Genomic DNA, 72,089 nt, shown 5'->3' on the forward strand with positions numbered 1-72,089 from the left:
TCATATACAAGCAAGTAATTTAATACAAAGCATCACTATCCAGAATACTGCCAGTCAAAATCCCCAAATATTTAGAACCATCCCAAGGCCAAGTCAAATACAAAGCATCACTATCCAGAAATGGATTCAGACTCTATTTGCTGGTAAAAGAATCATGAACATCAAATTCATATACAAGCAAGTAATTTAATCATCACTGCATAAGCAGTTCATCATAATTTAAATAATGCAAGCATGAATTTATCACAGATCCATGCTAAGCACTGACAGTAGCATACTATTAAGCAACACAGTTAATCTATAGCCACTAGAGCAAGTCTAGATAGCTCAGATGAGCAACAGCACAAGTAAGCAACAGCATAGTGATGCTTGAGCATCAGCATCACAAGATAATTGAATCATTTAGTCACAGTATTAACCAGTAAGCTATCACTGATAATTGAATTGATCCAATGGATCAATTATAGCAAGCCAAGTTACACAGAGAGGTTAGCCAACAAGCAAGGAATGATCCAATGGATCATTGGCTTGCATAAGAAGCACATAAGCATTTCCCAAGCACCACTGGCAATCACAAGTGTCACTGATGAACCCAGTACACCTAGACAAGCAAGTGTAACATGCCAGTAAGCACAAGCAAGCACCACAGAGCATAGCCAAATTAGAGCAGGCTAGGAGCAACAGTTAAGCAAACAGAGCATGTACAGCAAGCAAGGCAACACTGGCCAGTACCAGAAATTGGTGATTTGGCCATGAGCTTGCAGTAAAGGGTAGCACAGGAGGATTAAGCAACCATGGTAGAGTTCTGTGTGATCACAGGATCACCAGAAAGCAATAGAGCATAAGGAAGAAGAAGCACAGTAGCTTGGAGAGGCGCACAGGTATGGAGAGGAGAAGGAGCAGAGCAACTTACACGCGCCTGGTGGCAGAGGCTATGGCATGGCGAGGCAGTGCTCGTGCGGCCACAGCAGCTGCAAAGCCAGGGAAGGCGCCAGCGTTACGCCGACGAACACCACCACAGCAGCACGGCACGGAGACGACGGCACAGGTACTGCAAGCAGCACCCGCGCCAGGTCGGTCTCGGAGGCGCACACGTCGACGGCGAGGGCGAGAACTCGTCGGAGATCACCCAGTCGCCTAAGGCGATTCTCCACGAGATCCAGAGAGGTGGCGATTCGCCAGGAGAGGAAGTAATCGAGGAAACCACGCGGACAGATCGATAGATCGTCTCGCGGCGGTTCAGATCAGGTAGGTGGCGAGGTCAGGGAAGCACGGCGATGGCCGGAGCGAGACGGCGGCCATGGCGGCGACGCCATCGCCAGGGCGTCGCGAGAGAGATTAGGGTTAGGTTGAGCGAGTGAAAGGGCTGAGTGAGTGAGAGAGCGGTGGGCCGTTCGGCTCCACCGAGCCGCTATGGGGCAAGCCTTAGTGGGCTGTCCCATGGGCTTAGGTAAATGGGCTGGGCCCAATATGGGTCGAGAGAGGTATTTTGGTCTTTTTACATTTAATAGAAGGCCAGAACTTTACCAAATTTTAATAAATCAAACACAACTCTAAAAATCCATTAAAAATTGGATTAATGAATGAAAAATAAATCTTAACAAGAATAAAATATGAAATGAAATTTATGAAACAAATTCAAAATTATGAATTTTAAGAATTTAAATAATAACTTGGAATTTAAAAGTATTATTTCCTTGTAATTAAAATTCAAGGAAAAATCTCAAATAAGTTCAAATACTTATTTTCAAACATTTCAAAATGAAATTCTATTATTCCAAGTCATTTCTTTTGAAAAAGGGTATTTTTCCCAGAAAAATACTATACTCCTTTTTATTCCAAAAACTATAGAGGTAACTCTATTTTTCAATTATTTTTGGAATGATTAAGGGAATTACCAAGTAGATAGTTTTACTTTGAATTATTGTACTTTGTGAATTAAAATGGTTTATAATTTTAAATCAACTGTAAATTACCGTCAAAGACATAAATCTTAAATACAACCCTAAATTTCTATAACTCAACGGGGTAAAGGGATTCAACATAAAATAATCCATCCATGATTGCATTATTTGGATTTTATAACATTGTCCTTACCGGACAATGATGCTTCTTACAGAACCCGAGGTCCAGGTTCCATCAACTGCATTGAACTGCACTATCTCGCAGTCCACAGGCAAGTTCACCCTTGCTCATGTCAACTTGATTATTTTCTACTACTTTAATGCAAAGCTATATACTTATCATTCCTGCATCCCAAATAAAATGTTACTTTCCAACTATGAATATGACTATGTGGCTGGCAATGGAACCATGGTATGTGTTGATATGGTGGAGGTTCCATTGCAATGGGTTATATCACCCTAGGATTAAATTACCAATGCCGTCCAGTGATTCTAGCGCCGTACAAACCGCGTTGACCATGAGATCTATAATGGCTCTGTGGAAGCCAGTCGTATCTTTTCCCTTCTGCACGCCAACGGATTGGTAGAGCCGGCGGGGTGTTGGAGGCACTGCCGTAGGTTGGGATGGCCTTTTAAATCCCCATCCATTAGTGATGATGGCTCTACGATCTATGAAGGATTGTCCGGAGTACACCATGAGTAAAGCCGTATTATCGGGGAAGTCTACCTGGAGGTGTACGGTTGGACAAAAGGGTGGGTTTGCGATCGCGGAGAAGGCGGTGTGGGCTTGGATCTTTATACCTGGCCTCACACCAAAGGAAGTGTGAACGGGGGCAAGTCCCTGCGGATGGCAAAAAGGGTGAGATCTCTTGTGGGAAAAGTAACGCACCTCTGCAGAGTGTATCAAATTGTGGCTGTCACTCCTTGTTCCGGGAAGGGAACTGCGAACGCGGCAGGAAAGGAACTCCGTGAAGTTCTAGTCAACCTGTGAAGACTGACTGGCATAGTTTTCATAATAAAAGCAACCATTTGAAGAAATGTTTTCAAAACATGCATTGACCTGCGATTTCCTGATCAATGGTCGTAGCTAGTGCATCAAACACCTTTTATTCTTTTAGAACTTGCTGAGTACCTCTGTACTCACTTTCTTTCGACACCCTTGCTAGACTGTGATCCGGAAGTGGAGGATATCAACGATGGAGCACCAGAAGGAAGTTACGAGCTGGTCTACGAAGAACCCGATCTTATCGGCGGAGTGGAAGGCGTAGACTATGGGATAGTCTACGGATCAGATGACACGGAGGTGGAGGAGTAGTGATATACCTAGCATCATAGAGCCGAGCAGCGTAGAGCTTACCTAAATAAGCTGTTGAGCTCTTTCATCTTTAGTATGAGTTGTAATCGTACTTTAGTAGTATCTTAGGGTGTTCTCATAGGACCTGTGAGAATACCAACTTGTTAAGACAATGTTTGTAATAAAGTATGGAGTGTTATGACCTGCAATGTTTCTGTTGTACCACTCTGAGGGATATGGCAACTTGTGAAGAAGTCCCTTCACAAAGATCATATCAACGAGTTGTATACTACAACATGCAGTGGTATGCTGGGTCACTGCATATGCTAGTAGTCCTAGTCTAAGGGCCGTCGCTGCCCTCGTCGGCGTTGTCGTGGCTGCAGTCGGCGCTGCTACCGGCGAGCTCCTCGTCGCTGCTGCCGTAGCCCTCGGCAGGGGCCTCTTCCTCCTCGTCGTCGTTGTCGTCGTCGTCGTCTGACCCGGCGCGGAAGCGCTTCGCCGGTGGCTCGTCGGAGGAGGTGTCATCCTCCTCTTCCTCCTCCTCGTCGGAGGAGGTGAAGTCATCCCAGGAGAAGGAGTCATCCTCGCTCTCCGCCTCCAGCTCCCCATCGACGAGGAACTGAAAGTCGTCTTCTCCGTCGGTCAAGGACTTGTCATCCTCGGACCAGACGGAGGAATCGTGTTCCTCCTTGTCCCACGTCGTTGGGGCGAGGATATCGTGCGCCGCCAACGAGCCCCACTCCGGCGTCGGCTCACGAGAGGAAGAGGATAGAGAGGAAAGATCCGATGAGGTAGAGGAGGAGGAGGAATCCATGGTGCGAAGGAGGGTTTTCCGATGGCTACTACGGAGCAAGGGGATGAAGAAGCGAACTGCTCGACGCGGTTAAATAAAGGGGATATATTGGAGATTTAATGCTACGGCGGTTTCCGAGGACATGGTGCCAAAACTGTCAAATCGTGCAGAGAAGTTGAGAAGGCAAGGCATCATGATGAAAGGATACTGTGACGGTTCTGCTCTGCCACGACGTGACCCTACGAAGAAAAAACAGAGTGGTTTTGAAATTATCATTACCAAAACCAGGGGGCATGTGTTATCACCAGAATTTAGCCAGAGCAGGAGATGGGCCGTGATTGAGATGGGCTTGGAGGATGTGCGCATGAAGTGTCTCTAAATCGGCCTTGTACGAGAGTTTGGGCTAGATTGCCCGTGTATCTGTACATTATGGTAGATTTCGTTAAGAGTTAGAGTTTAGCTCGTACACGGTTAGGTTTATTCCCGAATTAGAAAGTCCACGGACTATAAATATGTACCTAGGGTTATTGAGAAAGGAGGACGACCACGTTCACAACAAACACAATCCAGGCGCATCGCCACCCCTTGTTTCGAGGGTTTCTTCCGGGTAAGCATCATGCTGCCTAGATCGCATCTTGCGATCTAGGCGATATCATTTATTCATTATCTGGTGTTGCTCAGATGCGAAGCCTTGTTGATGGCGAGTAACACCCTTATCATGGATGTTTTGGGGCTTGCATTGATGCTTTTCTGAATATGCTTGCTTAGTTATGCCGCCCCTCGATATCTAGCTGCCTTTACATCTATCTTAGGTGTAAGGGCAGCATCTTGCTTGTTCTTTATTTAGTAGATCCAATCTGTTATAGTTGTTCCTTGTTCTTCAAGGATTAGTTTGATATCCGCATGGTTATGCCTTGCAAACGGGTTGAACGATCCGGTAGTGCGTGAGGTGTGGTTTGCTAGTCCTAGAAGGGATTGTTCCGGGAATTGACTTTATGTTGGTTTTTAGGCCTCTTTTAGGATTAGTTTCTATCATCTTTCGTATCTGCTAGGCTCAACTACGTGTAGGACGTTCCGGTTATGCGGTGAAAACCCTAAGCTGTCGTAGATTGCTTTAACTTTGTTTTGATCAAGCAGGATCCCCATGTCATCGTAAATCCAACGTGAACCATGGGGCAATCGGCTCTTTGAGCCGATTCACAGGGCAACCTGAGAGCCGATCGGGCTCGTATTTAATGTTTACGTGTCTATCATGCAGGAAGTTAATCGAAGCAATCCAACACCTTCCTGACCAGGTATAGGTCAGGTGGCACGCCCTTGCAACCGTCAGGACGTGTGCCAGAGCATTGCGGGCCGTTGCCCGAGGGACCAGGGCCCACTAGCAGTCCTGGGAGCCTCCTGGCTCTTCGTGTTGCTCGTCGCTGCTCGCCGGTGGGTTTTGGCAGGCAACACATGTACACTTATCCCACTGCTATCCTCGCTCTATTTTCTCATTCACGGGTGATTCAAGTAATGATGCCCATGGTACTGTTTCCAAGAGAGGTAGGCATGAGAGGCCTCCAGGGTGCCGTACTAGCTCTCGTACGCCTAGCAGAGCAGCTCAGGGCAGTGTTCCAGGTAGTTCAGCTGGGGGTCGATCCAAGTCAACTACCAAGAGAAAGAAAGACAAACATGCAACTCAAGATGATGATCTTATTGAGAGATTGCCAACTTTCAATGTGGGCACAATGCATCTTGCTGATTGGAGAAGACTCAGAGAGGCGAATCCCTATCGGTTCGAGGAAATGACTTACGTTGGTGGAGATAGGGAATTCTGCACCAACACTCAAGTGAGCATATGGGATGATTTCTACAACTTCAGAGAGTGTATGAAGAATGGTGTCATTGTGATGCCCAAGGCCATCAACAAGGAAGTACTTACCATGCACCAAGCCACCAAGTACCGCTTTGTGGTTGATACCTTGCAGAAGATGGGGCTGTTTGATCTTGTGTGTCTGAAGCCTGGTGATACAAAGGGAGCTGGGTACTATTGCCCAAGCCTTGTCCGTCAATTCCACTGCACCGTGTTCTTTCATGATGACCCCCTCGCACTATGACTTGGATGACTGGACAAGAGAAGTACTCTTGCAACTACCTTGACTTCTGTGAAGCTATGGGATTCAGTGGTGGTCGTGCTCATGGTTTCAAGATTCACTCTCAGGATAAGTTCACTCATGGGGACATTGCTTTCTGCTATCCTCCGGAACCTACAGCTGCTCCCCCACTATCTCTGGGATGTATTATTCTTATTTTGTGCTTGCCAATCTCTTCCGTGAGAATCTTATCAGCAAGTCAGGAGATACAAGTGAATGCCGGGCTTACTATCTTAATCTGATGTACTACTGCCGTCCTAAAAATGTGAGGACTATTGATGGCTGTGACCTCCTCTACTGTGAACTGAGGCGCTCTGTTCGCGATCGAATGACTCCAAACTATGCTCAGTATATACAACAGCTCATCAGTAAAGTTGTGCCAACTCCCAATAATAAGAAAGATCAACTAATCAAGATGGAACCTTACAAGATTCCTTAGCAGTGAGATAGACCGTAAGTACCATCTATGATGCCTTCTGAGGGCCGGTCTAAGGAGAGGCATGATCCTACAGCTAGCTCCAGCTATTCTAGGCGCCCCAAGCGCGGTGCCTCTCGTTTCTTTGCCAGCCTGTGGCAGATATGCAGGAATACCAATGATGTTGCTCATCAAAGCCTTGCTTTGAACCAGGAGACTAGGAGGCGCCAAAATAATTTCATGGCTGCAAGGAATCACCATGTTCCTCCTCCTGGAGATGGAGCATGTGGTTGCACCAACTTGGGAGATGCCTCCCATTGATGATGAGATGCTCCAGAACTTTGATCTCTCCCTCTATGCTCATGCTGGTCTTCCTCCTAGATCTGCTCAGGATCCTGATGCTGCTGGATATGGAGAAGATGACGATGAAGACAATGAAGAGTATGAAGATGATGATGATGATGATGATGATGATGATGAGGATGGTGATGGCGGCTCTCCACCCGTTGGGACAGAGTTCTATTGATGGGAGCGCTAGCATCCCTACTCTTTTCTTCTCCTGTTTGGTGTTCTGATGCCAAAGGGGGAGAATAGAGTAGAGTCTAGGATCACGGGTTCCTTGGTTGCACAAGCCATGCTGATACTTTATTTGCTTCTTATTTGGCTTGTGCGTATTTTCTTGCTTTTTATTTCCAGAACCATTTGCTACTTTGAATAATTCGTGTATGGACAAGTATTTGTATGCTTAATCTCTATGTTAGGATGATTATGCTTTATGCTTATATATCTTGATATATACATGTTCATACCATGCTTGTTCCTAAAGATATTGGGGGAGCTTCTCATATTCCACAAATGGTGCACTTTGCATTCAAACGCAAATTCTCCAAGTGCACACATTATGGGGGAGCTGTCTTAATATCTTATATGGAATCAAGGTTTAAGCTTATCATAATATCTATATGTGACTCTAGCTCGGTTTGTCATCGTATACCAAAAAGGGGGAGATTGTAAGGGTATTTTACCCTTATCCATTATTTTGGTAACAATGACACCGTTGCTAGAGTATTTGGTCTAATACATGTCTATGAGATTATTTCCAGGTATTAGCCAAATAGGTATAATGGTGTATCAATGGAACAAGAAGGTAAAGGGAGACCCCCACTTCGATAAAAATAAAGAAGTACTCCTCAGAACCTGGCCGGTCACACCGGCCGTGGCACCGGGTGGCCCGGTGCCGACCGGTCCCAGGACCGGTGCACACTGGGCACATTCCAGTAAGGTTTTCCCTTCGCCCGGTGCTGGCCCGGCCTGAGGTCCGGTCTAGATCGGCCTGGTCCGGTCTCCCGCCCGGTCGGACCGGGCTGTGGACCGGACGCCCCGGCGCCAACCGGCTCCTGCTCTGGTGGTATCCGGAGGCCATGTAATGCGCGAAAAGACCTGCCCCGGTCAAGGCCCGGTCCCAACTCCGGTTTGGACCGGACGGTCTGGCCTCTGGCCCAGTCTGACCGGTCCCTGCGCCGGACGGCCCGGTCCCAGGCCCAGATGACCGGGCTCCTCGAAGAAATGCTGAGGTGGACAAGTTGCGACAGCCAGTTTTCAAGTGACACTATAATACCCGTTCTCCTACCTCTGAACAGTTAGTGATGAGGAGATCCCTACTACACTACTACCTCCGTCATTGCAAGATGAAGATGATGCTGCTGTGAAGCTCAAGTCCAATGAAGTCAGGATTGGACCAATGACACGAGCTCGTGCGAAGCTACTCAAACAACAGGTGAACTGTTCCTAAGTGATACTTTGATCAATGAGAACTTTATACTGCCTAAGTCCTATTACTTATGTATGATCAGGTACGAAGAAGGAGCAAGCATCGCATGAGAAGGAGAGGAGCAACTGGACAAGAAGCTGGACATGGAGCTGGACATGAAGACATCCCATGGACGCGCGAGGAGCGGGAGGCATGCGTGAGGGAAGAAGAAGAAGAAGCAGTCTAGCCCGGCGCCAGGCCCGGTCTGACCGGCTGCCACGCCGGACGACCCGGCGCCAGACCCGGTCCAACCGCCCCCCACGCCGGGTAAGCCCGGTTTCAACCGGATCCTGCACTGGTGCCAGCCGGGGGCGTTCTGTTTCTCGTCTCGGCGCGCTCGGTCATGATCCAGCCCCAGGCCCGGTCCAAAGCGGACCGGCCGGTCCCAGGCCCGGTCGACCGGCTCCTGAGCCGGCCGAGTCCGAGTCCAACAATCTGGAGCTGAGTGTGGTGATGCAGGGTGCCCTGCACATGAGGGAGGGAATTCTTTCCTTGTTTCCTCGTTGTTCTGCTTGTCTCGAGGCTGTTGTGGAAGGTATGTGCTGGACAAAGTGTCATAGACATGTGCTTATTGTCATGCTGGATGCTGCCTCGTGGATTTTGCTATATGCTTCAAGTCAAATTCTTGAGACCGTCTCTAGCAGCAAGATCATCTCCAACTATTGTATGCATTTGAGAAGTTAGGACTTGATTGATGGTGATCATGGCGAATATAGTGGTCCTGTTGTTCTTGCTGCTCATTGGTGGGAGTATCAGAATTGAACTACCTTCTTTGTGTGAACTTGTGGAGTCAAGTCAATATCATCGCTGCACATTTGCTACAGAACTATGTTCGCACACAACAACTGAATTTCAATGGCAACAAACATCTTGGCTTCCGGAGTCTGCGATTTCAGTTTGATCTTTATGCATATGTTTCAACAAATCTGAAGTTGATAACCAGATCTATAATGGCCAGTACTACTACTCATGAGCGGTATTTCCTTCATTGCTTCAGTTGCTTTTGCTTGTCATTGTGATATGATCAAAGCGTTGAAGATGCAGTCTTTATGTTGTTCGGGCTGTGTCACCGGAGGTGCACGACAACTCCTCTGTCGTTGATCCCCAGATTCAACAACAAGGACACTCACAGTTTGAGTTCGGTGAAGCCTATTCGATATCTACAGTTCAACTCTATACCTCGTGCGCACATTCCAGATAGACCGTCAGGAGAGCCACATGCGGGGCATCAACTGGATCGCACCTTTATCGAGGCCTTTGAAGACTGCGGATGCGGCAATTTCGAGTCCGGATTGTCGGCGGCAATTTCGAGTCCGGATTGTCGACGGATGAACGAACGCTGTATGATTCCATCTGTGATCTTCAGCATCTTCTTCATGTTAGATCATCTCTTTGCTATGTTGTGCAACTAGGCACCTATCTTTCTTGCTCTACCGTTGAGACCTACCTTTGTTCAAAAAAAAAGCTCCCTAACTCGAGTCAGTCTCCTACTGCTACCGCTATGTTCCTTTACTGCGATGTGTGATGTCTGTCTAAACTTTATCGTACCACGGGCGATGAGAGACTTATTTGTCACAGGGAGAAAGTGATTAACTAAGCGTAATCATTTTCGAAGCATCGTGACGCTTTCCCACCAAAATGGCTAGAGCTGCCAATTCTCATTGTGAAACGAATCATTCCTCCAAAACGGCGGTGGGGGTGCCGGCTAGGGAAATCTTATGGTTTTCTATGTTTTTTTTTTACATTGTTAGATATTTGACTTTTTAATACGGGCCCTCATCAGTAGTGTCACATCATCACTTACAAGTGTGGGTCCCACTATCAGAAACTGTGTTAACTCATGCTCAATACGAGATCATTGTTTTTTTCCGGAAAAAGGCAAAATATGATAGATTTATGTCCCTGAAACCAAAAGTGATACGGAGCGATAAATTCTAGCAGAAAAGTGGCGCCTTTATGTTTCGACGAACAAGATGCACACATACGTATTCTAAGATAAATTTTGATGGAAAATTTTGAGAAATTCTTATTATTATTTGATATGTAATAAGTATCGTTGGACTCGTCTCGGAAAATGCTTTCTAACTATCCAAAATTTATACCCACGGTCCTTGTATATGTAGACTATATTTTAGTTAAGCATAGAAAAACATGAAAAACGAGAATACCGTATACTGTAATAACAATGAGCGCAGCCCAGCACCACGAGCTCGATACTTCACCAAAAGCCGACGTGGCGTTCGTCCCCGCGCTTTTATATATGTATATATACATATATACTATATATATCCACGTCGCCGACGCGAGCAGGGCGCACCCACCCATCGCCCGACCATCACACCATCCACCAGTCCCCACTCCACGCTCACGCACCCCAGCCCAGCCGGCGACGCCAAGCCAGACCCACAACCGGACCGCATTCGCGCGCAGACGCCGGCCATGGGGGTGCTGCGGAGCACGCAGAGCATGGAGGCGGAGGTGGAGGAGCTGCGGGCTGCGCTGCTGCTCGGCCCAGGCGGCGCGGGCGCCTGGCGCCGGCCGGGCGCGGCCGTCAAGAGGGCCGCCGCCGCGGAGGAGGGCGCGGCCGAGCCCCGCGCCGTCTGCGTCACGGGGGGCATCTCCTTCCTCGGCCTCGCCGTCGTCGACCGCCTCCTCCGCCACGGCTACACAGTCCGCCTCGCCCTCGAGACGCAAGGTACGCCTGCTCCGCCCGCCCGCTGGCTCCCCAGCCCGACTCGCGAGCTCTTTCGATTTTTTTTTGTAAAAAAATGCGTGTTTTCGGAGTAGACGGAGAGAACTTCGCCATTGGATTTCGCCGCCGGCCCCTCCCAGCTGGCCACCTTCCCCTTCCCCCCCCCCCCCCGCCCCCCCCCGCTGCTTTTAAAATCTTGTGCGCGTTGGCGAATTCCGCAATGCGCCGTGGTTTCACACGTGCTCCTTCTCCGGATTCAGCAATAGTTTACTAACATTTGGTATATGGTTCCCTTCTCCGGGATAAAGAATTGTTGAAGAATCCAGCTCCGTCTTTGCAATCCACGAGTTCTACCTTGGGTAATTGGATGGGAATTGCAGAATTGCAGTCAAGAATTTGCCCACTCGGGTCCAGGAACGGGCATTTGGCTAGCAAAGCAACAAGGCGCAAGATTGCTAATTTCGTTCTCCGGAGGGTTCTAGAGTCGTTTCAGTAGCATCAGAAGTCGACACAGTCCCAACTCACGTCTAGAAACCGAACGACCATGGAGTATGTCACCAGTAGTGATGTGTCCAAAATGTTGGTGCGTAGGCATGCGTTTTCCTGCTGGGCAGACGGACAATTGGCTGAGCGTTGCATCACATTTTGGTGCACAACGTATGACATTTTACCAGTGCGTTTCTTCTGGACCACTAGGAAAATTTGCGTGCGTGCGTGCGTGCCCCTTATGAACAAATCAGTCTGTCAGTTCGCTCTCGTTGGAAAGCAAGAGCCTACCAAGACGTCCCGGTCTTCTTGCCGTCCGGTTCTTACCCTTTTCCTGACCGCGTAAGAAAAGCATGTGAAGTTCCTCATTCCGTTTGCGTGGTATAGGTCTGTTGGGTAGTTTGGTCAACGAAGAGAGGGCAAGGAAACATCAGTTTTCACAGTAACTAGATGTGTTGACTGCTGATGTCACTGACCCAGCACTACTGGTGACATACTCTACCTACTAAGGCTGTTTCAAACACTTCAGCACAAGAAAATTTAACTGCAGTCTTTGTCCCACGAATATGTCTCTTTATTCGGGACATTTAAGGAACATATGAATTGTATTACTGATAAGATTCTCTTTTATTTAGTAGTCACTGATAGGACCACCTCATCTTACCACCTCACCGAATGGGCCATTCGAAATTTGATTTGGTACCTAAAGATAAGTGATGCGTAATTCTTGTCCGTTAGCAGCTTGGCAGTTCCAGAAGTGTGTAGTTTCCTAATCAGGGAGGATGAGAAACCGTGGGCACATGTTCTCGAACGCTATAACTTCAGCACCTTTTCGGAAGATAAGAAGGGCAGTTGTGAAACTACCCTGTGTTCTTATCCTTACTCTGTCAGCAAAAATGTGACATAAATAGAATCCCATGTTATCTCTCTTAAAGCAGTATTCAATGTGACAATGTTTTGGAGGACTCTTTACAGTTACTGTCAAGTGGGATTTCTTTCTGAAGCTTGATGTGTTACTCCCATATGCATCATTGATGCGATGCTGGCCCACCCATAATACAAAATAGTCCTACTGAACTTGAAGTAAAGATTATGGTCCTGTTCAGGCCACTGCCAAATTGCGGCGCACACAGTCTGCCTCTCATTATCAAAAGTCGACATAATCCCATTTTAATTGCAAAGCAGCCAGGCACACAATATCGCTAATTTCGTTCTCCGGAGGGTTCTAGAGTCATTTTAATTGCTTCAGAAGTCGACATAATCCCATCTCACGTTTAGAAACCAAACAACCCTGGAGTATGTCACCAGCAGTGATGTGTCCAAATGTTGGTGCGTAGGTATGTGTTTTTCTGCTGGACAGATGGACAATTGGCTGAGTGTTGCATCACATTTTGGTACACACTGTATGACATTTTACCAGTGCATTTATTTTGGACCGCTAGAAAAATTTGCGTGCCCCTTATGAACAAATCAGTCAGTTCACTCTCATTTGGAAAGCAAGAGCCTACCAAGTCATGCATGAGACGTCCTGGTTTTCTTGCTGTCCGTTTCTTACCTTTTCCCTAGCCGGTCGGCGCGAAAGCGTAAGAAAAGGATCTGAAGTTGCTCATTCCGTCTGTATGCTCTAGGTCTGTTCGGTAGTTTGGTCAACGAAGAGAGCAACACCAGTTTTGACAGTAGCAAAATGTGTTGACTGCTGATGTTACTGAGCCAGCACTTGATGTCTTCGATTTTAGTGGTGTAACACCGGCCAACTCTACCTACTAAGGCTGTTTCACACACTACATTTAACTGCGGTCATCGTCCCACGAATACGGCTCTTTATTCGGGACATTTAAGGAACATATGAATTGTGTTACTGATAAGGCCACCTCATCTTACCACCTCACCCAATGGGCCATTTGAAATTTTTATTTGGTACCTAAAAATAAGTGATGCGTCAATTCTTGTCCGTTAGCAGCTTGTCAGTTCCACAAGTGTGTAGTTTCCTAATCAGGGAGGATGAGAAACCGTGGGCATATGTTCTCGAACACTAAAACTCAGCACCTTTTTGGAAGATAAGAAGGGCAGTTGTGAAAACAACCTGTGTGTATGTTCTTATCCCTACTCTGTGTCAGCAACAGTGGATGTACAATGTATCCCATACCATCTCTCTTAAACAGTATTCAATGTGACAATGTTTTGGAGGCCTCTTTACAGTTATACTGTCAAGTGGGATTTCTTTCTGAAGCTTGACGTGTTACTCACATATGCATCATTGATACGATGATGGCCCACCCATAGTAGAAAATAGTCCTACTGAACTCGAAGTAGCAACATAAACATTAAGGTCATGTTCTGCCAAATTGAAATCCCTAACTTAGTTGTGATTTCTTTGGCTGTGGCAGAGGATCTGGATAAGTTGCGGGAGATGGAAATGTTCGGCGAGAATGGCAGGGATGGGGTCTGGACTGTGATGGCAAATGTCATGGACCCCGAGAGTTTGCACCGAGCTTTCAATGGCTGTGTTGGTGTGTTTCATACCTCATCACTGGTGGATCCAGGGGGCATCTCCGGCTACACGGTGAGCTCCTCAACCTGTAATGTTCCTTAAATAGGTACATATATGTCCATGAACAGAAAGTTTCATCATCATAAAAGAATGATCCATGGAAAAGTTATGCCGGATAAGTTTGTCTGCTTATTTTGTTTGTCTGCATAATAATGATTGATAAAGATGCTGTTTTGATAATGTCATTGCTCCTGCATCTCAACTTTGGACACAAAAAACAATTTTCTTTGTGTTTCAAGGTAGGCAAGAGGTATACGTTATGGAATAGGTGGATGTCAACTAGATAAGGACATCATCATTAATTAGGTACAAAAGAAGGTGCTAGTGTTCTAAAATGTAAATACCGAGAGATAACGACAGAGGTATGGCCGTGGTTAACAGATAACATTCCAATCATATTAATGAAGCAGATGTTGCTACAGAGAGATGAAATTTCGTACCTAATAACTGTACACCTTGCGCTCAGTTATTGTTATTATGCAAGTTTAACGACAACTTATTTTGTACTATGCCGGACAATCCCAGAAGTTCTATCACAGCATGCAATTGCAAAAGTTTCTTATGTTAAAATGGCCATTTATATTATGAAGTATATATGTAGGTGCTTACTTACCCATCAATGATCCTGGGAAATAGCCTTAGCTACACCATCAATATTCTGTGCATGTTCTACATAATTAAGATTGGTTGGCAGGGTGTTCACCTCCGATGTGAATTCTGCCAACAACCATTGATTCTTGAACTTCATGAGGCTACCAAAATTTTATATTAAATAGGCTTCGTCTAGTTGGATTGCTTAACTTTTCAGATGTCATTGCTTGAGTTCCTTTTGTTGAGTTTATTTCTACATTTTTCTGTGGCACTATATCTGACCACAGCATCAAGGAATGATATGAATTAACCGCGGCAATCAGAAGAATTAGGCATCTAGCCATTTTGCAAGCATACCTACTACAATGAGTGGATTGGTAGGTGGCTACTGACTCCAAATATACACCTTAATGATGGAAATAGTTTGGATAGTAGTGCAAATGAAGAACTAAAATGGTTCCAAGTATATGTTATATTCGTATGCAAGTGTTTTAATGTGGAACCACCAAATCCACTCAGATTATGTTGCTGGGACTTTATTAGATCATGCCTGATGTTGCACCACTTTCTTTAGCAGAGTCATCTTTTGTATGGATATAGTTCCTGTTGTTGTTTTTGTTTATGCCACTCTCTGTATTGTTTATCTTGACCTTACATACACTTAATAAAGAACGCGTGATGAAATGTTATTTAGGTTTATTGTGCCATGCCATGTGAATTCCGCCTGCAGTGTAGATTACTTATCATGCAAAGCATCTAGCCTGAATATGAAGTCCACACACTCTTTACTTATGCTTGGGGTGCTGCTGATTTGAACGCAAATATTAAAGGCATCCGATTGCTCTGTTGGCTGCAATTAAAAGCTCATCCAGGTGATGAACTGTATGAAATTGAGCACTGCCTCTAGCTTTTCAAATTCAGTACCTCACAATGCTTTACTTCAGCAACTTTTGGGTCAATAAAGAGTTGGTTAGGTAGTGTCCTGTCTTGTCTTTTTTGACATTCTCTGCCAAATTGATAGTCCTTTTGGTATCCGAATGTTCCAAAGCAGCTCTTGCAAAGTTAATCATAGTGGATCGCAGGCTTGCAGTAGGGGCCAAGAAAATTACTTTGTACAAAGTATCAGATAAAAGTTGACTTTACTTCTCAGTAGATCATCGATGTTGATTTGGTTTCCTGCCCTTCAGTTTTTTATGAGAAGTCGAGAACTTTATGATCAAGGACCAGTAGTATTAGTTTTGTAGAATATTTTTACTTCTGTTTTTTTAATCTTGCTGAGTTATCAATTTTATGATTCCTTTCAAAGATCCAATCATGGAACACAATATGTTTTATGCACATCATTGTTAGTTGGGCACTCACAATCACATCATGTGAACATGGACCAGATGCCACTAAACCTAGAGAACCAGAGACATCATGTTTGCAACTGGCTGATTAGACTGTAGAGAGCCTGTACTGTTGTAAATAGCGTGGGGCAGTATCCATTAGTTGAAGTTGCACTTACTAGAAATAGTAGTTGACATGATTACTGCACGAAGTAGGTGTAGTACTTTAATTTCCTTAAAAGACTTAATAATTTCTTCTAGCGCATTTCTAAGCGAAGTTCTTGACCAATTTCTTCGTCCAGAATAAGGAAATCATGAATACCCCCACTTTATATTCTGCACAGTACATTGAGAATACCTTTTGCTTTTACATCACTTTTTTTTAAAACAACGGAAGAGATCGCCATTTTCTAGTCTGTGCTTCACAATCACAAACAGCCTCTAGGAATGTTGATCTGGGTTTTACTCCCAAGCGGCCTTGTGCTTCCCTAACCTTTCCAATGCTAATTTGAACAGAAACACATGGCGACTCTTGAGGCCAAAGCGGCAGAGCAGGTGGTCGAAGCGTGCGTGAGGGCGGAGTCCGTGAGGAAGTGCGTGTTCACCTCGTCGCTGCTGGCCTGCGTGTGGAGGCAGAACAGCCCTCACCATCACCGGTTCCCCACCACTGTCGACGAGAGCTGCTGGAGCGACGAGGCCTTCTGCCGTGACAACAAGGTGAGCTCTCTGAAACTTGTAGTTTAGCCTTCCCACTCTGTTAGCATGTGCTGACGTTTAATGTTCTTTTAGCTGTGGTGTGCGCTGGGCAAGACGATGGCGGAGAAAGCTGCGTGGCGGGCGGCACGGGGCAGGGACCTGAAGCTCGTGACGGTGTGCCCCGCTCTGGTGACCGGGCCGGGCTTCCGCCGGCGGAACTCCACCCCGTCCATCGCCTACCTCAAAGGTCTCTCTATGCTCAGTGTATCAGGTTTCTTCTTCTAGCCGGAGTTGCTCGCCAACACTGACGAGCTGCTGTTTCGTTTCATCTGTCAGGAGCGCACGCGATGCTAGCGGAGGGCGTGCTGGCGACGGCGGACGTGGAGCGGGTGGCGGAGGCGCACGTGCGCGTGTACGAGGCGATGAGCGGCACCGCCGGCGGGCGGTACATCTGCTTCGACCACGTCGTGCGGCGCGCCGAGGAGTTTGCGGAGCTGGAGCGCCAGCTGGGGCTCCGGCCCAGGGGCACGGCGCCCGCCCGTGGCGACATGGCGGCGGGGCCGTCATCCGAGCTCTGCAACCGGAAGCTGGCAAGGCTGGTGTCGTCCCGGAGGCGGTGCACCCACGACGCCTACCTCCCCGTTGCGTACGACTAGGAAACAAAAGATGATCGTCGCGGGAGGAGGAGGTGTGGAGTTGGCGTTGTACAGAGTTGTGCCAAGTCTAATAAAGCTGAGCTTAGAAAGGTCTGATCTCAAAATCACCATCGTAGTTCGTAGAATAGAACACCAAGCTTCTCTTCAACGTCTAGTGGAAGAGAACCATGTCGTCGCCGGTGCATGCCGACGGCAAGAATTGGCTGCGTGCCGACAACATGGAGGCGATGGAAAGCCCACATCCACCCCTGTGTCGCCCAACCCTACGTGACACGGGGGGTGACGCCGTCGCTGGCTCCCTCCTCCCTCGCCGCCACTGAAGGACCTGCTGGCCGAAGCTCTTGCGGCGGGGACTTCTCCCTCAAGCGGTGGTTCATTTCTTCTCTGCCGGCGGTGGTGCATGGTTTGACGACGACGTCATGCTATTGTGGAGCTCCCGTCGCCAGTGCAGCTCAGCGACGACGGAGTGGGCGTGGCCTCCCACTGTAGAGGCATCCCTCCTGGTGTGGCCTATCTAAGCTTGGGCGGGCCTGCATCTCACCATGGTAGCGGGTGTGCGTGGTGGTGCCTGAAGACGCTGGTGGCTGGGCACTATGGTTGTGTCGGCGACGATGGACTGGGTCCTCACTGCCTAGTCCTTGTTTGGTGGTGGTGAGACGGTGATTTGCCATCCTTCTTCGCCGACAACATCTCCGGCTTGCCTCAAGCACTGGGGCACCCTAGATCTATCTTTCTGGTCGGGCGACAGCGACACGTCTAGGCCATTCGCTCCTTGGGGGCGTCGCCTAGGTGGTTCGTGGAGTCCCCGGTGGGCCGGTTGGAGTGAGTGTTGGCCCCTGCTCAGCGCGTGAGCTTCCGGGGCGCTATGTACACCGTCGTAGGCGCTTCTTGGTCGACGTCTCATTCGGTCAGGTTCGGTCGCGCTGTTCACTCATCAGTGTTAGGCGCTTATGGGCAGGGTGGTGCGTTGGCTTGTGCCTTCCCGAGGTTGGAGTCAGTCTCGTGAAGTTCCCTTCTTCGGTCATGACGTGGCATAGATACAATACACGGTGAGTCCTTGTTTTGTTATTTGGTCGGTGTGGGTTGTGCTGTAAACCTTGTATCATCGAGTTTATAAGCTTTTCGACCTTTTTCTTACTTTCCGAACAAATCTAAGTCGACGTCTGGGCCGTCAGTATAGAGGCTCACATTCAATATCCAGCCCTGGCCTGGCCCAGTAAGGCACCATGATTTCACGGGAAACGGGAGAATGCGGCCCATGCGAATGGAGGTCTGCTTCCTCTGAGCGTGTAGGCATTTCGCCGAGCGGCTGACAGGCAGCCGACGGCGGGAATCGGGACGGCGGTGAGCATCGCAGCGCAGCGCACCTCACCGTAGTATATCGGCGTAGGCGGACGGAGGCCACGCCGAGGATGGATTTGGTCGGAGCATGGCCTTCGCGCATCCCCCGGTCCTCTCCTGCTGGGGATCCCCCGTCGCGCGCACCGCTGGCGATTTCGAAGCCGGCGAGCGGTAATCGTCTCCCCCCCCCCCCCCCCCCCCTCTCCCCTGATCCAGTGGTTATACACTATTTGGCTCATTCTCCCATTCGGCACGGGTTGATGATAGCTGGGGGTTAGCTGAACCTGTCCCGCACCAAGGGCAGCACTCCCCCGGCAAGATTGTATATTGCAGATATTAATTTGTGTTCATGTTACCTAGCTCATACGAATGGTTCTTCATGTTTCTCCCATTATAACAATATAATGCGCGCATGCATCATATGTACACCACTGCACATACTGTGTTACTGACTACCCTATATTTCCTGTAAAAAATGCCAATGCACATGATTTAACATGTCCTTGTAGCACATGTATATATCTATTCACACCACGTAGTGATTGAGCGAAAGGTGTCCGAAGAATCACCGAGAGTTGCCCGCACCACGTGCGTCTCTCCGAGAAATTCAGCACACATCATGGTTCCCGCCCGGCTTGCCGAGCTGCAAGCAAGGGATGGGAGGCACCGTGGGCGTGGACAGCTCCCCAAAGGCCTGCCAGCAGAAGGGGCCGCACATGTGGTACTGCGGCACCACCAGGGGCTTCAGCTGTATCCCGGTCAGGGTGATCTCCGAGCACGGCGAACTGTCGCTGCACGCGAAGTGGGCGGGCTTGATCGTGAAAGTGCCCTGGATGTTCTCGTACTGCACACCCGAGACCGCCACCGCCGAGGTCTGGTTCGGGCACGCCGTCTTGTCGCAGTAGAACTGGTCTATCATGATGGGTGTCTGAACCTCCGACATTTGGATGTTCGAGAATCTTATGTTCTGAACCAGCCCTGAGCCGCCCTGCATTGGTAATGGTAACCGGCCAGTCTGCTTAGCTATATGTATGCATAGTGGCGGTGGTGGTTGAATCATGTCGCATAGTCATCATAGTAGGATTACCTGCCAAGTCTTGATTCTGACGCCGGTCATTGTTCTGAACATGTTGACGTCTCTTACGGTGATGTTGGAGACACATGCTTTGGTGTTGTACTTTCCTAGGCCACCGATGCTGATGCCATGGCCTGGTCCGCAGTTGACGTTGTGTATGTTTATGCCGCTGCAGCCTGTCTGGATGGAAATACAGTCATCACCTGCATTGCAAGGCAAATATTTCATGTCCAGTTTTGGGTTTTCTCTTTGTTTCTCTGTACAGACTTCTATTGTTCTCTTTTTATGCCTTGTAGTATATTTAGTTCTAAATACTTGAGCAAATTTTATGAGCATTACCGCAAGCCAGGTTTGTGTGGTGAATGTTGACGTCTTTGGAGTTCTGCAGGTGAATTCCATCGGTATTGGGGCTATCCTCAGGGGAAGAGATGGTTAAGTTATGAACCATCACTTCTTGACAGCTATCAAACTTCAGATGACACTGGGAGCTGTTGACGATGCTGATACCAGTTACTCTGACATTGGAACTACCATAAAACCTCAGGGCCTGCATCAGAGTACACAGCCGTATCCGCTTAAATACTTCTGGTATGCAATTGCAACTATGTTCAAGTGCCTCAGTATAATCCGCTTACCGTTGGTTTAGTCTGTGGCATCTTCTCCAGCTCTTGATTGTACTGTTCGAAGCATCCAAAGCAAACAATTAAACTTGTCTACCTTTGACTATAGTAAGGATTTTGTTAGATGATCGGGCCTTACTGCATCCATATCATTGTCATCATTTGGATCTGAATTGGCCCACCATTCTTGACCCCGGCCATTTATGACACCAGTGCCTTGAATTGTTATTCCATTTAGTTTTGTGAACTCGAGCCACTGAAGCAAACCAGAGCCCCATGCCCTTGCACCAGTTTTAGCTAAAATAGTTCCATCCAGCTACAAATCGAGAACACATCATTTAGTACAAGAAATTCCGGTGATGATATATAGTTCTTGACTTGTTTCAGGTTTTGGAGGACTTATTTCAGATTAGGAGTAATGTTACCTGGAATAGAATGTTAGGTTTACAGTTAGGCCCGGAAAATGAAATCGGGCCAACAACAAACTCGAGTTCAGATGGTACAAGAATGGTAGATGCCTCCACCTTGCACGCTGCTGCCCATGCTGCTTCAAAAGCCTGTATATAGACAGTAATTAATCTCAACGTATGTTGGGAAAGAATACTGAAGTGTGTCATCATAGCATGAGTGGTGATCCCAACTGTATTTTCTCAGATTCGGAATGCACTCAATATAGCATCGTTCTCTGCACATTAATTACCAGGTTGTTGTTAGCTCATTGTGTTGATAGGAACTGTAGTATAATTTCACAGGCGTGAATGCATTTATAGTTTAATAACTCTACTAAATGTGAGGATTGCCATATTTTCTGGGAGCCACGAGAATGCAGTTGTTGTGTGTGCTCTGTCAGCCATACATACAGAAATTCCTGCAAGTAGTATAGAAAGTTTGTATTCTTGTGAGGCATTCACTGACATGGTACGTTCTTTTACTTGTATTCTTGTGAGGCATTCATTGACATGATACCTTCAGTTACTTACTATAGAAAGTTTCTATTCTTTTCCTCATGGACCGCAAGTAAATGCACTAGTATCCAGACACACATGCCTTTATGGGAGTGTGCCCAATCATGTGAGAAAAGAACAATCTAAAGATAAAAACAAATCTAGTTTGTTGCATTATGTACACTTGTCTTGACATGTAAAATTCCAAACTCCCATTAACATATGATGTGCAGCTTAATGAAAACATATGATTGTGCAATCACGTGGAATATTATTATAAGAGACTCTAATCTTGGCAAGAATGTCCCTGCAGCAAACTAACTTCAAAATTGCATGATAGTAGTGTTTTCCTGAAGATACAAAGCATACACGAGGAAGCCTTCTGAACAACCATGGAATCAATGTTTAAAATAAAGTAAATTAAATAGAATGAGACTCTAACTCAGAATGTATGATGCAGGTGCAAATGTTGATTACTTCGGGACGCGGCACCTTCAGAAGCAGTGCTGGTTACCTGAGTGTCATCTGTCACTCCATCACCCTTTGCTCCAAAAGCAACCACGTTGAAGGCTGTGTCCTGCGATGGCGCTTCTGGTGGCGGCAGAGGCGGTGCTTGTGGAGGTGGCGGTGACGACGGCAGAGGTGATGCTTGTGGTGGCGGCGATGGCGGCAGAGGTGGTGGCGGACTTGGTGGTGTATAACAGTTTCCACCACCTGGACTTGGTGTTGGCACTGCTGGACTCGGGCTGATGGGCACGCTCGGGCCTGTGCTTGGACTCGGCTGGTATCGTTTGTGGGAAGAACCGCCGTTCTTCCCTTTTCCTTTGCTTCTGAACATGGTGGTGGAGGGTCCGTTCTTCTGCCTCCAGTGGCTGCCGCTTCTCGCCTCGCAGATGCTAACGCCGGAGCTCAGAGCAAGCGAGACAAAGATAAGCAGGATGGCGAGACCTTTCGACCCAAGGCTCATCTTCGTGCCTGCAACTTTGTATCTGTCTGCAGTTCGTCGATGGTGGCAGTGTCTGTGTGTGCTTGGGGCTGGAAGGAAGCTGGGCAGGGGATAGACAGAGAGTGTGCGTGTGGTTTTGAAGAGGGAAGGAGAAATTTAAATAGCCAGCTCCATGGATGTCTCGTCCTCAAGGTTGGGACAAAGGAATGGAGATAACGGAAGGTACCAGCCCGAGTGAGTCACGTGCATGCGTGTGACGGGAGGCGATGAATGGATTGATGAACTGCGATCTTGCAAACTGCACGGAGAATTTAAGTTGTTGTTTCTGTAGTTTCTTGCTCTTGTGCATCACCAGCACAGTTGTATGGTGGTGATCGTCTTGTGACAGGTTTTGGCTGGCTCATCCCCAAATGCCATAACCCAGAAGGAATAGAAGTATTGAACAGACAATGTAATAGCTTGTCTGCATGCACTACTAATGGTTCACGGGGTAGGGGAGAGTTATAGAAGCCTTTGTACCTATTCGATCCATTTGACACTAGTTTGGTGCAAGACGCAATGCCCCGGGTGATTACACTGTCTCCTGGGCTCACACTTGTGCAGTTAGTTTCATTGTCAGAGTATTCTTTGTAGCAGATTGTGACCACAAATTCAGTATATATATATACTTAGCTATGTGTGGACATTACTTGAGTATGCATACATCTTTGGTGGGGACTAGGGAATAGCCCGTGAATCTCTTCACTGCTCCTGCTGTTGAGGCACCTGGCCAATGATCATGACATGTCCATCACACCATTTAATTCCATCTTTTGTTTCCACGGGTGTTATGCCGGAACTCCTAAATGCAGGTAGTTCGTAGCCTTCCTTTTAGGATCTCCATCAAGAAAAGCTTCATGTAGGATGAGTGGATGGATTTTGCAGTTGTACTTACTACATTTTCATTCCTGAGCACACCTAACTATGGCAGAAACTTTGAAGGACAGGGCTGCTGGCTGCGATTAGACACCTAACAATTCTCTCTTCGCAAGTGTGAGACACATTATTTGCAGTCGGCATCAGGAGCCGATGGTTTGAGTCTGGCTTATTACTCCCAAGTCCCAACTGCAGGTCACGTGTATTATTGGGTTACGGTCACAGACGGGAACGGGAAGAGGTCGATCGATCAACGGGGACGAGGCCTTGTCGATTGACCAACCTCCCTCCAGCCTAATAACTCAACCACCTGCCTCCCCTTCCAAAATCTGCCGTCCCCATCCTTGCAAGTTCCAAATCTGTGTGCTCGCATCAGCGCATTGCCACCACTCAATTCATCCTCCTTCTCTTCTGCCTCATCGCACGATGGATCTGTCCGTGTGGGTGTAAATCGATAGGATAATTTCGGTGACATAACCGGCTCCAAATCCGTTTTTAGGTATCTATATCCGATTTTAAGGAATTCGGTGGATAAGAATATCCGATTTTGAAGAAGTGCTCCAGATACGATATAGGATATGATATATCAAATAGCATGTGGATATAGATTATCCAAAATTTAATTACCATAATTCAAAAGTTTTGAACTAGATAATCCAATTTTGAGTCAAAATCCAAGACTAATCTCACAAGGTATTGAGTTACCGAATTCCTTTGATGAGCTTATTTAGCTCTAAATTCTATCAACGGAGTTTGTGTTTTAGCTTAAACTTTATCTATCTTTTCTTTTAGCTACACAAGGAAGTTTAAATCCCATTCAATATTTGCAATAACTATATATTTACCAATCAGAGCATATGTATGACTATTTTTATTTCCGGTCCTATTCCATCCTGTTTCTGATTCGAATCCGCAGTCTGGTATGTTCGCATTCGAATCCAAAACCGATCAATATCCGCTCCGATCTGAATCCGAGAAAAATATATGGTAAAGGATATGGTACGAGCGAAATCTGATTCGATCCGATCCGTTTACACCCCTAGTGTTGAGCAAATGCCATGCCGTTTTCTTAGGGCATCTTCAACAGAACGACGCAAATGGATATTGACGACCGTTTGCGACCGCTCGGTCAAAAAATGTGCATGCACTCAGGTCCAGCAGCCCGACGCATACTGACCGGGCTGTCCGCGGATACGCAAATGCGGCCCAAATATGCGCCGAGTTTGCGTCTCTGTGGACGCAGTGCGGCCGTGTCGTGCGACCGCTCGCTTCTCTCACGGGTCCGCCTAGCAGCGACCATGGCTTGATGTGGATTCTCAGCCGGACAACAACTGACAGGAAGGGCAACTGTCAGAGTGGCAACCGCGTCGATCTACGCACGAACCCCGGAAGGGAGCGCGAACTCATAATCCAAAGTGGAAGAGCAACCACATCCCTCTTCGATTTATGCGCCGCCATTCATACGCCCTCAATAAGACTCCTACGTTTGCGCATTCGAAGAGCAGCTCAAGAAAATTGCTTCCCACATAGAGACTCTGTAGCACCTTTGAGGCAGAAGTCACGGTCCGGGAGAGGCTTGCCGTCGCCTTTCTTCTTACCACCATGGCAAGGAAGAAGACGTGGTTGCCTAGTAACCTCCAGGCACCAGCTGCATCGACAGAGATGACCAGGTCTTGTCCCTCGATCCGAAACCGGCATGCCATTCTCCAGCTCCTCCTCGCCACCAAGGCCGGCCAGGAGCAAAGAAAAGGCATACTTTGCAGCTCCGCGAAGAAACGCCACCTCGCCTCCACGGCCGGCCAGGGGAACTTCGGCCGTGCTGCCGAGATAGAGAGGAGAACCCGTGTCCGCAGCTTCGATGAAGAAGAAGACGGCGCTGCTTCTTACCCCTTCTCCCTCCGACCACCGGAGCAGAGAGAGGGCAAGCATCAGCCCTAGCCTGGACAAGATCCAGCGGCACAGATCTTGACCACCGCCTCCACTACAGGGCCCCTTATTGTTGGAGTAGCCGCCGAACACCAACCACGTCCCTCTGACGAGGACGACGGGGAAGAAGAGCAGCAGCCATCGCCAGATCTGGCCCAGGGCGACCGGTGAACTCCACGCGGCATCAAGCCAGCTACTGGCACAGAGGCCACTCCTACACCTAGTATTTACACTACAAAGGCCGCCGCCTTCCCTTAGCGCATCTCCACCGGCGGTGCCGGCGAGAATAGCCTCGGGTCGGTCCGGCGAAGAAGAGGCACCTCTCAAACTACTGTAGCGTGAGGAGAGCAAGGGAGGGGGAAGTGAGAGCTTCCAGTATTGAACTCAGAGTCTCAGACTGAACATGGCCGAGATCCCTCTCTGTTTCTCGTGTACACGAGCAAGCCACGAGCGGACAAACGCATAAGTTTAGCTAGTCGTCCACGTGAACTAGCTGCCCAGCCGATATTTTTGCGAAAACTGTCGGTCTGCTAGGTGCCAATACGTTCTAGGCAAAGCGTACAAAACAAACCCGTGAAATCAGTTTTTTACCTGACGAAGTCAGTTTATTCGACCGCATTTCTTCGCTCTCCTCAGGTTAATTCATTCATCCTATTTAAATATTTCTTCTTCAGCGTTCACATAATGAAAATGGTTTTTTAAAAGGGGTTCACTGACGTTTAAAAAAAATAGATTACAAAAAGAAAAGGTCCATGTTTTGTGAAAATACGGTTCACGATCATATATATTTATTTATTTATTTCACAGATGTTAAATAGGTTTATGTCTTAAAAAGCATTTTCCAAAAATGTTTGACGGATTCTTGGAAGAATAGTTTACGGCTCAAAAAATGCTTTGCGGATCTTAAAAGAAGTTTCATGTTGTTAAAAAAGTTACATGGCTTGATAAAATGGTTCACACTTTTAAAAAATGTTTCGTGGATGTTTAAAAATGTTTACGCTTCAAAAAGTTGTTTCATGGATAATAAAAAAGATCATGTCTGGAAAGAAAATGGTTTAGGTTCAAAAAGTGTTCACCTATATTAAAAAGACTAGCAAATATGGATGTGTGTTGCTATGAGTTGATTTTATTTTAAAGATAGTTCTTTGAGAATTTCAATATAAAAAGACTGCCAATATGATTATCTGTTTTTTAGGTTTTACTGGAAGCAATTAAGGTAACAAAAAGTTCGGGTAATAAAGAACGAAGCAGGCCATCTCCAAAGTAACCAAAAATTCGGGTTACAATTATGTGACATGTAGATACCATTTGCTCCACGTCAAGCGGAAAACGGAAGAGACACCAGTAAGCAGATTAAGGGCAACAATCACTCCGACAGTTCGCTGTTATGATTTTCGGGAGTCCTCACAGTCGATGGTGATGTTGGTGAGCAGATGATCCTTGGCAGCCGTTGTTTTTTAGGCCTCCACGGTTCTCTCTTGAGTAACTGCCACCTTTCCTTCAGCCTAGCCATATCACCCTGCACCGCCATTCTTGCAGCGATTCAGCGCCTATTGAACTCCACTTTCGCCAGAGATAGGTCGTGCCCTTGGTATAGAGCTATCAGCCAGGGAAGAAGAGAGTAGCTTGTATCCCCAATAATGTAGTCTCTAACCACTGGCCCTGCTCCCTCCCCATCTTCCCCGCCTTGCACCGTTCTCAACTACCTTGTAAAATCCCGGGCACACATGATGCATGAGTCCTCCAAGATCCTGGCCAGCCACTGACAATGTCTTTGAACTGCATGTAAGGGTCAACAATAGCCTGCAAGACCATGTTGTTCATGCTCTCTTCTTCAAGGCACAGATTGTTGTTAGGATGAGCTGAAGAGAATATGAGGATGTGCATTGAGCCGAAGGCGCCACAACAGTTGGGGAGGCACTTGAGCTTTTCAAACTTAGCTTTGGTGGTCGCCATCTCCTCAGGACCATGTCACTTTAGATGGATCCTCCTGTTATTTTACCAACCTTACCCTTTCTCTATTGACTTCAGAGTAATATACATAGCTTACATGGGCCATCTTGGGCCTTGGGCTAGACTAGACTATTTGGGCTAAATACAATTTATACACATGTTCTAACACCCCCTTCAAACTCAAGGTGGATCTGAGACATTGAGTTTGAGAACATGAAGCTTATGATGTTCTTTTGTTTGAGCTTTTGTGAAGAAATCTGCAAGTTGAAGCTCTGATGGAACATATTCCAAGTAAATGGTTGATTGTTGGCAATGAGAACGTGTGAAGAAAGCATCAACACCAATATGTTTGGTTAACTCATGCTTGACAGGGTCATTTGCAATCTGGATGGCAGCAGTGCTATCACAAAGAATGGTAGTGGGTGCATCACATGGGACACCAAGATCAGCCAACAACCAACAAAGCCAAATGATTTCTGCTGTGGTGGTAAAGACTGCTCTTAGTTCAGCCTCAGCACTAGACCGTGATATTGCATTCTGTTTCTTCGACTTCCGTGCAATAGGAGATGTGCCCAGAAAAACACAATAACCAGTAACAGAGGAACGGTCATCGGGATTACTCGCCCAAGTGGAGTCAGAGTAAGCATGAAGCTGGAGCTGGCTTGTGCGGGCATAAAACAGCCGGCGAGATGATGTCCCCCTCAAGTATCGAAGAACACGAAGCAAGTGACTATAATGAACTGAGGTAGGAGCACAAACAAACTGACTCAGGATATGAACTGCATGGACTATATGTTTGGTCTGGTCACAGTGAGGTATACAAGGCTACCAACAAGATGATGATTGTGAGAGGGATCCTTAAGAGGAATGCCATCAGTAGAGCGCAATTGCATCTGCAGTTCCATTGGTGTAGCAGCAATACGAGTATCAGTAAGACCTGAGCGCGCTATCAAATCCTGAGTGTAGCGAGACTGAGAAAGATAGTAGCCATCATTAGTGCAATCAACCTCAATTCCCACAAAGTAAATGAGAGATCCTAGGTCTGACATCTTGAACTGCTCACTTTGCTTTCTTTTAACAAAGGCAATGTACTTCTGATCATATCCAGTAATCAACATATCATCCACATAGAGAAGAAGCAAAGTACGCCCACGTTCAGATGTATGAATGAAAAGTGCAGGGTTATGATCACTGGGAGAGAACCCTAAAGCGCAAACCACTGAACAGAATCGCTCAAACCATGGACGAGGGGCTTGTTTAATCCCATAGAGTGATTTGTAAAGGCGACAAACATGACCAGATGGGGCCTCAACACCTAGAGGTGGCTGCATATAAACTTCCTCTTCTAAATCACCATTAAGAAATGCATTCTTTACATCCATTTGTGAAATCTTCCATGCCTGAGCAGCAGCCACACCAATTAAAGTACGACAGAGGCCATATGAGCAACTGGTGCAAAATTTTCATCATAATCTCTCCCATGAGCCTGTTGAAAGACTCTAGCAACAATTCTGGCCTTATAGCGGTCCGCTGAACCATCTGACCTGGTTTTGACTTTATACACCCATTTACAAGTGATAGGAACTGATCGAGGAGGTAAAGGTATCATATCCCATGTATGTGTAGCATCTAGAGCAGCAAGCTGCTCAGACATGGCCAATTGCCACTCGGGCACCATGGTTGCCTCCTGATAAGAATTAGGCTCACAGGCTGCCCCAACACAAAAATCATTTCTATATCTGTTTGGAAGCTCAAGAGAGGAGCGATCACGAAGGGCACACCTGTTTGTCTGAGAGGAATCATCAGTGTAAGGTTCTGTGGTACTGGTTAGATGAGCAGATGATGAAGGAATAGGTGACTGAATATGAGATGAAACTTTTGGACGGCGACTATAATATAAAGGAAAGGGCTCAATATGACGTGGGACTGGTGGAACAGAAGAAGAATGAGTGGATTGTGAATCAATTGGGGAATGAGGAACTGGTGAGGAAGGTGTGTCTTGTTGTGGTTGATCAGATACTGACTCATCTGAAGTGAAGATCGGTGGAAGAGAAAGAAAAGAGGTGGACTCTAAAGAAGTGGAGGATGACGAGGGAGTATAAGAGTTAAATAAGAAGGGTTGATCCTCATTAAAAGTGACATCACGAGAGAAACGAATATGGTGAGCAGAAAGATCATAGCAACGATACCCCTTGTGTTCAAGACTATATCGAAGAAAAACATACTGGACAGATTAAGTAGTCAACTTGGTACGCTCCCGAGGTGCTAATAAAACATAACATGTACATCCAAAGACACGAAGGTGGCTATATGAAGGTGGAGAACCAAACAAAACCTCACCGGGACACTTGCCCTGAAGACGAGAAGAAGGTTGTATGTTTATGAGATACACAGATGTGGAAATAGCTTCACCCCAGAAATGAGTAGGGACAAAAGAAGAAATCATAAGAGTATGAGAAGTTTCAGTTATATGGCGATGTTTTCGCTCAGAAACACCATTTTTTAGCATGAGCATCAGGGCAAGACAACTGGGGAAGGGTACCCTCGAAAGCAAGAAACCCACGAAAGGATGTAGAGAGGTACTCCCCCCCTGAGTCAGAGCGAAAAACACGAATAGCACTTGAAAATTGAGTATGTACCATGTGTGCAAAAGACTGATATATAGAATTCAACTGGGAACGATGTTTCATAAAATAGACCCAAGTATATCGAGAGTAATCGTCAACAAATATGACATAATGTTTGTGACCGCCTTTTGAAACGAAAGGAGAAGGACCCCATACATCAGAGTGCACTAAAGTGAAAGGACGGCTGGAATAGGTAGTGCTAGAGGGATAAGGAAGTTGTATCGATTTCCCTAGATTACAACCCTTACCACGGAACCGGCATCCACAGGAACACGGCCCAAAACACCTTACCCAATAAGACTAGATAAACGAGAACCACATAGATGACCTAAACGATGATGCCACTGGGCGAAAGAGAACGAAGAGGTGGATCTTGACGCTGAGGAAGCAGATGATGCGAAAGCTGAAGGGTGTCAAGCTCGTAGAGGGATGTAGATCCACTAAGGCGACGACCAGTACCAATGATCCTCTTGCTTTGAAGATCCTTCACATAACATGAGGTTTTGATAATACCAACAAAGTTGTCCATATTAGTAATTTGACAAACAGACAAGTGACTCATGGATAATTCAGGAACAAAGGAAATATCAGGAATTGAAAACTTGGATGTGCAAAGAGAGCCCAGATGAGTAACATAACAAGGTGTACCATCAGCGGTATGAACGAAGGCATCATCCTTCACTGGCTGACATGACACAAGCTGGGAAGGATCAGAGGTGACATGAAAAGAACCTCCTGAATCAAGCACCCAAGGCCGAGTAACACGAGAAGCAGACTGAGAGGCAGCAGACATTGATGCACTCATTGCTGGTTGTGGTTGTGGTTCACCTATCACAATAGCAGAAGACCTCCTAGTAGGGGGATGACGCTACTGCTATTGAGGAGGAAACTTTCTTTGGTACTCAGCCAATAACTCTGGGTGTAGGACAAAACAGCTATCAACTGTGTGTCCAGACTTCTTGCATTGGGTACAATATTTTAACTCTGGGTGTAGGACAAAACAATTATCAAATGTGTGTCCAGACTTCTTACATTGAGTACAAAATTTCCCCGAAGAACCTCTAAAGGGGCCCCGAGGGAGCAGCAAGAACACTGGTGTGAGTCATTGGACCAGTGGATGAGGTAAGGGAGCGAAGACGTGTCACCCCAGCAATTAAGCTAGCAAGCGCCTCATGCTAAGTTTATTAAATGAAGCACATCAAACAAATCGATAGAGCTCAAGCGGACAATATGGCACGACTCATGCTAAGTTTATTATGCTTACTCAATCAGGCCACTCAACAGATCCATTTCACAATAGAGAAAATATTTGCACCTCAAAGCACAATGAAAATAACCAGGGGAAATTTACCTGAGTGACTTGCGGAGAGGCTTCAGTGGGTGACATAGTCCCATCCCAATCTTCCCCAATCAGGATTCCATGTGTGTTTCTATTTTCTATGCTTCACAGAAATTTGGCTTATGGTACAAAGGAGAAAATATTATTGTAGAATAGTTGGAAAAAGAGTAGCTTCGCCTCCTTGCAAATATACTTTAAATCTGGCCCCACTATATTTGCCGAGATAGAACTGCAAATATATCGTAAGAATATTGTGCATTTTTATTTAGTTGTGTTGTACATTTTTGTATGTGTAATAGAAAACATACTGATTAAATTCATGAAGGACCTAATATTTTCTACTCCACGGGAGTATTAGGTTTAGCTATGGATGAGGAGGCCGTAGTTGTTGAGTCACCACAGGAATCTTACAATATTACTAGGGCATCAAGGAACAACATGAGGATCCATAATCAGCTTGAGGTCCGCGGGAAGTAGATCAAGAGCCAAATTGATCAGCACAATGATCAGCGCGAGATCTGTGTTGATCAGTGGGATATCCAAGATTTTCATGAAAAAACTAGTGTTGCAACCAATAAGCACTCAACTGATGCAAATTGAACTCAGATGGTGTTGCGAAAAATTATTTTGTGATAATAGTAGCTTGAAAAATCACAAGCCTAATATTTTTGCGACCGTACTTTTGTGATACACGTGTCATTGAAATCTAATTCGAACTTGACTTCTTATTAGTTTGTACATAGGTGCAAAGAATGATGTCCTTCTCCCCAAGATGATTCAAGCTTTCGAGGAGAGGGGACGCACATATAGCTTGTTTTGGTGGGTTTGTTTTAAGGCACTAAATCATCTCATGGGAAATGGGCAAAAATGTAACTGATTCAGATGATCGTTTATGTGGTGTTGATGCTTGATAAAACAATAGTGGTAAGGGGACATGATGTATAGAAAATTATGTGAAGTGTTTGTGGTGAGTTTTGTTGTTGACATGTGTGAGTTGATATGGGTTTTGTAGTTGTGTCATGTCATGTATGGATGGATGAGTTTCCAAGTTACTGATATTACAATCTCTCTATTTTGAAGGTGCAATCACAATTTCCTAGGGAACTATGTCCACTCAATATTGTCTGACTTCTCACTCTACATACATCAAATGATATGCTGGAGAGGGGAAAGATCGGCTTGGTCATTCTTTCAAAAAGAAAAAACCTACCGCTAAACCTAGTACTGACTTGGACCCAGGACAGAGCCAGGAAAAAATCTGAGGGGGTCACCCCATAACTATAGTGGTATAATTAGAAATTTTAAAGGTTAATTTATTATTTTAAAGAAGATTGCCAACATCCCTTGGTGTCATTTGACACAAATGCTTACATGCTAGCTCTGCCCTCTGACCATTGCATGCGAGGAGAATAACACTATGACACTAACAAAACATGACATTGATTCAAGATTATTTTTTAAAATTTATATAGTACACATGCAATATAACCTAGGAACATGAAAGACACAAACTAAGAATTGAACTATGGGATGTAGTATATAAATGTGCAAATGCAAGATTTTTATGCAAATTATGTACTGTAAAACATCTAGATTTTCTATTAATTTACACTTAAAAGGCAAGCATGCATTGTGAAAACATATGTCGAGATATTTTCAAGGTTGTACACTTCATAGAACTCTGTGAGATATTTAGACACACTAAATACATAAGAACACATACATATACCTACAACTCATCTATCTTTCAGAAGTTTTTTCTTAAGGCATGCAATTACTATTGTATTTTCTATTTATGATTTTTAGGAATCTAAAACAATTCTGTAACGGAGAAACTAGGGCAACTAGACTTTTATAATAGTGTAAAACCCCCAAAATTGAGCAAGTAATGTCACCTTCCATGCAAAGTATAATTTATTTACGAATGTTAGTGCAAGTGTATCTCCAATAGCTGTTTGAGGTGTCTAGTGCAGAGTGATTTTGACAACCCCCTCAAGTGAAGTAGGGAAATAATCATGGCTTTCTCATTATGGGGATCGCACTTAGACAGTTTCTATGTTCTTAATTTTGCTATGTGTAAAATAAAATAGAAAATCATACTTATTAGTATCAAGGGTTACATACTTTGGGGTAGTGACCATGATGGGTGCTCTTCATATGTAAAACTACGGTTTCAAAGGAAGATTTGTAAGAATATTTGAAAGAGCTGGTTAACGTTGATGATAGTTCAGTAGTTTTTTCGGAGGTGATGACGCAAATGATGGTGCAAGATGTCCACTATCATATTAGTTATGATTAAGTGGGTCGAGTCGACATGCAACTCGTAGATCCTTGCAACATCTAGCGTGTTCTTATTAATATATGTTACTTAGATCTTAAGCAATTTGTTGTATATAGTCTAGGATTTCTTCTTCAATTAGTTTGAGAGAAGAATCTCATCTGTTTGGAGCCAAAGAACCATCTGAGAAAGAGACCACGTCTCCAACATCCGAAACCTCCAAAGTCCTCTCAGAATCTTGATCCGGTTTACTAGTGTATCGTTTACCATGTACCAAATCGTTGTCGGCCGAAATTTGGGGGTAATAACAAATATCACCTTCGGCTAACAAATATTTCTCAATTCGATCTTTATTGTCTCTTTTTACAATCAGCTAAAACTAGTTTGAACATGCGACAAAGAGGATGGAAGCTCACCTCTAGCCACTGTTGGTCATAGAATATTCTTGATTAAAAGACCCTTGCAATGGTGACTCGTCTGGCGGCAGCGGTGGGCAACTCCTTGCAATGGGGAGCTTGGCATGCGGAAGGAGCGAGCAGGTATGTGAGCTTGATGGTGGCCGGCAATGTACATCCTCGAGACCACAACACGATCTTTGTGGAGACTTTCTATGATGCCTTCTTTTTTTTCGTCACCGGGTTAGGGTGCAAGACAATGATGAATTTTCGAGCTTGTTCAAACAATAAACATTAGCTTGACATATTGGCACTCACATAACGGAGAAGCTTCTCAATTGCATGGGAAGCGGAAGTCATGCAATTGTTGTAATTCAAACGAGTTTCGCTCAAAATGATCCTCAGATCGATTTAAGGAGTGAAGGAGATGCTCTAGATCCACAATTCTACCAAACCGATTTGTTACAACAGCTCGAATCTTCTACGAATCTTGTTAATCTTGGATTCTTTGAAACCCTAGACGATGGAAGCGGCCACCCCAAAGCTAGTTCTTTGTGTAAAACTTCGTGGACGCCACTTGGATCATCCAATTAAGTTGTAGATGTGTGCTTCAAGTTTTGCGTAAAGGTTTTGGCTGCCACCTTGAAGGCTACCGCTTAGTGGAGCATGTGCTAAGGTTAGCTCACCGAAGAATAGGGCGACATATTTGTGGCGTCGGTTGGCCATCGTAGCGCCACACCCGTCCAACTTATATGTATTAACCCTCAAAAGCTTCGCGTGCATGCTTCACACTCTGTTACTTCTATCATTTATTGTTCCTTTATTATTTGTATCGTGTATCCCGTCACTTGTTTCTTTGCAAAGGATCGTATGAGGAACTTGTTGGGTCTTACCCCTAGGTTCTCATACGATCCTTTCATTTGCTCCTCAATGGGGAAGCAGAAGTCATGGTTTATTTTTTATTCAAACTTAGTTTCGCTCGAAATAATCCCTCTGGATAACTTGTGACTCTGAGATTGCGGAAGCAACCAAACATTTGTACGGGGACTGTTGTACGCCGACCTGGTCGGCTCGTGCGGGGGCGCCGCACACCCCAGCGACCATGTCGGGTAGGCTAGGCCTCGGCCCATTAGCCTCAGGTACAGTTTTTTTCTTTTTTTTCTTCTTCTTTTTTCTGTTTCTGATACTAATATTTACTTTTTTGTAATCTAACATTTTTTAGAAAAATAAAAATGAGTATTTTTCAAAATATGAACAGTTTTAAAACTCGAACAATTTTAGATCTAAACAGTTTTAAAATTTGAATAATTTAAAAAATCATAATTTGAATAGTTTTTAAAGTTGTATATTTTTATTGAACAAACCAAATTTCAAATTTGAACATTTTTTCGATTTGAACAATTTTCAAATTTAAATAGTATTTAGATATGAACAATTTTCAAATTTAAACAGTTTTTAGATAGGAACAATTTTCAAATTTGAACAGTTTTTAGATATGACCAATTTTTTAATTTAAATTTTTTTCAGATTTGAACAATTTTTTAATTTAAACATTTCCACTAAAATAAACAGTCATTTAATTGGAGAGTCCCTCCGGGAACTTGACAATTAAAAGAATAAAAAGAGTATCCGACCTTGGGAGGAATTCCCTTAATAGTTTAAGCAAGCCAAGCATTGGAAAAGTAAAGTCCCTTTCGGTACTTTCCAAAATAAAGAAATAGAAAACAATTGGAATATGGGATAAGGCCCTTTGGGCACTTTACCATTCTATTATTGAATGCACCGTTCGGATTTTCAGATTTGAACAATTTTTAAATTTTTAAATTACAAAAGTTTTAAATTTTTTTTTTTATCATTTGTATGAATTTTAACGTTTTTTAATCCTATAAGAAAAAACAGAAATGAAAAAGAAACAGAAATAAAAAAACAGAATAGAAAAAATGACTCAAAAAAAGAAACGGCCAACTGGCCCAACACCCGAACTGGGCCGGCCCGTATCGCGCGCGGGGGGGTGCGGCGCGCGGTACGCGCCGACCTGGTCGGTGGGAGCTCCTCGCCACCAACCTGGTCGGTGGGTGGAAGGCACCGCGCACCCCCCACGATCCAGTAATTTAGTGGGCCGCGGCCCATTGCGTCATGTGAGTTTTTTTTTTCCTTTTTCTTCCTTCTTTTCTGTTTTTTCTTTTCTGTTTATATTTTCGTTTTTTAACATCTAACACTTTTAAAAACTTTTTTCGAGAAAAAGTTTTTCATAAAATTTGAACAGTTTTCTGAAATTAAAACAGTTTTTAAATTTGAACAGTTTTTGGATTTGAATATTTTTCAAAATTCGAAATTTGAACAATTTTTTAACTCGAATAATTTTCAAAATTGAACGTTTTTTGAATATGAACAAATTTTGAATTTGGACAATTTTTCGATTTGAACGATTTTCATATTTGAACAATTTTTAAATTTGAACGGTTTTCGAATTTGAACGGTTTTCAAATTTAAACAGTTTTCAAATTTGAACATTTTCTCAATTTGAACAATTTTTTAAAATCAAAATTTTTGAATCTAAAAAAATATTAACAAAACCGAAAACAGAAAAAAGAAAAGAAAACAGAAAAAAGAAACCAGAAAAAAGAAAAAAGAAAAAAAAACGAGGCCAAACAGCCACAAATGGGTCTGGCCCATACCCGACCAGGGGGTGTGCGGTGGCCGGTAGCCACCGACCTGGTCGGTGTATAGGTTTTGCCCTGGTCGGTGTATTGGAAATGACACGACCAAGCTCGCACGCGAGGGACTAGAATTTGCTCGGCCGGTTCATATTGGGCTGGCCTTTACTAAATAGGCCAGGATCGCACGTACGGGCCCAGTGAAAATTTTAAATTTCCTGTCCTCTTTTCTTTTCCCCCTCCCGGCATTTTCTGTTTGAAGCCAAAGTTCCCTGAATTCTTCGGTAGAATTTTTTTTCCAGAATCCCTGTGCCCAAAAACAATTCCGTCGACTTTCCCGCCTTAAACCACGAAGATAGATTAGTCATTACACTGGGGTTTACCTTAATTAGGTGTGTTTGATCGATGACAATTATCGACAGTTGAAGTTGTGCGAACGTGACAAACTTAAACATATCGCAGCAGACCTCAACAATGCTGGTCAGTGACATGCCAAAATTTGACCAATTTTGCGCAACGTTTTGAGACGAACAGCGAAGATCGATCAAATCATACAGAGAGAGGCACGGCAAAAGCATTAGAAACTAGCCACTTCATTTGTTGAGCACATCACACTAATTAATTCGTTAATTAATCACCTACTAAATCCAACGGTAAAAATATGAGACAAAACACAGAGTGGAGTAGTACTGCACATGCATACTATAGTTGGATAGCCCCGCCGCCGCGCGTGCAACCGTACCACAAAATCCCCAAAAAAACGTTGCAGCGCCCACCAACCGCGTGCGTACGGTGTCCTAGCAGCACGTACCAATGGCTACTAGTTGTACTGGTACATGGTAGCCCGCTCCGGCCACACCGAGAAGGCTGGCGCCGGCGGGACGGCGCTCAGCCGCCACGCCAGGAACGGCGCGTTCGGGTCGCCGCACGGCTGCGGCTCCTCCGCGTACGACGCGGCTCGGGGCGCCGCCGATGCAGCAGACCCATGCGCCCGCTGCGCGCCGTAGAAGCCGCACCCGGCGCCGGCGCCGGCGTGGACGCCGGTCTCGGCCGCACGGCGCTCCTCCTTCTTGAACCTGATACCGCAGGCGTTGCAGAGCGACTGCAGCAACGTACAATGGCAAAGTTGGAGTAAACGAAATGCAGTTGTTACTTGTTACACAGCAGGGCACGAATAGACGATGAGAAAGTGGGCATGCATGCGCGTGTAGCGTACCTTGGGTCCGCGAGGTCCGTTCCTCCAGAGCGGCGTGGACGAGGTGCCGCAGTTGGCGCAGCGCCGGTCGAGGATCTGCTCGTGCCCGGCGGCGCACCTGCCGACGCCGGCGTGCACGGGCCTGCCCTGCTGATGCTGGTAGTAGCAGGAGTCCGCAACGGCATCCCACGAAACGGCGGGCGCGGGCGCCCCGAGGCCGCGGGAGGAGGGCGTGCCGAGGGAGAGGGTGCAGTCGACGGAGCCGGCGGAGGAGGAGGATCCCGGGGAGGAAGGCGAGGTGGTGGTGACGGTGCTGTGGTCGTCGTAGGAGTAGGTGGCTTCCTCCGCCGGCGACCACTGGCCTTTGCCGGGCGGCGGAGGGAAGAAGAGCGAGAAGGTGGAGGCCGCCATGGCTCCGGTGGCAGCGTCGACGTCCTGGTGGGTGCCGCCGCCGGAGTGGTGGTGAAGCATGGTGGAGTGTCTCAAAGCTACTAGTACAGCGCTAGCCTGGGCTGCGCCTCTGGTATTTAAAGCGGGGCTAGAGTGTCGAGGAAGCGGCTGCTGGTTGGTTGGCTGCAGCAGGCTACACGATTCTCTGGTCTCTGGTCTTTGGGAGAGGAGAGCGAGCTATGGTGGGCGGTGGGCGGCTAGCTAGGATTTATAGGAGGATGATCTGGCCCGAAAGCTAGATTGAGATTTGCATCTGCTTGGTTGGCTTGCTTGGGCAGTAACCGAGACGCCCGTTTGCTTTGAACGCCTGCCTCCTCGGTTACACCCCTAGCTAAGCTAGGGTAGTAGCATGGTGCATGCAAATGCAATGGAACAAAAGATTGCGCGCGCACGACTACAGATGCAAAGACCAGAGCAGAGGGCAGAGCTGAGCGGCCAATGAGTGCGAGGCTGGACTGGCTGGCTGCGGCGAAGCCCTGCTGCGGCTGTGGACGTCAGGCTGGGCTGGCCGGACGACGTCTCGACGGGAGGGAGGGAGGGGATGGGTGACAGGTCGAAGCAGAGGGCAGAGTGATCTGGTTCTGATCTGCCGCGCTTATCCCGGAGCTACAGCGGCTTCCAGCTACAGGGAGGGACGTCTACTCAAGGATCAAGATGAGCTAGGGTAGAGGAGAATCAATGGAGACGATGGGAACAGGAGCAGAGAGATCACGGAGGAGGTGCGGGGTCCCCTCCGGTGGCTCCTAGGCGTGTCATATATAGTAGCAACGGCGAGTGACCGTTCCGGCCGTCGACGCTTTGACATCACCGTCTCTCTCTCTGTACAGGGCCGGAGATCCGGCCAGCTCGTCAGAGCTACTAGCTCTCTGACAGCGCGCGGACCATGGCTGCGAGCTCGCTCCGGGAGCGCGGTCAAAAGGGGGAGGCAGGCATGTGACCGGGCAATGGAAACAGTCTCCCACGCGCACGCTACGCTTCACGAGGAGCGAGGGAAGAGATCGTTGCCGTGGCACAGGACCCGCGTACCCTGACCTGCATCTGCATGCCCAGCTGCCATGGTCGCGTCGAGGGCCGTGCGACGTGACATTAGAATATTTTTCCAACTCGTCTTTGCTTTGCGGCTCGCCCAGCGCGCGCCGCCTCTGGCTCCCAGTGATCGACACGTTGATATGACACCATTTCAGGAAGCTGATCGATGATAATATTCTTTTCGTTTATGCTTATATTTATATATAAATCTGCAGGCACACATTTTTTCATAGGCATTTGCATCGTCAAATCCTACACCATTTAATTTGCACTATGATTTGTGCTGGTTATGAGTGTTGTAATTAGTTGCAACTGAAATTTGGTGACACCATCTGATCAAACATGCAGTTAGTTCTCGGTCAACTGAGAATGGGTCACACCCTTTTCCAAAATAGGCGACTATTTGATATGTTTACGTGGGACCAAAGATCAACGGTCATGATCACCTTGAAAACATAATTTAAACTTTCAGACTCTTTTCCAGCAAGAAATCCAAAATTAGTGTTAATATAAAAAACTAAACGAGATAATGTATGACGAGAAAGCCAATAAGATATACACAAAATATTACATGTAAAACCATGAGTTCCATCTCGTCACTTTTTCTATTTCTGGGAGTGCTAAAGCAAAGGAAACTATTAACAAAATCACGGCCTTATGAAAATGCATATCCTGTTGTTTTTGTTACCGTCGCCAAGCAGTGTTGTGTTTGCCTTGACACGTACTACGATGTTCAACGTCAGTTTGTTTTTCATATTACTTGAATGATTCAGAAATACTTATACGTTTTGGGATAATGAGTAATTTTACTAAGTTGATGGTAAGAACCGTCTAATCCAACTGCTACTCCGTCAGTTTCATATTACTCGACATCTTAGGTTAGGTACAAGTATAGGTTTGCAATGTTGAGCAAGTATACAAGATAAGTATATCAACATCTACCAAACAAAATTCACACAATATAAAATATAATTTATTAGGTTTCTATTAAAATAGATTTGCTACTGTAGATATTTTTGATACTTCTTCTATGATCGATCAAACTTTGCAAAATTTGATCATGACCAAACATAATAAAGGAGTATTCTTAATCATAGATTTGTACTAATTTGAGTGTGTACACAAAAGAATGGTGAGAAGATCTTCATATAATACGGCTGTATAATAACCAAGAAACAATTGTTTCCATCTTGACTTAGAAATAGCCAGTTCTTTAGATTAACCATGATAAAACATAAAACAGTTTATAAAATTATCATTTTCTTCTTGTTCTTGTGTATTTGCTCAAAATTTAGATCTCAAGGTAGACACCTTTTGCTGGATGAAGATCGAGAGGCTCGCCTATTATGAAGTCCAATATTACTCTACATATAAATATTCCTTGCCAAGAACCTGGCATACATGTTGTTTATCAAATTTCCGACGACAAAAGTTCAAAAAGAAGAAGAAAATCCTACGACACATTCCATCCGTGTGGACCAGAGACTTTACAAAATTTATAAAGTCAAGTGTCTGGGCGGAAAATAGAAAAACTAGATAATGGTATGGTGTGAAACAACAAAGCTTGATCGAGATTCAGTTTTATGTAATTTCCCCCCCTAAACAAGTGGCTTCCCTATTACTTGCCGGAGAGAGTGGTCTTTCTATGAACCACGGGACCTACACACCCACTTCATTTTGCCAATTTTCAGTGAACAATTTCGTAAAATATCCACACGCGGTTGCACGAAAGTTATATACTTGTTGATCTGTAAAGCTTGAGTATGTGGGTGCTTATTGGTACAACAATTTACGATTATTTAAGGGGTTAATTACACACGTGAAAAAAAGGGTTGAAGAATTTTAAAAAAAAATCCCAAATCCGGTGTGAAAAGCCAATGTTTTCCTCATAGGAAAAGAAACAAATTCTCAGCGTGTCACTCAGCATGAGACATGCAGCAGTTGCAGCATAAAGATTGCAGGTACGAGCCTGCGCGTGCATAACCGCGTACGCCAAGCGCACTGGCAGGCTCGCTCAGTAAGTACTGGGTCGGAAAACGGCTGCCTACGTCATGCATGCACTGCCACGGCCGGCCTGCACGCGTACCTGGCTCGTCGTGTCGAGCGGGCGGAGGCCTGCCCACCAGAGGCGGTTGCGACCGATCGATGAATGTCCGTGCCGTCGCGGTACCGGCCTGCATGCCTGGTGCACGTACCCGGCCGTGGTAATTGCGACCGATCAATAATGTGTTCCGGCCGCGTGATACAGTCACGCTCACGCACGTTCACACAGTATGAGTCACACAGGAGTAGTGGTGTAGTACGTGCTCGTGGTGCGCCTGCATGCATGCATGCATGCGCGCACGCACTCGAAAATATTGAAGGGCCCGGCCGGCGTACACCGTACATCCATGAAACGTCGCGATACGAGTTAACATGCACGTACTGGTGGTACAACAAAGTTGGTGATGCACCTACTAGACTAGACGCTGCTGTACTCCAGCCACTGAGTCGACGCAGGCGCGCGCGCGTCCTGTTTAATTTAACCGAACCAACTCGATCATGTGTGTGCGCGTTCTGGCCGGCGTTGCCTACGCGCGCGGAAGCGATAGCCCCGTTCATGCAATAGCGCTTCAACACATATTCGCTAGTTCAGTTGTTGCGTTAGCTAGCCCATTTAGCATCTGAAAAGACACTCAAAAGAGTATAGGGTGACTTCTGAAAGGTGATTCCAACATCAACATTGTCCTTAACATATCTCAAAATCAACTGATGTCTAGTGTGTTGTAGTTTGAGCATAAAGATATTGATAATCTTTATTAAGAGAGAAACATAAATCTAGATGTGTCAATTTGAGGTATTGTAAAGCACCAACAATACTGCGACATTTTATACTATCTTCACAACCAAGAGGCTCCCCTTAATTAAGGAAGAGTTTTTCGGTAGAGGACAAAGGTGCGGGTGCAAACTTACACATGTACATACCGACTTTCAGGGGCGAAGCTAGAACAAAATATCATTTAGTTCACTCTTCTAAGTATAGTGGTATAATCTTAAATTCGACATAGCAGTTTGTTAGTTTTTAAGGAGGTTAGCAAAATCCATTGGTGTCATTTGACACCAATGCTTACATGGTGGCTTTGCTACTGCCTACTTTGTGAACTAAACCGAAGAAATTTTTTCCCGGTCAATATGAGATCGTCATCTTCCGTCAAAACATTGAATTACCAAGACATGAAAAGAAAAAATTACTGACCATGAAAAACACTCGAATGCCAAAATGTACTGGTCCGGTTAAATTCCACCAAGTTAGGGAAAAAAAAAGAACGACCGCAACCAACCACCATGGAAACACTACTTTTTTTAGCTATTTTTGTACTACATTGTACCAATCGCGTTGTACATATTACAAACTCTAATACTCACCAACCTATCCTCGCTCCCCTAATGGAGGGGCTAAGACAATGCCCGTATTTGGCTCGCTCCAGTGCTAGTAGTCTACGCTAGCTGATTCAAATACCTAATTGTAATTTTTATTATGTTTGGTGTTCTTTGTACTGCTGATGGTGTTTCATAGATAGGTGGTCTTTTTGGCAAAAAAAATTCTAGATATCAAATCCGCAACAAAACTATGGAATGGAGGGAGTAACCACTTTAATCGTCCTCTATATTTTATTGTTCAACGAGTAGAAATTCATTGCTTGTTGCAACTCAGCGGTTTCATTTTTCTGTGTGAACAAGAATTAAGCTAATTCTCAATCCGGTCATGTCATCCAATTTTAGTTGCAACTCATGACTAGGACGTCAATACGAAGTATTTCAATGGTTCATGACATTTTTTTCTCTGTTTCAATTCATGTTGCAACTCATGGCTAACAGAAATCACGAAGCAATCCAACCACTCAACCCTGATATGTAATGTGTAAGCAGATAAATTCTAGTTACAATCTAACTTGTTGCAACTAATTCAGCATGAATCACGAGAGAATCATATGGTTTATGACGTATTTTTATTTATTATTTACTCCCTTTTTTCTGCAGAAGCACTTTTTTTTATTTCTTGGAGAAGGCTGCTGCTACGGTCGTCGCATGATTATCAAAGGGGGCAGTCCTACGTAGCATCAAAAGGAAGAAAAGACCAAAGGAGCAAACCAGATTAAAATGAGTATGGCAGGGGAGAAAGCAAAGAAAAGAGACTGGAAACAAGAAGGCTAGAGCAGTAGAATGCACAGCCTTACGCTTGGATCTACGATCGATGAAACATGTACACACACACACCTGCTTGCTTGCTTTGAATCTCTCCTGCCATTCCCCGTTTTTTCGTGGGCTTTCCCTTTCGGAGCAGCTTGCACGAATTTCCACGCGTCAGTTCCATCATGTATCATGCGTCCTGCGTCCATGCATGTATTCGTGGGGTCTTTATCGAAAGAAAAAAAATTATTCGTGGGGGTAGCGTGCGTATATCGAGGTACGTATTAGGGACGACAAGAAGAACACAACGGATATGTGGGGATGCATGGAGCTTTCTTTCGATGTATTCCTCGAGTCAAAGAAGAGGTAAGGAGCTTGTATCTCCCACCTCAGGTTCACGAGGAACAGAGGCCCTTTAGCTTAGGAGTTGTACGGACGGGTGTGTTTGTGTGCATCGGAGCTCACCCAAACTTTTCGGTGGGTTTGGATGGATTCAGAGGCATGGAGCTGTACGCTAGCTGTTATACGAGCACAGTACATATATATACAGTGATTATTTACAGAGTAAATTCAAAAAAAACCACCATATTACGGTGGTAAGTACATGAAACAACTGTAATTGGACGAAATCGTAAAAATCCACAACAGTAGCGTTGGTTCGTTGCAGCCTTTGCTGACTGTCGATTTTAGCCTTTCCTTGACATGGCAATGAGATATAATAGTCAAGGAGGCAAACAGTGGATAGGAATAATTTTGGACTTTTTAAAAAACTTTACCCTTCACTCACCCATCAAATTGTTTTTCTTTTTCCATTTTTTTATTCTTTATTCCTTCAAATCCAACTTTTCCCACCATGCATTGACCAATCTGGCCAAGCCGGGGAGCTTGCACGAGTCCGTTGTGGTTTCGGATATTGAAGGCCATGTCAGTTCGGAAGCTTGTGCGAGTCCACTTAGAGATGCTGCACCGATCTCCTCCTCGTGCCGTCGACCATAACCACGATCATGGAGGAGACTCATGCCGCCACATGCGTCCAGGTCTATGTCAAGCATGGAGTTCCCGACACTAGGTAGAATTCCTGATGTCGAGAGAGCATGGAAGTGGAAGGGGATGGAGAGGCGGAGGAACCTGTCGAACCTTATCTGTGGCCGCCCCTGCCGAAAATCGCCCGTGGCGGCTCAGATACTCCATGACCGGGATGGGACAAAGATCCACAGGATGCCTGGTGCACGGCCGGAGTGAAGCAAGAGCTGGATGGAGCGATTGCGACGAGAGCATGGGGAGCGAGGATTTGCTGCCTCGGTGGATTTTGGTGAGAGAGAGAGGAATAAGAGATGACAAGTGGGGTTCTGTAAACTTTGCAAAAGCCCCCAATAGTTTGATCTGCATCGGTTGTAATGCCTCCCCTCCGCTACGTCATGACTGACAGCAGACCCAGATTCATGGTTATCACAGCTAAGATTGACAATCAATAGACATTGCAACGAACCAACGCAATTTTGGTAGTAATATTTGTGATTTCGTCTAATTGTGACAGTTTTGCGAACATACCACCGTAATATGATTTTTTTTTAGAATTTACTCGTTTGATTCGGTTTTTTATGTATAGTTAAAATTTAACTTAACAGTCGAAATATGTCCAATATACTCCAAATGGAGTCGGAGAGGGGAGTATACATCACAGAACGTAATCCAGCTTCCAGCATGAACAAAAACTTACTAGCGCTCCACGGTCAATGCCATGCACAGATTAGTCACATGCTGCATGCGTCGACATGGACCGATGCACGTGTGACCGCAAACATTCAGCTAATCTACGACTGATGAAGCAGGTTTAACTATTGGCACTGGTCATGCAGAATCCATCGTCAGATGGAACAAACAGCCAGGAATTGGCTTCCCCAAGGAGATCGCTGTTCAAAAGGCTGTCGCCTAAAAAGGCCTCGAGATTGCTTTAACAATGCTTTCACGCGCTAAGCACGAGAGACATGCATGCAGGGGGGGCATCTTTTGAGATCCATGGTTAATTAGCAGGATGCACCTGCTGTTACCTCTTTGTACCCTATAGCTCTACTGTTTTCTTTTGGATGGTATATTCCTTGTGCAATACATATTGTATTACGAACTTAGTCCAAGAGGTGATTATAAAAATAAACATACCCTTTTTAAGGCGGTAGTGCCTATCTAGATAGAAAAATGATTAACAAGGCACCTACTCCAACTGATAGAGCTGGTGCTTAGAAAAACAGAACTGATAGTTCTCTTCTAGCTCAGAATTAACTTAGAGTGCGTTTGGTTCCAGACCAAAGGAGGGATCGGATGGGATGGTCCTAATTTTGGATGCGTTTGGTTGTAAATTAAGATGGATTGTACCATCTACCTAGCAGAATATACCCCAAAGATGCTGATTCAAGTGATCCCTCAAAATTGGCCGAACCTCCTCATCCACGTTTTTCTAATTTGTGGATCGCTTAATAATCTGTCCCTAGCGATAATCAGATCTCACAGACGCCGCTGCCCCATCGGAGCTCTCCATCGTCGACCCATCGGAGCTCACCGTCGCCGCCCCATCGGAGATCTCCGTCGTCAACGCTGACCAGCAGCATTCCTGGGAGCAGCAACTACCGCCGGCCCCTTTCGTGGCGTGGGAAGGCCACCGCCCGCCGGCGAGGCCCGCCACCTCACGCGTCGTGGCGGCGTGGGAAGGCCGCCGGCGATGCCTGCCACCTCGCGCTCGTGGCGGCATGGGAACGTCGGCGGCGAGGCCCGCCACCTCGCGTGTCGTGGCGGCGTGGGAAGGCCATCGGCGAGGCCCGCCACCTCGCGCTTGTGGCGGCCTGGGAACGCCACCGGCGAGGCCCGCCATCTCGCACATCGTGGCGGCGTGGGAAGGCCGCCGGCGAGGCCCGCCACCTCGCGCTCGTCCGCCCTGAACCCGACTCCTGGATCTGGTGAGCGTGGAGGGTAGCAAGGAACACCGGCGAGGTCGCCGCTAGCAAAGGCTGGGACGTTCCTACTGGCCTCGACCGTAGAAGGAGATGAGGACCAATTAACGACTAATTAAATGCATGCTAATGATCTGGTGTTATCATTTAATCTAAAGACACTCCATCCCATCCACCTTATATGCATCAACCAAACAGAAACATGGATGGTTGTAATATCCCAGGTAATGGGGTTACAAAAATAGAGGAAACAGATGTGTGCATTGCATTCATGCAGAGAAAATCTGGGGAATTTTCGCGCTTAAAAGTAAAACAGTCACAGTAATTGAAGTTTCACTTGACCTTGATGGAATTGAAGTAGCTCATCAAGTCAAGCGCTATAAACCTCAATGTGACTCTATTTAAAACCTTGATTTGGGTAGAGACGATTTGATCTAAAGGGTTAGATCAAATGGAATTAAAACTAACACAACAACACTTTAATCAAGGATCAATTGCTTGATCTTGCAAAAGATCATAATATGGTAATCCTTGCCATAACATATGAACATCTATTCAATTGCAAATCAAGTAAAAATAAAATGGAGAAAACTATTCTAGACTTATCTTTTCCATGTCTTCAACTAATCCTTGATCCTACCATGAACCTCATGGTATTCATTCTATTTCAATCTTGGAAATAAGACAAGGAGATCAACTCTAGAAGTATGTATACTTCCCCATTCCATATTATTATACATCAAACCTAGAGAGGTGAGAGTTCTACATTAATTATTAGAGAAGCAATGACAAACTTTGAGCTAAACCTTGGATATGCATCCATGTATTCAAATAATCATCTTTGAGAGAAGCCCTAAGATATTATTCAAGACATTCCCAAGAGAGAGGACCTAATTATGTTAAACATAGATATTGATGATCACATCAACCTCTATGGAGACTAACCTTAGGTTAGCATTGAAGTCCTTCCCAAATGAGAGAGACCATTCAAACTAATCCTAGCTCTACTTATTTATGAATAAAGGACAACCATTGAACTAAAGTATTAGGTTGTAAACCATTTCCATTTGGAGAGGTGAGATAACCTAATATCACAGGGAATAAGATTATATCCATGAATTGATAAAGTAATGAGGAAACCAATCCAATTAAGTTAGACAAATGGAATCTTAGCCTAGATACCTAAGGAGTTATTAGGAATACACCATAAACCCTAGAATAACTACTCCTATGTAAGGGAACTCTAAATCATTCCTTGAAAGAACTCTAAGTGGATATCTCAGGCATTCTCCTGGGATATAAACTGTTGAAGTAACCATAGCAGGCCCATCCTAGAAAGTAAAATAGAAGTGCTATACCTTAGTTGATCAAGACAATGCTTGATCATGGAAGTGAGAAACCCACTTAATGAGAGATACCCTAGGAAGCCAAACCTTGATCATTATAAATTGGGTAATGATCATAAACCCTTAGAATCTGAGGTAGAAAATATTAAGTACAAGTTGATCGTGCTTAAACCATGATCATGCTCTTGAGGTAGGTGTGGATAAGTAAATCCTAATAGGAATAGTAGATGTTATTCACCACATGAAATCATAGGGAGGTAACTAGTAAGCAACCCTAGGCTTATATCCCAACCTTAAATTGTGAATCACTTGATGATCATAAGTAGAATCCTACCACATCTACATTCCACTTATTCCTCAATTAAAGAACATAAGAAAACCCTAGAGTCAAACTCTATACCTTAATTATATGGTGAGAAACCATTCATCCATATAACCAAAGTTAACTATAAAAGTAACCATAACCACTTTAGTTACTTTAATGATAAATTAAGGATAATAATAGTAGACCACCAGTATAAGATAAACTAACTCTCAAGTCCTTAGTAACTAAAGGAGAACAACAACTATTAAGCAAGTAACCACCTTATCATGAATAGTGGAGATTAAACCCTAGCCAATGCAATATGGTGTCATTTCATCTCTATAACCTAGAAATATGTCTTAAACCTAGTTTGTGTATCACTTGGGTGATCACAACTAAAACTTAAACCACAATTAAGTTCCAACCCATGTGTCATTAGGTAAATAGTATTGGAACCCTAGAATTGTCCATCAATTAAACCTTATGTTCCAATTTGTTAACACATAATTTTGCACATCAAATAATAAGCAAGGGATCACTCCCCAAATGGAAACTAAGTCCTAATACTAATCTCTGAAATACTTTGAGTTCAAAGTATTAACTCTAACCAGTCCAAAGGATTTGATTCATAAGAAAAAGGAAAGTAAAATGAGAATATAAACTCATGCCTAATTGCTATAAGTCAAAGGTATGCAAATTTAATCAAATATAAAAAACTTCCTTCAATTAGGAGAATGGTGAAACAGTCATTGCACTACATCCTCATTTAAATAACATAACTGAGACACCCGCAAAAACAACCGAATTCAAATATGAATTTAATTTGGCAATACAAAACAGAAAATAAAAACAGAAAAGAAAAAGAGAGAAAAGGACTTACCAGGCTTACCTGGACCTTAACAGCCCGAACGAGCCCAGTAGTAGCCTGCAGAGCAGCCCAGCAACTCGGCCCAAGTCACAGCCCAACAGGCCACCCACGTACCCCTTCGCCAAGATAACAGAGGGAGGATTCATCCTCATCCTCTTCTTCCGCATGGAAGACAGCACGGAGACGTGCTCTCCTTCCCATCATCGCTGGCGGCTTCTCCTCGCCCGGTGGTGTGACGAGGCACGAACCTGGGGCATATAAAACCCCAACGACGAACCCCAGCTCGAGTTTTTTCCTCCTCTGTCCCAAATTTTTGCTCAAACCGAAACCCTAGCCGTACGGACTCCAGCCGTCGCCGTCAGCAGAGACCACCCCGAGCCTCACCGAGGACACAATCGTCATCGCCATCCTCTCCTTGCTCTTCCTGCAAAAGAAATTGAGCCGAGGTGCCCTGGAGCGTCTCCGTCGAGATCGTCTCTCCGACGGCCGGCGACACCAAATCCGGCGAACCAGACCACGGCGAGCCACGCCGCCACGCCCTGCGTCCTCCTGGTGAGCCGCTGAACCTCCTGGCATGCTCGCCTTGCTCCCTAGCCCGCTGTAGTGCCGCCGCACCGTGTCCCTGTCCGCGCCGCCGCTCGGCCTCGCCGGCGAGCAAGCTCCGGTGACCTTACCGGAGCGGCGCCGCCACCTTTAGGCTCCTCGCGGTGCGCTGGTTCGAATGGAACCAGTCGCCCATCCGAGCATGGCCGGAATCGGCGATGCCGGCGATGTCTGCCCGCCGATCACCATGCTCCTGGCCACGTCACCGATTTTGACTCGGTCAAAGCCGCGTGGCAGCTGACGTGGACTCTGGCCCACCGGTCAGTGCCTCTGCGGGTAGACTAGCCTAGTGCGTTTAGTATTTCCTTTTCGTTTTAATTCAAATCCAATAATCTCTGCAACCTTAAATAAATCTAGAAAATTCATAAAAGCTCAGAAAAATAAATATAAGATATAAAAATGCTTATAAAAGTAAACTCTATCCAATAAAAATATAAAATGAAATTTATATTTTTAATAAAAATTCAATTATTTAATACTTGTTATTTAAGCCTTATTTATTAATTCTAAATTCAATTAAAATTCAATAATTAGGAAAACTTTCTAAATTAAATAAAAACCAGTTAATAAATAAAGAAAACATTAAAACTAATTTTCTTTATTTTGTTAATTTGACAAATCCTTATCAGAAGGATTTAAACCCTAATTAATAATTACCTTAATTATTTATTCTTTAAAAATAATAAGAGGGCAAATCCAATATTATTTTTATTTCAAAGTTATTAATAACTTCAACTTTATTAATGAAGTTATTAATCCAATAATTATAGGGTAATTAGGAAACCCTAGTTCCAATATAAATAAAATGATAACCTCATCATTTCATGTGATTCCTAAAACCCTAATATCATTAGGAATCCTAGCTCCATTATTACATGTAAACCCTAAATTGCTTCTAAACCTAAACCCTAGGTTAGCACATGTGATAATAATACTTTCCTTTCAAACATAGAACCATAATAGCAACTAAATAATTGCCATGACCACATCAAATGTAAGAACCCTAACACTAGTTAATTGCTATGCTATGTTCTCATCTAAATAAAACTTGTTGATCAAGTAGGATCAACCTAAGCCTAAACCCTAGATCCTATTCCTAAGACCATCAGCCTTAGCCATACTTATTTAGCATCACACCATTGTGATGAATCCTAATAGTAACCATGATTAATGATTACCTTACATTCCATACTCCACTAAACCCTACTAGTGTTCGATACTTATCAACCATCCTATTTAGGAACCAATTATTCCTTACTTAATAGAACCAACAGTAAAACCTAGACCACCTCAACCCTAATTGATATACTTCTTATTATTTAAGGACTATGTTCTTCAAAAGTTATTCTTTTGAAATAGATAGAGAATGCTCATCAACCCTACCTAATATAACCTATAAACCCTAGCCAGCTATCACCAACAAGGTATACCAACCTTAATAGCACCCATGTTTAGTAAATTACCTAAGATATGCTTCCAACCTTGTTAGGATCCATCTAATATCTACTCAAGAACTAACTGAAACCATAGTAAACCATAGAACCCCACAAACCTAATTATCATACTTGTTCTCTATTAAAGAACATGTTCTTCAAAAGTTATTCTTTTGAAATATATAATAAATAATCATCAACCATGCACTATAGGACTTAAAATTGACAACTGCTCTTTACTTATTATACAACCACTATTCCTTGATGTGTATGATTGTTACTATGCATTTTACCACTTGCTTATGATTCTAAACCAACACAAACCTGAATAAGAACCTTGTTTGTAAATCACTCTAAAAGTGCAACACACCCTGAACTAATCATTACCACTCACTAATCCTAAATCATCGGGGTTAGGTCACGCTTAGAGCGATTGCATCTCATACTTATGCATTATTGCATCCTTGCCAATCTTTTAAACATCGTCCTTACCGGACGATGATGCTATTTCAGAACTTGGAGTTATTACGTATCGAAGACTTTGACTGCATAATCTTGCAGTCAAGAAAGGCAAGTTCATCGCTTGCTCATGTCATTTGAGTATTTTTACCAAATTACTTGCAAAGTACTATACTTATCACTCTTGCATAAAAATCAAAAATACTATTTTCATAACTATGAATATGACTATGTGGTGGGCAATGGAACCATGGTATGTGTTGATATGGTGGAGGTTCCATTGCAAGGGTTTATATCCATCTAGGATTAAACAACAAATGTCGTCCAGTGATTCTTGTGCCGTAATACCCGTGTTAACCATAAGATCCGGAGTGGGACGGAGTAGTCAAAAGTGTTTCCACCTCTCGTTCATCAACGGATGCGCTTTACCATAGTACACTTGTTATCCAAAGGGGCAAGCGGTGAGGCTGGGGAGCCCTAAGTCCCCACGGTAGAGACCGTAGTACACTTGTCGCCCAAGGAGCAAGCGGTGAGGCTGGGGAGTCCTAAGTCCCCACGGTATTGCGGTCTATGATGGGTTGCAGCTACCGGCGAAGGAGTTTGGTTCGATCCCAAACTGTCGTCGTGGTCGGGGTCCATCCTTAATTGGTATAAGAGGACCGGCGAGGACCCAGGGTCGGGGTTTGCAACAAAGGGTGGGTGTTCGAGGTAGCGGAGGAACATGATTGGCTAGACCTTATACCGGGCCTCACACCAAAGGAAGTGTGGACGGGAACAATTGCCCGGTTGGCACCAAGGTTAAGATCTCTTATGGGTAAAGCAACACACCTCTGCAGAGTGTAATGAATCGTGACCAGTCACTCCCTGTTCCGGGTTTTGGAACTGCGAACGCGGCCGGAAAGGAACTCCATGAAGTTCTAGTAAACCGGTGAAGGCTGACGGACATAGTTCTTCTGAATAAAAGCAACCTTTTGAAGAAATGATTATGAAAACCTGCATTGGTATTAGACTTTCTGGTCTAATGCCGTAGCTAGTGCATTAAACACCTCTTTCCTATAATGAACTTGTTGAGTACGCTCGTACTCATCCCACTCTTAAATCCCCTGCTTAGATATGGAGGAATCAAAGGAGGATCTACAGTGCAACTCGAAGACCGAGGAGTCAACAACTACTTCAAGAGACAGAACCCTGACAGAGGAGGCAGATACCACATCCAACAAAGAGAAAACCTAGATTAGCAATAGAAAGGAACTAGCTTCCTAAACTTAGCTCCTATTTAGTTAGAATCTATTCATAGCCTTTATAGCTAGTTAAATACTCTACAAATAGAGTTCGTGTTAGGATTAGACTACGAGTCGTTCTTCTGGAGTTTATTTGCAGTTTTACCTCATTGTAAAGTAGGAGGCTGTGATGATCTTATGTAACAGAGTCTGTGTGTTATTCTATAAACATGCCTTGGACCCGCATATGTTTTTGTTGTACCACTCTGAGCGATATAATACTAGTGGAACGGTGTTTCATTGGTGTTATATCAGACTTGCATACTACACCATGCAGTGGTATGCCGGGTCACCACAGTTGGTATCAGAGCAAATGCTTTGACCCTAGGATTAAAACCCTTTAAAGGAGACCTATATGATTGGTAGTGTCTATAGGAAGTTGTCTTAGCTAAACCAAATCTTCTAATGACTTGAGATGGATATTCACTTGAGAATAGTCCTGACACACTTAAGTCAACTTTGCTTACCTATCTTTCCTAAGTAAAGTTAGTTAGCTAATCCCAAGTATGTATTATACCATCAAGTCCTTAAAACAATAGATGAGTAAATCATAGTTGGTATACAATACATGGTAGTCCAAAGAGAGGATACAACCATAAGGAAGATATCCTATTAGAAGGTATAAACTAATACAAGTAATGGGTAAGTAAATTATCCAAACTTGTAAGACAACTGATAGTTAGTGATAAAAACAAGTGATATTAGGTAGTATAAACCATGATGAGTCAATCATGGGAGGAAAGGAAGAGTGATAGGAATAAAATACGTCTATCTACATGCTAGAGGTAGTAATCATATAAGATTCACCTGAGAATCATTATGTGATGAAGTAGAACATCATAAATATTTAGGAGGAGAACAATAAGAAGCCAGTTGTTCAACAATAGTGCAAGAATTGTGTTTCAAAACCATGAGAAGTGTGCCAAGCACATCATGTCCATAGTCTTATGATAGTATAAATAGTTGGAAGTATAAGAGCTATATTTCCATAGTTATGTTTTTAGAGTAGCAATGTTAGAACCTAGACATATCATGTGAAATAGTCCTCAACAAATTGGAAGCTAAGTTAGCACTTCCAAAGGAAATTAGGTTAACCTTAACTATCCTAGACCACTTTGTTTCAAGTTTATCTCATTGCAATTGTGCAATAAAGATAAATGTTGAGGAAAATAGTAGAAATCCACATATTCGTGCTAAGTATCACGATATAAACCTATCTTATGTGGTGTTATATACTACACATCAGAACCTGATGTTTAGAGATGTCTTACTCAACTATTATATTCACGCTTATGATGGTGTGTATTATAAGCACAAAGCTGAATCTTCTTGGATTTTATTGGATTTTCATTGTTTGACTAGATCCATACATGAAGTTGTTATCACCAGATTTTGGACAAACCCAGAGGTGGGCCGTAAGAGAGATGGGCTTAGAGGACTACACGTGGAAGATCTCTGAAGCGGCCTTGCACGGAGAATTTGGGCTAGTTTGCCCGTGTATCTTTAATTATAGTAGGTTATATCTTAGATCAAGATTTAGAATTTGTATCGCGCACGGTGGGATATTCCCACGTTAGAAAGTCCGCTGGACTATAAATATGTATCTAGGGTTTATGGAATAAACAACAACACAACGTTCACCCCAAAAACAAACCAATCTCGGCGCATCGCCAACTCCTTCGTCTCGAGGGTTTCAATCAGGTAAGCGACATGCTGCCTAGATCGCATCTTGCGATCTAGGCAGCACAAGCCCCACGTTGTTCATGCGTTGCCCGTACTGAAGCGTCTTTGATGGCGGGCAACGTAGTTATCATAGATGTGTTAGGGTTAGCATAGCTCTTCGTATAAACATGCTTACGTAGTGCAACCCTCGCATGTCTAGCCGCCCTCACGCCTATCTCAGGCGTGGGGGCGGCACCCTGCTTGTTCATCATCTAGTAGATCTGATCCGTTACGATTGCTCCTTGCTCCGCAAGGATTAGTTTAATATCTGCATTGGTTAGGCCTTACGAAGGGGGGGAGGATCCAGCGGCACGTAGGGTGGCGTTCGCAAGTCCTAAACAGGATGTTCCGATGATCAACGTCACGTTGGTTGTGTGGCCTTGTTTAGGATCGGCTTACGAGCACCGTGCGTGGCCGCGAGGCCCAACCTGGAGTAGGATGATCCGATTATGCGGTGAAAACCCTAAATCGTCGTAGATCTCATTAGCTTTATCTTGATCAAGCAGGATCACCAAGTATTCGTGCACCCCGTACGGATCATGGGTGGATCGGCTCTTTGAGCCGATTCACAGGATAACCTGAGAGCCGATCGAGGCTCTGATTTAATGTTTACGTGTATGCCATGCAGGAAATTAAGCGAGGCATCTCCATCACCTTCCTGACCAGGTATAGGTCAGGTGGCACGCCCTTGCACTTCGCATCGCCGCGTGTGACCAGAAGAGCATTGCGGGCCGTCGCTCGGAGGGGTCTCAGCCAGCCGCAGCTCTAGGCTCTTCCCGGCTCTACCGTGTTGATAGGCCGCTGCCCGCCGGTGGGTTTTGGCGATCAACACATTCTGGCACGCCCGGTGGGACCATCATCTACATCAACCACATCGCCATCTACATCTGAGATGGCGGCGGACGGCACGCCAGTCACCTACGAGGAGCTGCCTGCTGAGCTCAAGAAGAAACATGACGAGATCAAGGCCACCCTCGAAGCCGACCTCATCGGCTCTTTTCAGAGAACCCGTACCCATGGCATCAGATGGAAGGGGTTCTCACCACAAGGTGCACTCGATGGGATAGATCTCTCTGCCCCGTCGGAGGAACGCACCAGGGCCCTTCGGCAGGAGATCAACTACTTGGTGGCTCACTCGCTACACCGCCACTCTGAAAACTTGGTCAACGTGTTGGAGCGTCTCGCTCTGCGCGTGATCCAGGAGATCATGAGCCACCAGTACTCGCCATCAGGACCAGCTCTCGGGACGCACCAAGGAGAGTTGCCACTCCAGTCCCGTCCACCGCTGCCATACGCGTTGGCAGCACCAGCTGAAGTGCCGGCTACACCGGCATTCGTCGTCTACAAGATCGGTGGTGACCCTAGTGACTACCAGTTCTTGGCTGAGGCACCCAAGGAGATCCCTCAAGGATACGCGTGCACGTATGTGCCAGATTGTGGCAACTGGCCACTCTCAAACCAGGCCACAACGTCAGGGACTCCGGCGCAAACGGGAGGGACGTCAGCAACAGAGCTTGAGAAGCAGACGTGGCTAACTAAGTACGCCACCCCGACGAAACTCCCGAGCCCAGCTCCTGCAGTTGGCTCAGAGCTGGAAAAGCAAACATGGCTGGCTAAGTACGCCACCCCGGCGAATCTTCAGAATACATCTCCTGCAGCCAGCACGGTGGATCAGATCAGTACCATACTGAGAGACCAGTTCGGCATTATGCCGAAAAGGAGGGCAATCGGCTATTCCAAGCCGTACCCCGACGAGTACGAGATGATCCCGCTGCCACCTAAATATCGGCTCCCTGACTTCTCCAAATTCAGTGGATCGGATGGCTCCAGCTCCATCGAGCACATCGGCCGATATTTGGCGCAACTAGGACCGGCTTCAGTGTCGGATCAGCTACGCGTGAGGCTCTTTTCACAGTCCCTCACAGGATCGGCTTTTGGATGGTATACCTCTTTGCCAGCAAATTCCATCCAGTCTTGGAAGCAATTGGAAGAACAGTTCCATACGCAATACCATTCAGAAGCTTCCGAGTCTAGCATTGCCGATCTAGCACAACTACGTCAGAAGCGCGGAGAAACGGTGACAGAGTACATCCAGCGCTTCAGGAATCTTAGGAACCGATGTTATTCGGTTCGTATAACTGAAAAGGAAGCAGTCGAATTGGCAGTAGCTGGCCTTGCAACACAGCTCAAGGACATGGCCTCCCAAGCAGATTATCCCTCGCTGGCGCACATGGTTCAGAAACTATCAGCATATGAACAGCGCCACCCAGACCTGTACCAAGACAAGTTCAAGCGTGCAGTAGTCATGGTCGATACAGAGGAAGGTGAAGTGCCTGCGGGAGACCAAGAAATAGCAGTGGCTGAGTGGACTCGGGGAGGAACCCCCGTATCCTGCAAATGGGTAAAGCCACCCGGGCCGCCCGGGGATTTGATTTTGACGTGACCAAGACTGAACAAATCTTCGACCTCACTGCTTAAGGAGAAACAGGTTGACGATTCCTGAAGGTCTCAAGTTCCCTACGGCGCAAGAGCTAAACGGAAAGCCGTCTTGCAAATTCCACAACTCGCTTTCCCATGCCACCAACGACCGCAGGGGTGTGGCGTCGGCACATCCAAGCGGCGATAGAGAAGGGGCGTTTAATTTTCAACCAATACGCCATGAAGGTAGACACCCAGCCCTTCCCCGCCGTTAACATGGTAGAAGTCATCTACCCCGAGGGCTGCCAGCCAGGTCCCACGTTCAGCATCAACATGGTGGGGCCTGGGAACCACTCTGGCAAAGATGGAGATGAGGGCAGCTGCTCTCATAGCAAGGACACAGAAGAGGCCGCTCCACGCGATCGGCTCCATCATGATGGCAAGCGCTACGTCACAGAGGGAGAAGTGAAGAACATAAGATATCAGCGACCTCTCTCTGATCACCTCCTCAACAAATATGTGAGTCAGCATGACCAACGCCGACGGTCCAACTATGATGATGAAGGAGATCGTCTGGCTAGAGAAGCCAGAAGACATCGTCGGCAGGATTGCGATGAGGGGGAGCACGAGCGCCGTGCCGCGGACAGGCCAAGGGAGCAAGATGACAACGCCAGACACTGGGATTGCCCTTTCTTCAGACACTGCTGGGATTCAGGAATGAGCCGATTGCCCACAATCGGCAATTGCCCAGAATGCAACAAGAAGAAGAAGGAGGCAGCCAACGTGTCTGTGTTTGAGCGCTTAGGGCCTCTCCCACCACCAAGCAAACGCGCTGAGTCACCTCGTTGGGCAGATCTTGAGGATTCAGAAGACGAGGGACTAGAAGAAGAAGAAGACAGGTACCACCGTCCAAGGTGGTGCCCTGACGGACTCAGCCGTTCACAGAAACGCAGGGTTCAGCGGTTGCGCGGCCTGGAGGAAGCCGAAAGGTTATACTTGCATACGCTAAGGAAGGCACGGCCTGATCTGGCTGCAAAGGTTCAGCGAGCCCTGAATGAAGAGGGTCGTCCACGGAGAATGGAGTGGCGTCCCAAGCAAAAGAAAGCCGATGATGAAACATTGGCTGGCACAAACATGGTGCTCGTCTTGCCGACAGAGCTTAGTGCTCCACGATTATACGATGCACTCAAGGTGGATGACAGCAGGCGCATCAAGTCAGAGGTTGGGTTGGTTTTATCCAGCCTAACCGAGTAGCAAAATTAAACCAATGAGCAAACCGTGCGAGGCTGATCCTTGTGATCGGCCCCAAAAATTTTATGGAGGAACATTACAAAACCTTCATCGAGCAAGCAATGTGGAGGCCGATTCCCGCAATCGGCCAAAATTATCTTCTGCACATATTCTGTTTATGGTCAGCAACGATCTACTGGGCAGCGGCCACGTCGGCAGATGGAAGTCAGCGTGAATCTTTGCGAAGACGACGTGCAAGTGCAGTGCCCTGGCTTACCAAGAAAGCCGATATCTGCAATCATTTGGCAGATTCGGCTCGGGGGGCATGTACTCAGATAAATCGTCAGATAAACATGTGCAGACATGCGCGCGGTGGAACATTGGGGGCCGATTAAGAAAAATCGGCCAAACAAAAAAAAAAAAAAACACAAAAGTTTAGCCGATGCAGATACGTGGCCATCGACTCAAGAAGTACAGTTACAGCTGTTATGAGCACGGAGCAGGAAGTGAGTCACGAAAAGAGACTCTAATGGAAGAGCTCCTCAATTGAGTGGCTTGATAACTTCGATTTTCTCTTCAAGAACCTCTGGTTTCCTTTTTGCGAGCAATGTGCAGATCAGGTTAAGGATGGGTTACATCAGATCCACCACAGGGGAGGAGCCGATCTGACTGGCAAAGCGCGAAAGTGGACTGAAGAAGCTCGGGGGGCAGCTCACCCTGAAGGTTCTCTGCTCTGGAGAGCCGATTTTGCTGAAATTGGCTGGTTCCGCGTCATGACTTGGAAACCGATGGCGACACATTTGGTTAGGCCACTGATATGCTCGCCTTGATAAAGGCTCGGGGGGCAACTGATGGCGCAGAATTTGCCGTTCTTAAGAAGCCGAGTGAGATTTCATCAGGCTGAAAACACAATGGTATCGACTTCAGGATCAAGTCGTTTTCGGCAGTAACTCTGGTTCTCTCGTGAGAACGTCGATTTGCCTAGTTGTCCGCCAGAACTCAAAGGGATGGGGCATTAAGTTACCGGTGCGTTGTCATCGGCTTGTTGGCCATTGGCTAAGTGACGATCGGTGGGGTCAGCAGAAGAGAGAATCGGCTCAATCAAACTCAGAAGAAATCGGCAGAATTAAGATTGGGGAAGAGTTCTTCAACGATAAACCAGATTTCTTACATAGAAGAGCTGATTGCTCTCAAAAGGGAGTACTAAGGGGATACATTGCCCCGTCTACTGATGCTAATCCTATTCTAGAGGTCCTATTCTACGGGCCGTCACTGCCCTCGTCGTCACCGTCGTCAGCGCTGTCAGCGCTGCTCCCGGCGAGCTCGTCGTTGCTGCTGTAACGGCCGCCGGCAGGACCTTCGTTGTCCTCGTCCTCCACGTCGTCGTCGTCGTCGCTATCATAATCACTGAGATTCCCTGGCCAAGGGCAATGGCGCTTGGCTGGCGGCTCGTCGGAGAAGCTGTCGTCGTCGTCCTCCTCTTCCTCTCCCTCCTCCTTCACCTCGGGGGAGGTAAAGTTATCCCAGGAGAAGCGATCGTCATCGCTCTCCTCTTCCGATTCCCCGTTAGCGAGGAAGCGGAGGTCGCTCTCCCCGTCCGTCGAGGATTGGTCGTCCTCGGACCAGATGGAGAAGTCATGGTCTGACTCCTCCCCGGCCTCAATGGCGCGGCGGATGTTGGCCGCATAGACTTCTTGTGGGCTCGGTGCTGGCATCGGCTCGGGAGAAGAAGACTCGAAGGAAAGTCCCGACGAGGCAGAGGAAGAAGAGGACATGATGCGCAGAAGGGTTGTTTTTGGAGTGCCGATGGCTGGAACAGAGGAAGAGGATAAAGATGACTATGTAGTCGGCACGGTTAAATAATGAGAAACCTGGTGGGAATTACTGCCATCACAGTTTCCGAAGGGGTAATGTCAGAGCTGTCAAATTTTGCAGAGAAGCTGAAAGGACAGGGCATAATGATGACGGAAGCTGCAAATGGCTCTGTCAATCGCCACGACATGACCCTTCGAAAGGAAAATATAATGATTTTGGAAAAATTATTTCCAAAACCAGGGGGGCATGTGTTATCACCAGATTTTGGACAAATCCAGAGGTGGGCCGTAAGAGAGATGGGCTTAGAGGACTACACGTGGAAGATCTCTGAAGCGGCCTTGCACGGAGAATTTGGGCTAGTTTGCCCGTGTATCTTTAATTATAGTAGGTTATATCTTAGATCAAGATTTAGAATTTGTATCGCGCACGGTGGGATATTCCCACGTTAGAAAGTCCGCTGGACTATAAATATGTATCTAGGGTTTATGGAATAAACAACAACACAACGTTCACCCCAAAAACAAACCAATCTCGGCGCATCGCCAACTCCTTCGTCTCGAGGGTTTCAATCAGGTAAGCGACATGCTGCCTAGATCGCATCTTGCGATCTAGGCAGCACAAGCCCCACGTTGTTCATGCGTTGCCCGTACTGAAGCGTCTTTGATGGCGGGCAACGTAGTTATCATAGATGTGTTAGGGTTAGCATAGCTCTTCGTATAAACATGCTTACGTAGTGCAACCCTCGCATGTCTAGCCGCCCTCACGCCTATCTCAGGCGTGGGGGCGGCACCCTGCTTGTTCATCATCTAGTAGATCTGATCCGTTACGATTGCTCCTTGCTCCGCAAGGATTAGTTTAATATCTGCATTGGTTAGGCCTTACGAAGGGGGGGAGGATCCAGCGGCACGTAGGGTGGCGTTCGCAAGTCCTAAACAGGATGTTCCGATGATCAACGTCACGTTGGTTGTGTGGCCTTGTTTAGGATCGGCTTACGAGCACCGTGCGTGGCCGCGAGGCCCAACCTGGAGTAGGATGATCCGATTATGCGGTGAAAACCCTAAATCGTCGTAGATCTCATTAGCTTTATCTTGATCAAGCAGGATCACCAAGTATTCGTGCACCCCGTACGGATCATGGGTGGATCGGCTCTTTGAGCCGATTCACAGGATAACCTGAGAGCCGATCGAGGCTCTGATTTAATGTTTACGTGTATGCCATGCAGGAACTAAGCGAGGCATCCCCATCACCTTCCTGACCAGGTATAGGTCAGGTGGCACGCCCTTGCACTTCGCATCGCCGCGTGTGACCAGAAGAGCATTGCGGGCCGTCGCTCGGAGGGGTCTCAGCCAGCCGCAGCTCTAGGCTCTTCCCGGCTCTACCGTGTTGATAGGCCGCTGCCCGCCGGTGGGTTTTGGCGATCAACAGAAGTTTGACTTCGATATGCAAATGCATGTTGCAATATCAAGTTCTTACTTGATGCTATAGATCTAGAGGGTAATGGTATTCGTGGGAGGAAATGACGAACTCTAGAAGATTCCGAAGACAAGATGAAGGTTCATCTGAAAAAAGAGCAAAGTTGTGGGAAGCAACCACAATACTCGGAAGAAAGTATCAATCAAAACTCATGCTTAGCCTCAACAGAGGAGTACTTTAGTACATAAGAAGCATGAAGGTGAGAAATCTGGTGATTATGGTGAAGCTGAAGCAGATCCATAATTAATATAGAAGAGGGAATGCATGGGAAATCACTTTGGATACTATATTCATAGTGGTTTTCTTGCAAAATAAACTCTGAAGAAAGGAAGATGATATATGAAATCATAGCAGATATAAGAAGACCATAGTTGATATCAGAGGACCATAGTTGATATAGGATCAATACTGCGAGATAAAGTAGAAGATGTCTCGTCCAGTTAATCAGAACCTATAATAGAATCCATTTTTAGATATCAAATAGCCACAATTGATATCAACTAGTCCATAATTGGATTCTTCATACCAAGAAGTTGTGAACAAATAAAATTTTGTCAACCAAATAGCAATGACCTATAATCATTTAGTCAAAGAATTAACATTGGATGTCCACAATTGAGTGGATGTGATACGTCTCCAACGTACCTATAATTTCTGATGTTCCATGCTTGTTTTATGACAATACTTACATGTTTTGCTTGCACTTTATAATGTTTTTATGCATTTTCCGGAACTAACCTATTAACGAGATGCCTAAGGGCCAGTTGTTGTTTTCTGTTGTTTTTGGTTCCAGAAAGGTTGTTCGGGATATATTCTCGGAATTCGATGAAACGAAGACCCAACATCTTATTTTTCCCGGAACCTTCCAGAAAGTAAGAGTGGGACCAGAGGGGAGCCCTGGGGGCCCCACACGTGGTGGCGGCACGGCCTAGGGGGTGGGCGCACCCCCCTAGTGTGAGGAGGCCCCGTGGCCCCTCCGACTCTGACTCTTCGCCTATTTAAGCCCTGGTGACTTAAAACTTCGATACCAATTGACGAAACTCCAGAAAGACTCCAGGGGCGCCGCCGCCATCGCGAAACTCCAATTCGGGGGTGATAACCCACAAGTATAGGGGATCGCAACAGTCTTCGAGGGAAGTAAAACCCAATTTATTGATTCGACACAAGGGGAGACAAAGAATACTTGAAAGCCTTAACAGCGGAGTTGTCAATTCAGCTGCACCTGGAAACAGACTTGCTCGCAAGAGTTTATCAGTAGTAACAGTTTTATAGCAGTAGCAGTAGTGAAATAACAGCAGTAGAGTAACAAAGACAGCAGTAGTGATTTTAGTAAACAGCAGGATTAAAATACTGTAGGCACGGGGACGGATGAACGGACGTTGCATGGATGAGAGAAACTCATGTAACAATCAAGCAGGGCATTTGCAGATAATAATAAAACGGTGTCTAAGTACAAAGCAATCAATAGGCATGTGTTCCAATTATAGTCGTACGTGCTCGCAATGAGAAACTTGCACAACATCTTTTGTCCTACCAGCCGGTGGCAGCCGGGCCTCAAGGGAATCTACTGGATATTAAGGTACTCCTTTTAATAGAGTACCGGAGCAAAGCATTAACACTCCGTGAACACATGTGATCCTCACATCACTACCATCCCCTCTGGTTGTCCCGATTTCTGTCACTTCGGGGCCATTGGTTCCGGACAGCAACATGTGTATACAACTCGCAGGTAAGACCATAAACAATGAATATCATGATGAAATAATAACATGTTCAGATATGAATCATGGCACTCGGGCCCTAGTGACAAGCATTAAGCATAACAAGTTGCAACAATATCATCAAAGTACCAATTACGGACACTAGGCACTATGCCCTAACAATCTTATGCTATTACATGACCAATCTCATCCAATCCCTACCATCCCCTTCGGCCTACAGCGGGGGAATTATTCACACATGGATGGGGGAAACATGGCTGGTTGATGTAGAGGCGTTGGCGGTGATGATGGCGATGATCTCCTCCAATTCCCCGTCCCGGCGGAGTGCCAGAACGGAGACTTCTGGCTCCTGAGACGGAGTTTCGCGATGTGGCAGCGTTCTGGAGGGTTTCTGGTGACTTCGACTTCTCCCCGCGCGTTTTTAGGTCGATGCCGATAAGTAGTCCGAAGGAGGGCGTCGGAGGCCGGCCGAGGGGGCCACACCATAGGGCCGCGCGGGCCCCCCTAGGCCGCGCCGCCTTATGGTGTGGGGCCCTCGGGCCTCCACCTTAATTTTCCTTCTGGCTCCGTCAGTATTCTGGGAAAATAGGGCCTTCTGCATAAATTCCGAGGATTTTCCCGAAAGTTGGATTTCTGCACAAAAACGAGACACTGAACGATTCTGCTGAAAACAGCGTTAGTCCGTGTTAGTTGTATCCAAAATACACAAATTAGAGGCAAAACAATAGCAAAAGTGTTCGGGAAAGTAGATACGTTTTGGACGTATCAACTCCCCCCAAGCTTAGCTTATTGCTTGTCCTCAAGCAATTCAGTTAACAACTGAGCGATAAAAGAACTTTCACGAACACATTTGCTCATATGATGTATATATTCTCATGCTATGGCTTATACTTAAGCAGTTCATAATGAGATACATGCAAATAAGATCATCTAACAGCTATGTCAATCATGGAGAGGTACCAACAATTAATAATAAGCATCATGAATCATGCATATAAGCAAGATTGCAATGTTCATAAGAGAGTATGATAAAGTGGTATCTCGCTTGCCCGTATTTGATCGGCAAAACATAAATGCCCAGGCACCTCTGGAGTTCATAGAAAGATTAGAAGTAGTGATTGTCAAAGATAAAAGCATCAAAGTTATACCACAATCAATCATATTTTGAGACAAGCATATTATACTAAGAATGACAGTTGTGCTCTCAAGATAGTGCTCAAAGAAATAATGGAGACACAACATAGAAGTAAAAGATTGACCCTTCGCAGAGGGAAGCAGGGATTAACATGCGCTAGAGCTTTTCATTTTTGAAATCAGGAGTAAAATCATTTTGAGAGGTGTTTGTTGTTGTCAACGAATGGTAATGGGTACACCAACTACCTCGCCAACCGGACTTTCAAGAGCGGCTCCCATGAATTATTCGCATATTTATGTGGCACTCCTTCCAGCCTTTCTTACACAAACCATGGCTAACCGAATCCTCGGGTGCCTGCCAACAATCTCATACCATGAAGGAGTGCCTTTTTACTTTAGTTTTATTATGATGATGACACTCCCCCCAACCTTTGCTTACACAAGCCATGGCTAACCGAATCCTTCGGGTGCCGTCCATCAATCACAAACCATGGAGGAGTGTCTATTTAAGTTAATTAATTTGGGACTGGGAATCCCGTTGCCAGCTCTTTTTGCAAAATTATTGGATAAGCGGATGTGCCACTAGTCCATATGAGAGTCCGTCAAAAGTAAATGACAAGGTTGAAAGCTAAACACCACATACTTCCTCATGAGCTATGAAACATAAACACAAATTGAGAAGCATTTTGAACGTTTTAAAGGTAGCGCATGAGAATTTACTTGGAATGGTTTGAAATGCCATGCATAGGTATTTATGGTGGACACTTTGGAATAACTTGGTTTTCATGTGTTTGGAAGCACGAGCAGCGTTCCCGCTCAGTACAAGTGAAGGCTAGCAATAGACTAGGGAGCGACAAATCAAGAGAGCAGTAACTGTCATAATCATGCTTGCGGCAAAATAAATTAACGGAGGCATAAAAGTGATACAAGAACTCTGAAGCAATATAGATCATCGAGGCTTAATTGACTTTTTGTTCAGTCATATGCATGCGTGAGCACGTGCCAAGTCGATATAAATGAATTATTCAGAGGAGGATACCACAATGCCATACCTACTTATGAATAAAACAATGCAAGCAAACATCCATGACATGCTACTCATATTAATAAATTGGAGCTAAACATGAGAGATCATGAACTACTAGACTTTCTCAAATAACATATACCTCACATGAACCAACTAAGCATGCTCACATGGATGAGTATATGTACAAAAATGAAAACAAATAGAGTTCATACCAGCCTCTCACCACAATCAGATTGTCGTAGATCGTCATTATTGCCTTTTCACTTGTGTAGCTTGGATAATATGAAATGAAAACCACGCTCCAGCCACCGAAGACCATTGAACTCATAAAGAACTTTACAAAACCAAAGAAGAACAGCAAATATTTTTGGTGTTTTCGAATTTGAGAACAAGAACAAAAGGAAACAAACAAACAAAGCAAAATCTTTTTGGGTTTTCTTATAGCAAACTGGCAATAACAAATAAAGCGAAACAAATGCAAGAAACCAAAGCAAACAAATTATGAAGAGAAACAACAGAAATATTTTTGGTCTTTTTGTGTTTTGGAAAGGAAACAAAGCAAAAACAAGAAATAGCAAACTAGAAGAAACACAGAAAAGCGAGATGGCGGAAATCTGCCAAAACCTGACAGCAGTACAGAAATCGATTTTTACAAAAATCTTACGTTGCTCATCTCGAAAAGTGTTCACTAATGAAAGTTAGATACCAACCTGGGGAACCTGCACAAAAATTGGCAGCTCAAAATAACGTTCTGGCTGTGCGCACGAATTTTTCTAGTAACAGTTCAGAATCTGTTTTCAGGCAGCACTTCCCCAAATATCATCTCCCTCTCATTAGAAAACCAATCAAAGAGACTAAACAAGTATGTACAAGTATCCAGCAACCATAATATGCAAAGAATGAGTGATGCCGGTATACCTCCCCCCAAGCTTAGGCTTTTGGCCTAAGTGGAGTTCAATCCCATCGAGACCATGAGGTAGTATCTCTGTAGTACGACGAAGATGGATCATATTCCGGGCATGTGCTAGAAGAAGCACCCGGATACGTGACGGTGTAGTCGTGGGAGGCCTCGGCGTCCTCGGAGTCATGCTGCTGGTGGAAGTCTTGTATCTTCATATGTTCGTCCACCTCCTCCTTAGTGCACAACCATGATTGCCTATCAATACTGAACAAACCTGGTTGGGGAAGAGGGATTTCCTTCTCATCCCCGTCAGCAAACAACATTCTATAGACCATATTATCTAAAGTAGAATCAGTGGTAACAAAATGATGACTCTTCATAGCAACAATAGCGAGTCTCCTAGGGGTCAATGGCACATCATTAGGATCAAGAGGAAGTCTTAAATATGCTAAAACGCGCAGTGCAATAGTTCCTCCAAAAATAGGCCCCCTATTAGACAGGCGGCGAGCAATAAGAGAACCAAGGTGATAAGATGTCCGACCAGTAAGTGCAATATTCAAGAAAGCAAGATGGTAACTAGAAATATTGCTAGTGTTCTCCCTACCAAGAATGCTAGTAGCAATGTAATATGCAAAATACTTAATGGTGGGGAGTTGAATGTTCCTTATCTTGCCACGCTGAATGGTGCGACAATCATCATCGGTAATCCCTCGATAGAGCTCCAACAAGTCCCGGGGGTTGTCATCAATCCTACTTGCTGTACCTACAGGGGCAATATCCAATGCACGACAAAAATCTTCCAATTCCATAGTAACAGGATTACCATAGATCTTGAATGCAACTGTCGGCTCGTATTGCGTGTTGTTGAACCTGAAGCTCTCGACGAAAATTTTGGTGAGCATATAGTATTGCTCTCTTTCGTCTTCCACGTAGGTGGTTAAGCCCGCCCTATTGACAAGGGTGAAGAAATCATCCAATATCCCTGCATTTCTCAGAAAATCATAGCATGGAAAAGATGAAGCATTAGGAGCCCCGTTGTCCTCTTCGGGCGCGAAGCTAGGTGCGATGATATCCTCATTGTACGATCGCCTAAGCCGGGTGGCGGCCCTAGAAGGCCTCCCGGTGCTGGTTGTTCCTTTCTTGAACAACTCTCCAAAGTTGAACTTCTTCATCTCTTCTCTGAAATTTTCAACAAGTGATATAAAATTTGATTTGGTGACATATAATCAAGGGGAACTACTATAGGAACTTGCTAGAGTACTAATCATGCATCAAAACTAGTTTATACAACTTAGAACAAGCTTGCAAGCTCACTAAACATGTTACCTACAGCAGCAAAATATTCAAGATATACTCAACCAAACAAAATTCTATTTGGATAATCGGAGGAGTCACATACCGAAGAGCAAATGTGCCAAATTTCAGACAGAAATCTGGGCTGAGCAAAGAGATCGAGAAATCTGGAGTTCTTGAGCAAAAACGCGAGTGAGAGGAACCTGGTGCGAGTTTTTTCGGGAGAGAGAAGATGCTGGGAGAAAGAGATGAAATAGTGGGGCAAGGAGGGGCCCACACCACAGGGTGGCGCGCCCCCCTCCTTGGCCGCGCCGGCCTGTGGTGTGGCACCCTGTGGTGCCCCACTGGTCATCCTCTGGTGCTCCCAGGTGCCTCGTCGAAAAATAGGACCAACAGTATAATTTTTGTGAATTTTTGAAAACTTTGAAAAATACACATTTCTGGGTATTAAGTTTATTATTACTGGCCAGGAAAAATTTTGAAATCTCCAATTAACTAAGGAACTTTGCAAATTAAAAGTGCTACAGCAACTAGAGCAAGTGGAGGAAGAAAGAGATGTTGTTTACCTCCTCTATGCATATAAAAAAGTATTTGTTAACAAGGTTGATCAAGTCTTGCCACCAAATAAATTTTACATAGCATAAGAAGACATAAACCTCAAATCAATCATGTTACCTTGAATTGTATTGATATGGATCCAATCACAAGAGTTTGATATTCTTCTTTAGGCTCGTATATAGGACAATCAATAGTTCCCACTTTGATAGTTCTCACATTAGAAATAGTATTAACTCCACACGCTTTCTCAATCCTCTTGGGAAAATAAACGGTATGCTCCCTATCATCAACATTGAAAGTAACCTTTCCTTTATTGCAATCAATAACAGCCCCTGCGGTGTTAAGAAAAGGTCTCCCAAGAATAATAGACATATTATCATCTTCAGGCATTTCCAACACAACAAAATCAGTTAATATCAAGCAGTTAGTAGTAACTTGAACATGAACATCCTCACATATACCAACAGGAATAGCAGTAGATTTATCAGCCATTTGCAAAGATATGTCAGTAGGTATCAACTTGTCTAAGTAAAGTCTCTTATAAAGAGAAAAAGGCATAACACTAACACCGGCTCCCAAGTAACATAGAGCAGTTTTAACATAATTATTCTTAATAGAACAAGGAATAGTAGGTATACCTGGGTCGCCCAACTTCTTTGGAACTTTGCCATTGAAAGAGTAATTAGCAAGCATAGTAGAAATTTCCTCATTGGGGATTTTCCTTTTGTTAGTAACAATATCTTTCATATACTTTGAATAAGGAGGCAATTTAATAGCATTAGTCAAAGGGATTTGCAAGAATAAAGGTTTCATCCAATCACAAAATTTATTATAGTGTTCTTCTTCCTTTGATTTTAGTTTCTTAGCAGGAAAAGGCATTTGCTTTTGCACCCAAGGTTCTCTTTCATTACCATGTTTCTCAGCAATAAAATCTTCTTTAGTGTACTTTTTATTTTTAGCATGCTTTTCAGGTTCTTCTTCTACATCTTCTTTATCAGAAGCATCCTTCTTATCATTATCTTTATCATGTTCATTACCACTTTCAGTTTCAGCATCAGAAATAGAAATACTATTAGGATCATTAGCAGGTTCAGAGGATTCTACAATATTTTTATGTTTCTTCTTCTTTTTCTTCTTAGAAGGAGCACTAGGTTCAATGCGTTGAGAATCTTGTTCAATTCTTTTGGGATGCCCTTCAGGATATAGAGGATCCTGGGTAGAGACACCACCTCTAGTTGTTACTTCATAAGCATGTTTCTCTTTAGAATTATTCCCCAACAAGTCATTTTGCACTTTAGTGAGTTGATCAATTTGAGTTTGAACCATATGAAAATGTTTAACAAGCATCTTAACATCATTGGAGGTTCTCTCTACAATATCATGCAATTCACTAATAGCTCGAGAATTTTCCATTAAATGATTCTCTACTCTCAAATTAAAATTTTCTTGCTTAACAATATAATTATCAAACTCATCTAAGCATTGTGCAGGAGGTTTTGAATACGGAATATCTTCCCTAGTAAAGTGTTGAAGGGAGTTTACCTCAATCATGGATGAAGGGGGAATTATCTCACATATATCTTCTATGGGAGGAAGATTCTTCACATCTTCAGATTTAATACCTTTCTCCTTGAGAGACTTCTTGGCTTCCCTCATATCTTCATCATTTAATTAATTAAACCCCTCTTCTTTAATATTGGCGTTGGAGTTGGTTCAGGCGTAGTCCAATCATCATGATTCCGGCCTATTTTAGCCAATAATTCTTCAGCGTCGTCTGGAGTTCTTTTGCTGAAAACACAACCAGCACAACTATCCAGGTATGCCCTAGACTCAATGGTTAGTCCACTATAAAATATATCAAGTAAATCATGCTTTTCCAAATCATGATCAGGCCGAGCTCTAATAAGAGAACAAAATCTCGCCCAAGCCTCAGGCAATTTCTCTCCATCTTCCTGGTCAAAATTATAAGTTCTCTGCAAAGCAATATGTTGAACACTAGCAGGAAAGTATTTACGGAAGAAAACATCAAGCAATTCTTTTGGACTTTTAATAGAATCAGGTGGCAAACTATTATACCAAGTTTTAGCGTCATCCTTTAATGAGAATGGAAAGATTTTAGCAACAAAGTAAGTACGCATCTTGACATCATCAGAAAACAAGCTACTTAGAGTAGATAACTCAATCATGTGTTCAACAACACTTTCTTTTTCAGTACCACAAAAGGGTGTTTTCTCAACAATAGCTATATGAGATAGATCAAGAGAAAAATCATAATCTTTATCCTTAATGTTTATAGGAGATGTGGCAAACTTAGGATCAGGAGACAGTTTATATCTAACAACATGTTCTGCAAGCAACTTTTTAATTTTTCTTGCATCAGTAGTAGCATTGCATTTTTCAATAAAATCATCATTAAGCTCCACATAATCTTCATCAGGATCATCACTGAAATAATCAAGTTCAGGTGAATTAACAGGTGTAGTAGCATTAGGAGTTTCAGTATTTTCAATTTGTCTAGACCTAGCAATTGTAGCATCTAGAAAAGATCCCAACGAACCACTATCATCAAGCACAGCAGAAACATTATCAATATTATGAGAGTTTTCAGATTTAGCAGACGTACCAGCTTGTGGCGGTGAAACAAGTTTATCAATCACAGATGGTGAATCAAGTGTAGCCGAGGTACCCATAATTGTACCTTTTCTTGTAGTGGATGGTAATATGGCGACCTTAGTATCGCGAGGTTTACCCATGATGGAGAATTTGCAGCGAACAATATCAATCCAAGTGAACTTCCAAATAAAGCTATGCTCCCCGGCAACGGCGCCAGAAAATAGTCTTGATAACCCACAAGTATAGGGGATCGCAACAGTCTTCGAGGGAAGTAAAACCCAATTTATTGATTCGACACAAGGGGAGACAAAGAATACTTGAAAGCCTTAACAGCGGAGTTGTCAATTCAGCTGCACCTGGAAACAGACTTGCTCGCAAGAGTTTATCAGTAGTAACAGTTTTATAGCGATACTTGATAGTGAAATAACAGCAGTAGAGTAACAAAGACAGCAGTAGTGATTTTAGTAAACAGCAGGATTAAAATACTGTAGGCACGGGGACGGATGAACGGGCGTTGCATGGATGAGAGAAACTCATGTAACAATCAAGCAGGGCATTTGCAGATAATAATAAAACGGTGTCTAAGTACAAATCAATCAATAGGCATGTGTTCCAATTATAGTCGTACGTGCTCGCAATGAGAAACTTGCACAACATCTTTTGTCCTACCAGCCGGTGGCAGCCGGGCCTCAAGGGAATCTACTGGATATTAAGGTACTCCTTTTAATAGAGTACCGGAGCAAAGCATTAACACTCCGTGAACACATGTGATCCTCACATCACTACCATCCCCTCCGGTTGTCCCGATTTCTGTCACTTCGGGGCCATTGGTTCCGGACAGCAACATGTGTATACAACTTGCAGGTAAGACCATAAACAATGAATATCATGATGAAATAATAACATGTTCAGATCTGAGATCATGGCACTCGGGCCCTAGTGACAAGCATTAAGTATAACAAGTTGCAACAATATCATCAAAGTACCAATTACGAACACTAGGCACCATGCCCTAACAATCTTATGCTATTACATGACCAATCTCATCCAATCCCTACCATCCCCTTCGGCCTACAGCGGGGGAATTACTCACACATGGATGGGGGAAACATGGCTGGTTGATGTAGAGGCGTTGGCAGTGATGATGGCGATGATCTCCTCCAATTCCCCGTCCCGGCGGAGTGCCAGAACGGAGACTTCTAGCTCCCGAGACGGAGTTTCGCGATGTGGCGGCGTTCTGGAGGGTTTCTGGCGACTTCGACTTCTCCCCGTGCGTTTTTAGGTCGAGGCCGATAAGTAGTCCGAAGGAGGGCGTCGGAGGCCGGCCGAGGGGGCCACACCATAGGGCCGCGCGGGCCCCCCTAGGCTGCGCCGCCTTATGGTGTGGGGCCCTCGGGCCTCCACCTTAATTGTCCTTCTGGCTCCGTCAGTATTCTGGGAAAATAGGGCCTTCTGCATAAATTCCGAGGATTTTCCCGAAAGTTGGATTTCTGCACAAAAACGAGACACCAGAACAGTTCTGCTGAAAACAGCGTTAGTCCGTGTTAGTTGTATCCAAAATACACAAATTAGAGGCAAAACAATAGCAAAAGTGTTCGGGAAAGTAGATACGTTTTGGACGTATCAGGGGGACAGAATCTCTGTTCCGGCACCCTGCCGGGACGGGGAAGTGCCCCCGGAAGCCATCTCCATCGACGCCACCGCCTCCATCATGCTCCGTGAGTAGTTCCCCCATGGA

The 72,089-nt window shown here is 45.1% G+C and overlaps 3 protein-coding genes and 1 long non-coding RNA gene across 4 annotated transcripts; 2 read left to right on the top strand and 2 right to left on the bottom strand.

The window, feature by feature from the left end:
• The first annotated feature begins 10,639 nt into the window (after positions 1-10,639).
• Positions 10,640-17,437, top strand: LOC127326342 (cinnamoyl-CoA reductase-like SNL6). Its single transcript, XM_051353214.2, has 5 exons — positions 10,640-11,043; positions 13,914-14,089; positions 16,513-16,713; positions 16,786-16,939; positions 17,029-17,437. Exons 1-5 carry the CDS (start codon positions 10,788-10,790, stop codon positions 17,346-17,348), a joined length of 1,107 nt encoding a protein of 368 aa, XP_051209174.1. The 5' UTR covers positions 10,640-10,787; the 3' UTR covers positions 17,349-17,437.
• A 1,609-nt stretch (positions 17,438-19,046) lies between these two features.
• LOC127326341 (polygalacturonase At1g48100) lies at positions 19,047-22,295 on the bottom strand. The gene is made up of 7 exons (XM_051353213.1): positions 21,843-22,295; positions 20,810-20,941; positions 20,524-20,700; positions 20,400-20,441; positions 20,104-20,311; positions 19,777-19,967; positions 19,047-19,677 (listed from the first exon to the last, which is right to left on the bottom strand). Exons 1-7 carry the CDS (start codon positions 22,293-22,295, stop codon positions 19,297-19,299), a joined length of 1,584 nt encoding a protein of 527 aa, XP_051209173.1. The 3' UTR covers positions 19,047-19,296.
• Positions 20,215-22,959, top strand: LOC127326343 (uncharacterized). The gene is made up of 2 exons (XR_007867778.2): positions 20,215-20,352; positions 21,789-22,959. It is a non-coding gene; the product is annotated as an uncharacterized lncRNA (long non-coding RNA).
• A 13,982-nt stretch (positions 22,960-36,941) lies between these two features.
• Positions 36,942-38,752, bottom strand: LOC127326336 (GATA transcription factor 15). The gene is made up of 2 exons (XM_051353210.2): positions 37,581-38,752; positions 36,942-37,466 (listed from the first exon to the last, which is right to left on the bottom strand). Exons 1-2 carry the CDS (start codon positions 38,028-38,030, stop codon positions 37,185-37,187), a joined length of 732 nt encoding a protein of 243 aa, XP_051209170.1. The 5' UTR covers positions 38,031-38,752; the 3' UTR covers positions 36,942-37,184.
• Positions 38,753-72,089: the final 33,337 nt, after the last annotated feature.

This window comes from Lolium perenne, chromosome 1 (assembly GCF_019359855.2).
Source record: "Lolium perenne isolate Kyuss_39 chromosome 1, Kyuss_2.0, whole genome shotgun sequence".
In the NCBI taxonomy this organism is placed as follows: domain Eukaryota; kingdom Viridiplantae; phylum Streptophyta; class Magnoliopsida; order Poales; family Poaceae; genus Lolium; species Lolium perenne.

What these genes read in the sequence shown, in the direction of transcription:
- LOC127326342 (XM_051353214.2), top strand. Translation starts at nt 10,788, where the DNA reads ATGGGGGTGCTGCGGAGCACGCAGAGCATGGAGGCGGAGGTGGAGGAG. An exon ending in CCTCGCCCTCGAGACGCAAG is followed by an intron (nt 11,044 to 13,913) that starts GTACGCCTGCTC and finishes TGGCTGTGGCAG; the next exon opens with AGGATCTGGATAAGTTGCGG. An exon ending in CCTTCTGCCGTGACAACAAG is followed by an intron (nt 16,714 to 16,785) that starts GTGAGCTCTCTG and finishes ATGTTCTTTTAG; the next exon opens with CTGTGGTGTGCGCTGGGCAA.
- LOC127326341 (XM_051353213.1), bottom strand. Translation starts at nt 22,295, where the DNA reads ATGAGCCTTGGGTCGAAAGGTCTCGCCATCCTGCTTATCTTTGTCTCG. An exon ending in AACCTAACATTCTATTCCAG is followed by an intron (nt 20,701 to 20,809) that starts GTAACATTACTC and finishes CTCGATTTGTAG; the next exon opens with CTGGATGGAACTATTTTAGC. An exon ending in TGCCACAGACTAAACCAACG is followed by an intron (nt 20,312 to 20,399) that starts GTAAGCGGATTA and finishes ACTCTGATGCAG; the next exon opens with GCCCTGAGGTTTTATGGTAG.
- LOC127326336 (XM_051353210.2), bottom strand. Translation starts at nt 38,030, where the DNA reads ATGCTTCACCACCACTCCGGCGGCGGCACCCACCAGGACGTCGACGCT. An exon ending in ACGGACCTCGCGGACCCAAG is followed by an intron (nt 37,467 to 37,580) that starts GTACGCTACACG and finishes ACGTTGCTGCAG; the next exon opens with TCGCTCTGCAACGCCTGCGG.